Genomic DNA, 60,948 nt, shown 5'->3' on the forward strand with positions numbered 1-60,948 from the left:
GCAAGAGCACGACCGAGACTATGTGTGTTTAAAGAGAGAGAGAGAGAGAGAGAGCAGGGCAGCAGGGCTGAAGTCATCCAGCCAGAGGCCTGAAGGACTGACATCATTAATCACGGCCCACTTGAAGATTATGACTGAAAGTATAGAATCGGTAACCATTATCGTCTCGGATGGCAGTTAAAACCTCTCCTTATTTTTTTCAAAACAATCTAATGGCAAAGAGGTCTATACAAAAAAAGGGGAGGGGGGACGAGGAGAGGGAGACTGGTGTCACTGGGATGGAGTTACAGACTAACGTTTCCTCTGGAGGAAATATCAAGGAGACACAGAGGTGGTCCACTTCATTATGTAGCCTCGACTGCTTTAATAATCATTAGAACAATAATACACTAATAATCCTATAAAACCAACAACAACAATCGGCTACCATTGATTTAAATACTAATAATAATAATACTAATAATAATAATAATGACATATGTGCGGGTTATTATTTATAATTTTATTGTTATTATCTCAATTAGTTTATAACATGTCTATATTATAAGAATTATATTAAAATGAAAAAAAAAACGAATTACAATAATTTCGTTTAGAAATTAAATTAAATACGTTTTTTTTTTATTGCCATTAAAGTACAAAGAAAAACGCTGTCGACCTCTTGAAATCGATTTAAAAAAAATATGAAAGAAACCAAGAACAGGTTTAGTCAATATTTCGACAAATAAGTTCAATATTAGACAAATAGTCCGGCTGACAAGTTGTGTACGTGTAACTTCGGGAGATTATATCACTGTACATGTATTGACCAGAAAGCAGAAAGTAGTCTGAAATTAGTCTTTAAAAAAAGAGAGATTACGACCGTATTTATTTATTTTTTTTATCATCTTTTATTTTCGACTTTAGACTGATATCGTGTCATTTTGTAGACACAATCTTGTGATATCAAAAAGGGCAAAACACGTTTAGATGAAACGTTCAAGATGCGACTGAAAACTGAGGAGCTGAATCTCACGTCGGCTTTACGTTACAAAAAACAGAACTGCATCAACAGGACGTAAACGCACCGCAGTTTGAAGAGAAACGTCTCCACACAACGTCAGCTTGTCTGTTGTCTGTCCGGGGTTTTCTTTAGGGGGGGGGGGGGGGGGGGGGGGGGGCAGGTGTTTTATTCCTAAGAACTACATGTTGTACCTGCCGTCCAACACTTCCCTCTGTGATAACTTTCACGAGTGTGTTTCTATTTTATATCTGAGTGTTTCCTCCAGTACACAGCATGTGAGGGAGGCAGGAATAAAAAATAAAAAAAAAGCTAGCATGGCCCCTGTTAGCAGTTGGAAGCTGCAGTGATGAAAAGCAATAGCTGGTGTCAAGAACTTTTTTAGCACATCACTACAGCTGGTGGGAATAAATAGTAGCCAACTGAAGAGGAGCAGGAGGAGGAGGAGGAGGGGGAGGAGGAGGAGGAGGAGGAGGAGGGGGAGCAAGCTGTGACATAAGGCTATTTGGGTGTGTGACCACAGGGAACCTGGGTTTTCATATCTCCTCAGCACAATAAAAGCCCTGTGCGCCACTCTCACAAGTCCAACTTTGTTTCTCAACAAGGAGCGTAAACTGTTGTCAATATTCAGATAGCCTTCATCTGCCAATAATGACAGGCAGCCGCCTTCCTATCTTATCTGCGGGGCCAGGTAGCGCCGTATACCTGGGGGGAATAACTGCTGCGATAAAGAGCGTCTGGGCCAATAGAAGGGCTCTTGTCTGTCTGTGAGGAGTTAATGGAGAACGCCACTGGAGACAGGAAGTCCTCAGAAAGTGAAAAGCACTTTATTGCGCACCTGAATGGCCCGGCATAGGGTTTCTCTCAAACCCAATGGGAAAACCACATTACAGGTCCTTACACAGGGTCATTACAACAGGGCAGTGGAGTTCAAGTGATCCATTGCATTTGAATGACAACATCACATCGCTCCATTCATTCTTCCCTCTTGTGTGACCTGACGATGATCCCTGTGGGACTGGGATGTTGTCAGTGGAGTGATGTGCTGAAGTTACAGTAGAGTGAGAGCGCTCAAGATTCGGCTCATTCAAGTTTTGCCTCAAAGTGTGCGTAAAAAAAACTCACTCATCCCGAGTCGAGACAGTTGTGGTGGCTGTTGCTTCCTTGCAGCAACAGGTTCATGGACCCATAGCCCATGCTGCACTGCAACATGACATCATCAAGCCTCTAAAAATGAACTGCAGCATCGATCCCTCGCAGGCTGACCTCCCATAAGTCAAATACAGACCATGTGGGACATGTGTTTGGATGGAAGTGTATATTTACCTGTCACCAGGAACTCAAGGACATGGCAGCAGTGAGGTTGTATCCTGCCCCAAGAGTGGAGTGTTTTTGGGGTGAAAATGAGTTGTAAAAGTGATAAACGGCCCACATTTCTCTAGCTGGAGGAGCACTGGAGCTGGCACCGTGCTTTCAGCCAAACAGTTAATTGCTCAGCACAGTGAAGGCCCAACAAAATACTCGTAAAGCATCACAAAAAAAAAGAGTTTAGTCCAGTCAACCTCTTCCTCTCTTCTCCCTCTCTGCTTCTTCCTTTCCTCGACTCCTCGGGCTAAACGGCTGCTTCTCCATCCCTGCCCTTCACAATTTCCCAGCACACAAATATTATGTTGCCAGTGGCAACAATTCAAGAAAATAACCAATCACATCTGCTCTTTCAAATATTTCCAAAATTAAGTCTGTACATAATGGAGGAGTTCTCTCATCTGTGCGTTGGGACTTCAAGCCAGGATTTATTGCGGTGTGATAAATGATCATGAGGCTTGTTTTGACAAATGCAAGGGTACTTGTGAATGAGCGCGGGGTGCGGGGCCAGACTCACTGCTATCAACTGGATTAGTGGCTCTGATTACGCCCCTGGATTCGAGCTTTGCTCTCAGCACCAATCAAAATCTGTGGTCGACGCATCCCATAATAGCTAAGCTCGTCTCCATGGCCACCGCCACCCGTGTACAGTAGCCCCCACCTCCTTCTAAGTGCACTTATTTCATAATAACAAGCTTGCGACAGCTCTCGTCAGGCAATCGTGCTCACAAACAGAGGACAGGGGGAAGAGGGTGAGCCAGGGTTTGTTTTGGCTGAATCAAATTCTGTCTCCAGCCTCTTGCGACTAACCTTTTCCCCCTGACTACCTCCACATTCATATTTTCCTACTACATAGCTCTAATCTTTTAGAATGTCACTGGTCTGCCTCTTCCTCCTCTACCTCTCCTCTACCCTGCTGTTCTTTCTCCCCCCTCCCCCTTCCCGTCGCCATGCTGGCCTGTACCTGTACCTGTGGATGTTACCGGGCCTCCTCTGGACCCTTGCTGGGAACAGGAGATGACACAGTTTCTGGGTCACTTCTGTCACAGTCCAAATGCCACTCAGGGGGCGCTGACCTTTCCGGTGGCCGATGGTAGAGCAGGCAGCCTCCATGCTGGCTGTCACCCCTGTGGTTCTAACCACAAACGCACGCTCCCTTCATTTCACTGACAGACCCCTTTTTCCCCCCTGCAAATCCCCACGCTCCTCTGCCATATTCACCTCCTCCTTTTTTTTTAATCCCTGACAATAAATGTTAAAACAATGGGGACGAATCAAAGCTGACAAGCAAAAATAGCCACTGTAAAATATGGCTGATGTATGACATCTCAGCTAAACTCAGGACCGTCACAGGGTCTCTCAGCGATGGCCACAGACACATGGTGTATCAGGTCTCACTGGAAGGAACTCCAAGTATGCCTCCTGGATTTATCTGAAGGCGTGGGTTACACGGCGAGCGCCACTGTTTTTACAAATGGGAGCTTGGCTCTAAATGGAATACCTCAATTAGCAAGAAGCCCAGTCAACACCTTTCTCTTTAACGCAGTGTGCCATCTAAGATATTTAGGTTTCCACTGCCAAGCTGTTCCTTTTAACATAAAGTGTCTTGGGTTGCTCATTTAGGGCTGTCAAAAAATGGAGTATTTCAATGGCCGGGCCCTGGGTGCATGTGATCCGGTGTCACATCAGTGTCAGGAGTGATTTTTGCAGGGTGTTCAGAGCTCTGGATTTTTTTTGTTTTTTGAAGCTCTCGGCTGTGTCTCCATTTGTCCCGCACCACCAGTGACTCATACATCACTAAACTAAACTAGCCCCCCACATCTACACCCCGCCCCCCCCCCCCCCCCCCCACACACACACCCCTCTGAGTGGATTAATGTGTCATAGTTGTTCAGTTTCCCTCAAACATACCATCTGCCCTCCGTCCTGTCAATCAAACATCCACCGCTTTGCCATTTAAAATCCCCCAAACCATTTTTCTCATGATCCATTGTTGTTTTTAAATTACAGCCTCTGATTAGCAGGCAGAGCTTCCTAAAAATAAAAAAATGAAATCTCCTTGTATCTGCTTCAGCTCAGGGCAGAGAGGCTGCTTTTTCCCCCCAGTGCTGCTATTCAAGCCCTCTAAAAAAATCCTTTTTTTAATTTCAAACTGGCTGCTCTGACTCTTTCCAGGAGAACTTTTATTTATTTCCACCCTGTGATGTCTCGCTGGCTGAGGGAGGCTGAGAGGATCCCTACTAAAAGCACTATGCTGCCTGGGGCAGAAACAGGCCAGAGCTCTCTCCACATAAATAACACAGGAGCGTGGAGGAAGTCCGTTTGGTGGTCTGCTGGAGGGATAGAACCTACCCTTCAGTCTGTCTCTGGTTCTGTCCTTCTCATTCTCGGCGTCTCAGTGGTCTATCTAGCAGCTTGGCTGAAGAGGCATAAAACAGCAGGATCTGGAAGAGATTGGGCCAAGATGTACATCTGAGTGGATAGTGGACTTCCAATAGCCTACGGGCCGAGGCCAGACAGAGCGGATGCTGTGAACTGCATCAAACTAATCTGACACATGGGAGTCACAGATTTAAAAATTGTAACCAATATTACAAAACTGGATAAAATGTGTAACTAAATAGTTTTGCATGTAGTTTCTTGGCAGGAAAAAACATGATTAATAACATGCTTTCAATTTTTTCTCCTTCACACAAAATTGATTATCAGTAATCCTCATATATTACTGCATGTCAATTTTTTCTTTAATGAAAAAATACTGTATGTTGAGTCTTGTATGCTGGTGTTCCTGGCCTCAGGAAACGACCTCTCCAAACTGGTCTTATTTGGAGAGCACTCGAGTGCCCCATTGTTGTGACAAGAACAATGAATCTAAAAAGAGGTGAGAGACAAGGGCAAGGAAAACACAAAATAAAGATGTCTGGCTCTTAAAAATCCTCAGATGGAGTTTTTTTCCCCTCTATATTTGCACTCACATCATGGAAATATTATCAGCTGACGCTGATGTCAGCCCTTGCCTTTGAAGTAGATTTTAAAAAAGCTGTATTTAGTTTGCATTGTGTGCAGAACCTAATTTATAGGAGTTGACCCTGGCTCCTCTTTTGTGCGACAGCCATCTTGGAAAACAATGGCAGGAAGGCTTGAAACTTGAGAGGAACTGAATCCGCTGTTTTCCTTTTTTTCTGTTCTTACTCAACAGAGACTTTTCCCTCCCCGAGTAAAATAGCTCTGTTTTTGTGTCCAACAGGAGCCATAAACTGATGTCTAAGCATTCCACGGCCAGGCAATAGGGCCGAGTTTAACTGGACACATGGGGACAGTTGTTTTGTACCACATGGAGCAGGGGGGGGCCTGACAGAGGAAGCCATGGCCGCCTGGTGACCTCGTGGTGACCCACTGGCCTCCTCATGGAGGGATCAAGGCCTAGATGGGAGCCGGCTGAGGGTTAGAGGTTTAAGGGTAACAAATCAAGCAACACTTTAGTGGTATTTAACCCCCACATTCCATATCTCTCTAACTGTGTGAGCGGTGCATAACTGTGCAGAACAAACATAGAGACGCTTATTTTTGTTCTATATGGGGGAGTTCTCGTCAGTAACAGAGCTGAAGTGGATCAGTTAGGGACTGTAGTGAAGACAAGGAGAACATCATTTCCATCATGTGTCACTAAACATTTCATCTGAGGTCTGCTTTGATTCATCTCTCTGCAAGACAATAGGCGAGCTACGAAGCCTCTGTACTGAAAGATCTGTGATATTAGGAAACAGATTCTCTTCTTTACTCAGTCTCAATATTGCAACAGTTAGGGGGTTCAATACACAAGTAAAATGACCCCCCTCTTATTATAAGATGCATTCTCTGAGGTGGTGGCAGGTTCTTCGCCCTTTCACTTTCTTTCCTCTTATCGTTTTTTGTGCCATAAAGAAGAGGACAGGACAGGGACCCCCTACAGGCAGTGCATATCTGCCTCTAAAAGCATCACTCAACTTTATGTTCACTTCTGGTTCCCCTAGCCGGGGCTGTGTTTCTTCCATTGGTGTGTGCTCATAAAAAGGTACTGGAGGTTGTAAAGATGTGCAACAGACTGCTGGATAGTCACACACCTTTACATGGAAATCAGGTGTTTCTACGTATCCGTAGGCACTCACGTAGCTCAAGTTAAAGAAGTATATAACAAGCATATAAAGTTTATGCTGTTAATATTCACGACAAGAACATCACTTATCAAAATGTATTTATTAATAATAAACACATAAAATCGCACTGTACAATAAAAAAAGTATTTTAAATCATCACTGCGTAAAATGTTGGACAGAAGACTGAATTTTTGCTGTTTTTTTATTTTACAATCCTACAGTGCACTCATGACGTGACATATAGACGTAATTAATTTGCATTTTATTTGCCTGTGGCCTCAGCTCTCTGGCTCAACAAATTCCTTAATGTCTTATGTGGAGAACGCTGTAACTTCTGGCTACTTGGCTTGTTAGTTGATGTTAGCGAATGTTAGCTAACACAGCTCATAGGATACGTATTCAACACAGACGGTAGGCTAATAAATAACCTTGAGAACTATGTTAGAGGTTAACTAGGTAACTAGGTTAGAGGGAGCTGTGTGAAAAACTGTGCCCAAAATGTGAAGATTAACAGTTAATGAATTCATAGTTTCACACAAAAGAAGCAGATACAAAGTGCTGATAATAATTCTGTGATGAAATTCAGTTGCTGTGTGAACCCTTGCTTCAACCCACTGTGGTTAAATAAAAAAAGGACAAAAAAAACCCTCAATAGAGTAAAAAAGGTCGTGGTGAGAGCAGCTTTAATCAGAAATGATCCTGTTTATCCCCTGGAAAGTGACTGAGAGGGCACTGAGTGACGCAGGTGAGAGTCAGGCGTCCACCCAGCCCCCGGACCGCACCTCTCTTATCTGCCTATGGAGCAGAGGAGGAAGGAGTGACAAAGGCCAGGGCTTTTGGGTGTGATAAGGAAGGGCCATATGTCCTGCTTTGGCCCTGGCTCTCACCCTGGCCGTCCGTTGCGAGAGGCCATCCAGGGGCCAGGAGCTGACCACAACCAGGAGAGCCTCCCAAGACGGTGTTTTCACACGCAGGTATGAATCTTACCTCCGTGCTGTCAGATATACAGTATACTGCTGTGTATTTACATGTGGTAGCTTTTGGGACAGTGAAAGAGAGGGAGGGAGAGACAGACAGGGGGTCAGGTGGAGTTCAGGGCAGATTTGTGCCAGAAGTCTCACACTGCAGGAAAGCCAAATTGCTTCCGGATCTCGGTATCCACCCCTGTTCCTACCCTTCCCGCCTCCTCGTCTTCCTCTCCCTTCCTTCCATCTTTAGGTTTTTGTTTTTTTGCTCCACTCCTCATCTCTCCTCACTCTTTGTCTTTATTCTGGCTCTTGTGGCAGTTGGTCCTGCTGGGCGGCATGGCACAGGGTGACAATGTCTGTAGGAAAGCAGTCTTTGAGCAGGATACCTCTGTCTCTCTGGCAGTCCAGTTCTCCTATGAAACCATACCAGTAGATCACAAGGCCTGGTCCAAACCTGCGGTGCAAAACAAAAGAAACAAAGGCAGTCTTTGGTTAGTACATCATTGCTGTCAGTTCTGAAGTAGCTACAAATGAGTTATACCGCTGCTTTTAAATTCATATCTGCAAAATGCTCACGGCTATTGACAAAAAAAGCAGGAATAAGTAAGTGAAGAGATAGAAAGATGGGACACTAGCGAGACTGATCTACGAGAGATAAGGTCGCTTGGGTATTTTCCTTTGATCACCATCCAGGAAACTTGCTGCTGAATCAAACAAAAAAAGCCGCCAAGAAGATTAAGATCGTTCTGTCAGGGTGATACACACTTGATCACATTACAATGGCAGTGAAATAACAATAATCTGTGAAATAACAAAGCTCTACACCAAGGCCTCCGCATCCTGTCGTCGGAAGCCTTTGGCACATAGCAGAGCACACAGAGTTCAACACAAAGTCTGAGACTTAAACACGCTGCATCTGGTGGTTAATGTTAGCCAATCCAACAGTGTCCAGCTGTTTCATTCACATTCACTTTGAAAGCAACTTTGCCTCAGTTGGCGAGCACTACAGTTCCTAAAAGCTATAAATAATGACTTGCCAAGCAACTGAGAGGTTCAGACTATTTAAATATAAGGTGTTTTTTTTTTCTCCTTCTATCTTTTGTTCTCTCCCTCTCATCATTTTGCTGCTATTGTGTCTTATAGACACTGTAACTACTGTACTGTACACCTGAAGGTCTGCTGAAAGGTGCAGAAACAATTAAAATGGAGGAGTTCTTCACTGGGAATGTGCAACGTTATTTCACTACTTCTCCTCACAAAGGCAATAAATCATCTTTCAAGCTATTTATTATGCCCCAAAGAGCCACCGGTGGCCCCTCTCTGCCTCATATAGATCATACCTATTCTTTGAACATTAGCTGCCGTGCATAAAGACATGTCACAGTTGAACTCTGAGCGGAGAGCACCTCAGCCCCCACATGCGAGACCAGATTCAGGGGGCTGACAGTGCTCCGGTCCCAGACACTCTATCCTCAGACAGTTAACAATGTTGTGGGGCCTCTGGAGACCCAGACAGGAAGCTAGCCAAAAAGGGCCACGGAGAGCAACAGAAGTTCAGCTCCAAGGTAAAGTGCATAAAACCTTGAACATGTGATCAATCATTACATATTAAAATACGAACTCCAACACCCTATGGTGTTATTTTAATAATAATTATGGGAATCTTTAGTCTTTTGTATGATTATAATTTATGAGCTTATTATAAATACCTCGATGGTTGACCTTACATCTTCGACAAGGTATTTTAACTGTATAAATTAGAAATGCGAGTGCAAGAATCAGTTGTCGTGACATTGCCAACTATATGTGTGTAGTTTTACTGTGTTGACTTGGCCTTGAGGCAGTGCATGTTCTACATACAGTACTTGCATGGTGACAGACACATGCAACAAAATAATATGTGACTATACATGCACACACCCCTCCCCCTCCAAGAGGCCCTTGCAGCAGTACATGCTTGTGCACCCCATCCCTGCATTCTACATTTTACAGTGTGTGATTTACGGTGCTGTATCTATGAGCAAACAGGCCAAAGCTAACAGCCCTGGAGAAAGCCCACAGATGCACACTGAAAGTTCACCACAATGTTACACACATAGCTCAGCCACTCAGCAAAGCAAAGCTCAAGCCCCCCAAACTCTCATCGTCTCCACGGTCTGCCGCTGCACATGGCCGCCAACTCTTAATATGGAAATGTTATGGAAACAAAACCTAAACATTTACATTAGATGGCTTTTGGGTTACTCTTCTTTTTATTCAGCCGCCGTGCTGTATGTATTTCCTGTGCTCTGGTTGGGGAGGTGAGGCTGAAAAAGGGAGTCCGGTCTGCACGGAGTGGAGAGAGGCAACCTTCTGAAAAGGTTAAAACTGTACATCAACAGATAAGGCAGCGGCGTACGATACATCATGTCCCGGGTCTGTCAGGGGAGGCCGAGCACAAATTGAAACAAGCAAAATTATAAACACAGGGGAGCCATGTCACCAAGGCCTTTCCATACCGTAAAGAAAATAAATTGACTTTGAATCCTACTCAGAATTAATACAAGTCAATACTACTGGGACCTTGAGGTAAAAATCTGAGACTGGGAACACAAACAATAACACTGCGGGGGAAGGGAACGGTCAGGGACTGCTACAGTATGAGATTCTTAAGAAAAAGTTCCAAGCAGCATCCAGACACTGTAAAGAGCAATTATACAGTATGTGAAGCCCTATATTATATTCTACTATACAGGCCCTCTGAAGTTTGTGTGAGGAAGTGAGTGGAAGTTCAGTTTGAATTTGTCGGCAAATTAAGGTTTATTATGTGGGCTGCCTCATCTTAACCTGGCGTGTGCTTATTACACACACCACCTCTCAGAGTCAGAGTCAGCCATCTTCCAATAAACACCTAACTATGTAACGAGTTGGTGAAATTGTTTGTGAAATGTGGGTAATTTCGGCGAGGGGGCCACTTGACGAGCCCGGGCGTGGATTGCGGCTGCCAGCCACGCTTTCGTTAGTGTTAATGAGCGGGTGGTGGTCACATTTAAAGCAGGTGCCAAGCAGCTTACCACGGCAGCTTAACGAGAGCAAAGGCACTCAGGAACAAAAAAAAACCCTTGAACGGAGAAGGAGTATTATTAGTGTCTGCCTGCACACACACACACACACACACACACACACACACACACACACACACACACACACACACACACACACACACACACACACACACACACACACACACACACACAGAGCGAGTCATGCACAGACGCAGAGCCGAGCACTGTATTAAATCTCTGCATCTTAAAAGGCACAACCCATACATACACAGATCACTTGCAAAAATATGAACTGCAAAAGCTAATAAAAATACAATAAAATACTAACTGTAGCCTTCAGAGAATGTGCAAACTTGCTTTCTTGATTTTATTTATGCCCTTCTCATTTTTTGGAGAAGTCTGAGGTTGCTGAAGGTCAGACATCATTTCTACAAAACGCACAGATCAAGGCTAATTTGATCTGCCACATTTGGTGAGAAAAAGCTTTACTGAAACTGGGGGCCGGGCACCTCTGCCAAAACACATTACACGACATGATGAATTATCAATAAAATCAAGATGAATTTACGCTCGACTTTAAAACACCGTCACTTCGTTTTACATACCACACAGACCCATTTTAAACAAACGCCCCGGCGATGATTTAGACAGCGTAAGCCACTACCTGAGGGTGAACTCTATGTCTCTGAGGTCTCCCCACAAAGACCCCTTTGTTTTCAGCATCCATACATCAGGTCACAAGGTAGGCCTGCTAAAGCACTGCCAAACATTAGCTTTAGTCAGTGTTTTCTCTGCAGGTATGAAACCTGCTCAACTTCTTTTAAGACAGAAAGCATTGAGAGTGATTGAGGTGAGAGCTATAGATGAAGAAAAGTCTCTGTGTTGGAGACAGGAAAACTATGTACATAGCAATAGACAGAGATAACGTGTGTGTTTTGGTGACAAATGGCCTGTTCTTTCATGGTCAGTCCATGCTATAGGCAGCTGCCTATAGGAGTTTATTTACAGGGTCAGATAATGGTTATGTGATGGGTTTGTATGTGTGGAGTTTTGGAGGGGGGGGCAGTGACCCAGAGCCTGCATGCCAGGTGATATGACCCTGCAGCTCATCACTGTTCATCCAGCTTGTGTATTTTAAAGGCCTCGCTGTTTGTAACAAGTCAGACAGCCTGATGATGAAGACGCCCTGATAACACAAGCTTCCGTGCACACAAATAGGATATTTAAAGGCTGACTCTGCCCGGAGGGGGCGTCCACCAACAGGGAGGTAAATAATGCCTTGCTACAAACTATACGTCCACCTGTCTATACATAACAGGAGTTGAATGGAAGAGTTAACCTCCCACAGACAGGTTATTAACACGACTAGAGCTAAGAATAGAACGCCTTCTTTTCTCTCTCCACCTCCTGTTTTTGTCTTTGTGGGCAAGGAAAAGTTTGATTCTGCTAATTCTGTAAAACACAAATACAAGTCAGTCACAGCACACAATCGTATGTTAAATGAGTCGCCCAAACTTACACAAGCATCGTAATTAAGGTGAAATAGAGGGCAATAAAAAATAAAACATGTTCCGCCGGGTGTAATTCTCCCAGACATTTTTATGTTTTCTGTCGATGGGGTACGGAAATGGAACGTGACACGGATGTGTTTTGTCTTGTGTCACTGTTGGAGGCAGAGAGAGTGTTTTATGCGCATGTAGTGTAGCGTTAGGATTTAACATAGAGGTGTGGAGGTGTAATGTGCGAGTACGGAGGGTGTGGGAGGTCAGGTCGAGTCAGTGTGTTGTTGTGAGTTGTATGTTGCACTGGGAGCTAATTTACGCTCACTGATGCGAGACGCCAATACCAGAACAGACACTAGAGGATTTCAGTGATTTATCTGGTAACCATAGCAACCTCTGTAAACCTCTGTGGCGGGACGTGCCCTCAGCGCTGTGACCCACCACAAAATGTTAGTCGACACTCAACATCATCTACCTTTAGCTCAGGAGCACTATGATATGACTCACCACCTCTAATATTTGCATGAGGAGGTGGAAGCTGTGCCATAACCATCCAAACAAAATTATTTATTTCTTTTTTAAATAAAAGTCTGTACACCTTTGTATCTATAATGTAACAATATTTGGGAGGTGACACAGATAAGTAATGTGGATTTGATGACGAAACAGGTATTTCATGTTACTTTCACTTAGTCAATAGTCAAATAAATTCAGAAACTTCCTCAAACACTTTCATGTAATGCGGCCTTAAGAAAAAACATTTAGTAATTTAAATTTAACCATGATATATAAACTAAAATCAGTATAGTGCTATACTGTTCTCATGACAGCGGTGTTTAAGATGTGTCAACTTACTGCATTATTAGGACATTTGCTTTAGGAGCACATAGACAAAATACAAAATTTAGTTTACACAACTGTGATGACTTGGAAAATCCACAAAATATATATATAATACTAATTAATCCAAGCTTTGCATATTAGTCATTTGACATTTTTTCTGAATGATAAATAGTACAAATGATTTATTCTTATTATTCTATTAATAACCTTTACCACCCTTAAGCTCCCCCACCATCACCGTACTATGAGACTCTGCAGTCTTTATCTCCCACTGACGAATTATCACTTTCTCTGACCTCAGTCTCCCTCACAACCTGCTATCACTTCAGCCACCTTCTCACATTAACCTAAATCTTATCACCTTACACACACACACACACACACACACACAACCTGACAGACTCTATATCAATCAACTGATTGATAACTTGGCTCGTACATGATGATGTGAATGAGCACACAAGCGAATAAGCATCAGCCTCATTCTTATTTTTATAGCACAATAGCAAGACACAGAAAGCGCCGCCTCACAACGCCCATTTGGTCCTGGTTAGGATCCGTTTGTACAATCTCGTGCTTCCCAAACATCCTCCAGCCAAAGGGAGGAGTCTCAATCAGTGTTTGGAACTCGTTAAGTCCCTTAACTGAGCATGTCCCCTACCACATTAGCAACACATATCTGAGGGACAAGTGTGCGTTGTGTGTGTAATGTGTACTGGTCCCCTCTCAGATCTGTGGCGTCACGGTCCAACGCGCTCTGACACACACTGGTCTGCTTTGGATGCGGAGCGAAACCAAACAAGGTGTGGTCTGGCTTTGGCTTTGTCTGTTTAGTGTTCAGAAGTTGGTCCAAACAGCATCGAGTACACGGCATGCGACGGAACAACCGACCGAAGACAGCTCTATGATGACACCAGAACAATCCGTATTAAAGTTAGGTTGGAGTTATGGAACAATTTATACTTCAGGCAAAAACTTTCTGTGCATCATTACTGTTTTGCAAACAACATCGCTTCGAAATTCAGCCTTTGTAATATGAATGCAATAATGAGAATGCTCCGTCTTTGTGTTATTCTCTGGCTGTGTGAGGGTTAACATTCAGACGGTCAGAGCTCACCTGATCTTTTCTCAGATATCGACTCCCCAGCCTCTGTAATGACCCTCTACATCATGAAAATGGCTTGATCTCTTCAGTTATGACACGCTGAGTGGGTATTCATTAACACTTGATGCTGATATTATTAAATTCTATTATGGCTATGGCTGCAAATGGTGTCTCCTATGCAAGTACTGAAATCATGAGTAGGCAATAATCGTGTCAGTGAGTCTGGATGTGCGTAAATACATTTTAAGTGCACGCACTGCACAGGATTGAGATGACCGTCATTATATCTGATACAGGGAATAAAAATAACAGAGGACAAAATGTCTCTAAGGCTTTTACCGTTTTCAGATGAGGCTTATTAGTGTCCAAAACCAAACACTGGCCACAGTGCTAATTTGGAGATCTGTCCAGAGAGTCCCTCTGGCCTTTGATGAGTCCCCATGTCTGTAAGTTCTGCTTGGAGACAGGAAGCTCCCCGCGGTGGAAGGCGCGCAAGGCTGGGGGCTGGGAAACCGTGCAGACGGAGAGGACCACATCGTCAGGGGGATACATGCTCCTTTAACCTGTTATTGTGAACTCCCAGCAGCCCAAGCCGATAATTGCCACCTGTCTCTGGGGAAACACAGTCAAAGGCAGGCAGAGGGACAGCCATTTTGTGTCTGCCGCTGCTCTTCGCCCCACACAGTCCTGGTCCTAGTCCTGCCCTTAACCCTGGCGGCTAATGTGTTTTCAATTTAGGATGATCCCCCACTACAGGCATGGCCCTAATCAACAACAGTTTGTACTGTAACCCTATCTGCCCCTGCGAGGGCAGCGTCAGCCTGACCGGGCGCCTGCAAACCTGGTGCGTCCAGCGGAGGAACAGTGCTATGTGTGTGTATATATATATGGATGATATCATGTTTATATGTGAGGTCATAGGATGTGTGAGCGATACTTGGCTGTTTGTCCTCCACATCTTGTTATGCTATTGAAACAAACATATAAACATCCACACGCACGCAATACAACTCTCACACAAGCAAGTCGCACATGATGCCGCAAGTTACTTTACAAATAAGCACGTGCATTTAATGATGAATGTATATATAAACAATGAAAGTCGGTGCTCTGTTTTTAAACATACATCATGTAGCAGACAGATGTGTTGTTTAATGTTTAAAAATACGTTTAATTTTAGGTAACAAAGTGACAAATTAAATTTGTATTTTCTTTATGTCACTACTAATCAATCTTTATTTTGCAAAGTAACTTCCAATCCCACGATGAAAAAGCCATACTATACATTGGCTGAATAAGTCTTATATCTTAAAAATTCTGCTGCCACTTCAGGGAGGGCTGAATCAAAAGTTAGGCATGGAAAGGCAGGTGTGAATGTTTGTTGTGTAGGGCCTCCTGGCCTCTGCATCCATGAGTAGAGCCCTGCCCCAAAATTAGAGTGTGGCCTCTAATGTCTCCCTGGGAGAAAAAGAGGCCTGGCTTTCGTCCAAGTCAGCACCTTTGGAAGTGCAGTCGTGTTACCACCACTAAATCAACATGTCAGCGCCCGGCCCAGTGAACTTCTTCACCCAGACTCCACCACTTACAGCTACCCCACACACCTAATGAATTGGCGTGAATGCCCATCTGTCTGCTACAATGAAAAGGAGAAAGGAGATATGAGGAGAAAGAGGAAAAAAAAAGATATGTCTTTTTCAGCTGTTGCATAGAACTTTTACAGTCAGCCTGTTTACCATCACTAGAGACAGAAACGCTGCATTAATCCTGTTACTTGAACTAAATAGCCGAAGCCAGGTTAAGGTATCCTCGCCATCAACCTTGGCCTCTGAGTCCAAAATGGAACTGTCCCAGTTTGGGGGGTGAGTTTGGAGACGGACGCAGGCGAAGGGCCACAGAAAGCCGTGTGCTTACTCGGCAGTCTGTTTACATTCCTGAGGGTAATTTTAGCCCTTGGGGGGGAGCAGAGCAGGGGGGCCGACATGTCGTTGGGGCTTGTCAGTGGTTGACCGGCCAGCCGGCGCAGTGGCGGCACCTGGACATGTGGGTGGTACATAAAAACACACACAGACCTCCAGCAGACAAATCACTGGAACTGTTATTTGTATTTCTGCTAATCAATTATTTATAACGTTTGGTATTAGGAAAGAACCAACTAGCATCTTCTACATAAGATCAATGGCTACTTTGTCTGTGACTGGACAACTAAACAGAAACGCAAGCTAACGAGGAGGCCCAGTGGAAAAACCACAGAAATGAGGGTGCAGTCTTGCTAACAGGCCCACCACAGAGCACCATTAGCTTTGGACAACACAGGATATCCCCAGTGTTTTCACTGATGATCTGGGGTGCAAATCTAATTTCATTGTAGTTTTTAAAAATTTGCTATGCAAACAAAACAATAATCCTGGTTCAAGAATCGCTGAGGGCTTCTGGGCGCGTGTTGGGATTTGTCTTTTTATTACTCCCAGCCCAGAGTGTCCCTTCAAAGGGCAAGAAAGCAAAATGTGCTTGTGTGTCAGTGCACGTGTAAGAGAGAAGGAGAGAGAGATAGAGAGGGAGGGACAGAGAGAGAGTCTGAGCTTATCGAAACTAATTAGGCGAGGGATCAGGATGGAAGTTAAATACTGGGCTACATGTAATGAAAGAAGCAGAGTGGGGGACATCTAGGGGTCAGGCCCACACCAAACAGTGGTCCTCAGGCAATCTGGTATTGATTTTCACTCGTTTGGGGATGAAGGTGGACAGGGGGGAGGGAGCCATGGAGGGAGAGAGAGACAGGGGGAGAGGCAGTAGTGCAGAGTCTAAGGGTCTTGTGAGTTGTCAACTTGACAGTTTAACCCCTTTTGGAGGAGAACAAACAAACAGAGGGATCTCCTGGGCTGACAGCGTTGATCTGTCATAGCGATGACACTGCAAAGCCCCACACAATGCCCACACGGGAGAGGAGAGTGGGGAGGAGAAGGAGGGAGGGTGGGTTGATACAGATATGCAGAGGCACATTCCTTAAGCCCAAGAAGATAGGAGTGTGCTCTGCTTAAGATCTGGGAAGCCTCATCTATGAATATCTGCACCTTTAAAAAATTCAGAGAAGGAAAGAATTCAATAACTAGACTACTTAGACACTGACACTGTTCAATTTTAGAACAAATAGAGACTAAATATGAATACAGTATGTCCATGACATTTCTTATTAATGGTGTTCTGTATCTGTGGTAAATGAAAGAGCACACACAAAAGAAGGTCATCCAAAGTGGGCCAATCCCTTACATTTTGGTCTTTCCCCAGGTCATAAAGTTTGGGTGTCTCTGATAAAGCAGTATGGGTGACCGTCCACAACCACACAGACACACAGATGTCAGCGCTCCTCTCTTGTCACTCAATCTGTGAAGGCCGTCACCCCGAGCACCTTCCCTCTCATGTCCTTAAACACTTGAAGACCCCTTTTCACTTTTCCCCTCAGACTGCCTCATCGCTTTGTCACATTGCCAAAGGGGACTCCATTAGCCTGGCCATGCACAGAGCCCCCAGCTCTCACTTATACTTAACACACACACACGCACACACACATAGAGAGGCTGATACGCCCAGCTAAGGCTGTCCACATCAAATTCGAGTGGCCCCTATTGTCCCTATTACGGCCTGGGAATGCTCCATCATGACGGATGCTACGGGGTCCCTCACTTGTCAGGAGTTGTCAGACAGATAGGGAGTCTGGATACACACAGCTGACAGGTAATCTTAATGTCTTCAATTAGCCCAATTAGGCCTGTCATAAACAATTCGATAAGTGCTCGACCAACACAAACAGATAAACGCACAAGCACACACAGACGCACACACTCACACCGAGGTCTGCAGGGTATTAATGAGAAGGGTAATGGGTATATCAGCGGACGGTTGATTTGTCTTTTGTTTCAAGGAGGGGTACGTCCCCATCCCTTGCTCTCAGCTGTGCACTGCTGGCTGCTACCTGGTCAGTTCAAATTGTACTATCTCCTTTCATTAGCGCATCGCCGGCTGAGAATCTGAAAGGCCGTGACAAAATTCATTTGAGACGAGTGGGAGCAGATTGCCTGAAGCAGGTGCTATAAGGGAGATAAAACAAAAGCAGCACCTTTGAGAATCTCTGTGTGTGTATGTAGGTGTGTGTTTTCCATCTGTGTGTGTTGTGTGAGAGGCTTTTCCCTGGTCTTCACATTCTGTTCTTTTCCTTGCTATGGTAAATGGGTAATGACACAAAAGTGCTTTTGAAAAAAACGGAAAGAAAGAAAGCACAGGGACCAGAGAGGAATTGGCCCAGTGCACACTAGCAGCGTTTACAAAGCTGTGGTGAAAGCTAAATATTGTTTCTAGCGTGACTAAACAGGCCAACACCTTTCTGTGCAGAGGATGTGCGATAGCTAACATTGTTTGATTTGGTTTCTCCTTCATAATATCTTATCGCGGAGCAACGGTGACACCCACTCTACATCCCCTGCTTTTGTCCTCTAACCGTTTCTTTAAATCCATCTATTTGCATTCACTATCAATTTCTTTTTCTCGAGGTATGCAGGACACGTTTCAGGAACCGTGAAGCACAAGCTAATGTTTAAAACAGAGATTCCACAGTTTGCAAACACACGACCTGAGCAAAGTTAGCATCAATATTTGAACAAGAACGTCACATCAACACTGCCTTGATCTTATGTACAGAGGCCCTGAAATGCCCCGTATTAAGCAACAACGCTGACACTTTCAATGCAGCGCTTCTACACTAGTCTCTGGGCATTCAGGGCAAAAAAATGAACAACATAAAATCAACACAGAAGAATTCAGTTAAAACCAAGGCAATATGCCGAATGGTGAAATCCCAAGGCACATTTTCATTCAGTCAAACTGGGACGAGGAGACAAACAAACTGTTATCAGCAAGATCTGTGATGGACATCTAACTCTACTTCTGATCTTTACCTCAAGTGACGGCTGGAATGCCATCTGAGGAGAAAAAAAGGAAAGAAAGAAAGAAAGAGAAAAGCCGTCACCGGGAAGTTGTAATAGGAAATTGCTCTTGGCAACTATTTGTTCAAGCACCAGATTTTTTTCATCTTTATGCCAACCCAGCGAGCCCCCATTGGAAAACAGGGCAGGTCCCCCTAATGAGTAATCTATTTCAAAGCAGTCGTGTCTGGGCATGACAGTTTACTGAGAGGCTTGAAGAACTGGTAATTACCAGTGTTACGGGGCAATTAATGCATATTACACTGCGGCACTCATGGCGGTGACTGTCAGCTCCCCAATAAAAATGAGCACTCTTCAGCTAAAGGGTGACATTAATTGGGCCCTTAATGACTATGCAGAGGAACCAAGCCAAATAGGAACAAAACAGGGGACTCGCTCTGACTCCAGCAGAGGGCTGGAAATTGGACTAAAAATGAGATTAATTGCTGTTTAGAAAAAAAAGAAGGGAAAAAATGTGGCGAGGGGAAGGGGGAGAAACAGGTTGGAATTATAGGGTGCAGAGAGCAAGGGCTGCTCATACAAATGACAATTCAATTAATTATATTATACTGTATTTTCTATACCTTAAGGAGTGCAGACAGGCCTCAGGCCCATTTCGAGGGCTTTGTCTTGATATGTTGCTCATTGTACAAACAGTTACATGTACATGTTTCCCACAGCACCCACACACAGAGTCATGGTGCATATGCTAAATTTAATGAATATATCTAAAATCCTCATTTAAGTGAAAATAAGCTTCCCTACATAACACAAAGAAGGCATATATATATATATATATATATATATATATATATATATATATATATATATATATATATATATATATATATATATATATAAATATATATATATAGCTGTGATGAATGTAAAGGAGATCAGCTAGTTGGGCCTTCCATAATGTGCAATAGAGAAACATCATCTTAAGAAGCAGGTATTGAGAGTTTCTGGGTTACACACTTTCCTATGAAGCCTAAGGCCTTAAGTATGTCTTTCCACTTAAAACAGTCCATAAAAACATTAAGCAAAGCTTAAAAGTAAATCTGCCAAATTGCAGGCCTTCCACCCCCAGAAATGTTTGTTCAGAAGGAGATCAAGGATGTGGTGAAGACATGAAGTAATTCTGATTAATGTTGCTAAAGCTAGGCACGTACTGAACACCACCTGAATATGCAAGCCCCAAATCAGGAAAATATCAGCATGCAAAACATGCCGTCATTTGCATACATTTTTGATTTTGGATTTCCTTGCTATTTAAATATGCAGTTAGAAATAGTCCAGCACTGCCTCTTGCGCTGTCACGCTGCACACTCACACTGTCATTGGTCCTGATAGAACTCTTCCGCTTCAAAGGGAGCTTTGCAATGGAGAGGAGAATGAGCAAATATTTGAATTGCAAAAATACATCATCTTGCGAGGGGAGAAAATTCAAGACAACTTTTTAGAGTTAAAGACACCCCCAACCCCCAGCAAGCTAACCCTCTGCACACAGCATAAAAAAGTCAACATATTCATAGCGGAAGCGCTCTCCTCGCTAATTTACCATATCCAAATTTGTGTAATGGGATATGACACATTTTAGAGGGGATTGAGGAAAATAAAAACTTTAATTTGAGAAGAGAACCATAAAATGTTTAAGCTGCCCCTGTATTTAACTGAAATCCACCACACAAATCCAGGTTCTCAGACAACCTGACATGGGTTTGATTACAGACTGAAGTGTAATTAGCTACTTAAAGTTATCCTCTGGTAGGTTGGAGTGAGCAGTACCACCACCGCAGCTACAGCAGATATTTCAGCATAACTAAAGAGACCTTTAGATTCTACAGGAATACCTCTACCCTCAGGATTCAGCACAGCCAGTTTACAGCCACTTACATGTGATCACTGCAGGAGAATCTCTGACAGCTTCCAACTTGTGCAGAAGTTAGTGAAAAAATAGTGCAATAAATAATCTTCATGACAAATCAATAATATGGCTCACAGCATATTTGAAAGTATGAGCTCCCCAATGTGATGCCAGGATAAACAGAACATTTAAGCCAAAAGTTACAAGTCTAGCCATGAAGGCCATGAACAACATTAAAAGCAATAAATACCCATCTTCAGACATCTGAAAAAATACCCCTGCAAAAGGGGGAAAACTGTGTTTATGATTGTAAATTTATTTACCACAGGCTGAGAACTACCTTGAATTTTAAATCAGGGGAAAAAGTGAGTGTCTCAAACACATACTCAGAAAATGTCTAGGACATGTGGAGAATTACTGTGAGTTGCAAAATAAACTGTGGAAAGACGGGCAATAAGCTACTGGTGGAAAAAAAAAACTCAAGGCTACATTTATTTTTTTAGCATGTCAAAGCTTTGACAAATAGTTTGTGTATTCCGTACAATAATTAGAGAAACAAATGAAGTTTACAGTGTTACCTTATTCTTGAATTATCTAAACATCATTCTTGAATATGAGTAAACCTGTGATCACAGTCTTAAAATGCTTTATTCTTGTAATCTCTTAACATACAGTTAGCATTACCCAGAGCTTCTTAATACGAACCTCCCACTGGTCCAACCCATCTGTGGCCTCTACTCCTTGTGACTCGCCTACGTGTAGACAACTTGGAGACAGGTCTGAGCAGAAATCAAACCTGAATGATGGATAGCTTTACTGCACAATGACCTCTGTCACTGGGCTCTTGCCCTAAATCAATGCTGGCGATAAGGGCTCTGCGCCAGCACTCACCTTGGTATGTTCACCAGCAGACCTTATCTATGGCAGGAGGAAGTGTGAGTAATAACTTAAGACAAGCCACGACAAAACCACTAACTCCACCTTGTCAAACAGAATTTACAATGTATATCACGTATACCCCCCCCCCCCCCCCCCACCGCTGTTGCTGCTGTTAAAACAGTAATTATGAGAATGAAAGACATTTGGGACTTTGTGTTTGGGAGATTAACCTGTTGTAAGATGGTGGGAGAGCTTTGCAATATCTTTGGTCCGAGTGGGGTTCATATAGACTGAGGACAAACATACACTGATTCTTGATACACTGGCATGCCCATACACTTTCATTCACAAAATTATGAATAAGATCCTTAAATTTCACCGTTGTCAGGTCTGTGTGGAGCGGCCGACATTTCAGTGATGCACACAAGGAGAGGTTGGAGGTCAAAGTTGAGGGGAGGGCTGACAGGAAGTAGAAGCAAAGACTTTATGAAGATTACAGCATTGAGAACTCTAAGACCTTTCAGTAGTTTTTCATTTGACTGTGTGTGTGCGTGTGATAAAGTGTGTGTGTGTGTGTGTGTGACATAGAGAGAGACATGGAGAGCAGAGCGAGAGAGCGAGCATGCTTCCAGGCAGTCGCATCAAAATGGAGAGAGAGACCAAACATGACATCAAACGTGGCAATTAGCTGACCCCTTTCTCCCAGAGTCACAGTTTGAAAAGCTCTGCCTTTAAAAACCCTGATTAAAATATGCTTGCTTTCTCATTCAAAATGACGTTTGACAAGGTTAGTAATATTTCAACTAACTGCAAAAACATTCTTGTGGCTGTAATCCTTTTTTTCCATCACTTTTCAGGGGCGCAGGTAACCTCGGAGCGAGTTTCCCATGAACTCGGAGCTACAATTTGAAAACAAAACTGCTGGGAGGGGAAAGAAAAAGAAAGAGTAGTTCAAAGTTTTACTGAACCGTGTTTTGTTTCACCCGGGCAGTTGTAGCTAAAAGTTTTCTGATCATTATTCAGAGAATTTATCCCCTTTCTAATTCAAACCACAACGAATATTTAAAACAGAGCCAGTAGTCTTTTCTCTAACCGCGAGCTCTATCCTTAGCAGGGACTCAGGGGGGCTGAGGACTGTCAGCAGCTCCGGGGATTGAGTTCCTCAAACTGTTAAACCCCCTCATCACCAAATTAGGAGAGGTGTAGTCTGTAGTCCAATGGCCTCTCCAACAGAAAAGTAAAACAAAAAGTAAAGTAAGATGTAATTTAATGGTGCATGACATTATATAAAAGTAATAATATATTTTACAGGGATATACTGCACTCAAAACTTTGTCTTAAAGTTGACATTGAGCCCAAGTTTTTAAAAAAAATTTTTTTTAAAGTGCTTCAAAGAGTCAGAAAACTTAAATAAACAAAATGTAAATGGTGTCTGAGACAGTCTTTGTCAGCGTGCACTCCCGACAAAACAAGCTGAAGATAAGCAATGAATAAGGGGAAGGGATCAGAACTGGTCAGGCCAAAACTCTGTCTAAAGTTAATAGTTTTCACATCCATTCCAGTCGCAGGAGAAGAGAATGTGACGTGTCGGGCCGGACAGTGAGCCAGCCCGGGCTTAGCTGCAGCTGTGCTCAAATTGAAGTGGCACTTTCTATCAGAGGCCTTTTCGCCAGACAGCTCTATCCTGCCCTTTCACTTGTAACCTCCGTGACACACGTTACAAAAAACAAGAGTGGTCATTTAAAACACACAGCCGTCATTGAAGAGACAGATTCCGGGTTTAAACATGGGGGGGAAGATTCATGGTGCGAACGTGCCAGCTGATAGAGATATCACTCAAAATGAGAAATAGATTTCTCCGACATCTCCGTGGCGGCCGTACAAAGGGGGCGGCTCAAAGCCCCAAACTCTGCGCAGAGTTTATATTTCACTTGTTCAGAAATGTATGCCTCTGTTATCTTGCATCAGTCCAAAGGAAAAGGATTGGATATCGCCCGTTTCAACTTCCCGCCTATGATGAAACGTTACATCGACAGCGGACAGAGTTGGAATTTGGATCATATCATTACCCTGTTAACTCCTTAAGCCCTTGTCACAAAGGTTTGGTTTATGGTGCTCATTTAAAATACATAACACACAAAAAAAAACACATTGGCATTATTAACACAAGAGAGTGGAAAGAATACATTAGCAGTCATATTGAGCGCACATTTATTCGGAGAAGTTTTAATAGGGTTCAGTGGCCAAATGCATTTTTTTCCCTAATCATTTACAGACCTGACAGAGTTTGCGGAGACAAATCTGTTGACCTGATAGATCTTGTACATTAACCCCCAGAATTGATGAGCAAAATCAGAAGGTCAGCACTTGGACACAGGCTCCTCATGTGTCTTTGATTACACACTCCCACTAAGGGATAGGCAGGCAGAGATGTTTAAGCTATCAGGCAATCAGACCGCCGCGAGACGTGAAACTCAAACCAGAGACGGGAGAGGGAGAGGGCTGCCTGGGAACAAAGATGGGGGAAGAGGGTCCTGACGAAGCTCTTTAACAAATGCCAGGCCAGTGAGGAAAGACTCAGATGTGCTTGTATCTCTTTCAGTGTTGCTGGCAACAAACGCAATGAAGTGAATTAATACTGAAATATAAAGCAAAGTTCACAAAAACAAATACCTTTTCATCTGCTATTTAAATTCAGTTACTTATGGTACATCAATCAAAGTGACTGCCATGAGGTACAATCAGATATACTGTAGGTCGTACATACTGAAACAAAACAATTCAAACCATATATCGGTGTTATTTTGGGAGATGGATGAGGTCAGTTACTCTACGTAACTAAATGTAGAATGATGGGTCCAAATTCAGAACAGCATCGCTGCTTTTGATGCCATTTATTGTGGAACGGATACAGATGCTGATATGTGTTTTGGTGATGCAGGTTTCTACAAATGTGTTAAAAATGTTTCTGTTATTCTCATAATCATCTCATTTTATTAACTGCATCGTCCAAGAAGAGGAGAACCTTGTCCTCTTGGTTTAGAATATCAAAAGCTTTGTTATAGGTATAAATCACCAAAAGCTTTTTTATCAGGATCTTTCTGCAGTCAATACACACAGAGGTCAAAAACTGGAACGGAAATTCATTCAGGACTTGTTGGGAATTACAAGACTAGAAAAAGATTTAAATGTACCGAAAGGCAAAACAAGAAGGTGAAATGACTGGAAAAGAAAGAAAATAAGCTTGGGTGGTAAAAAAAACAACAACAAAAAAAACAAGGTTATGTGAGGGACAGTGGGCCTATAAAAAGAAACCTACTGTCTAGATTATCTATAAGGAACCACTTATCACAAGCGGCCAGCTCCACACAGTGACTGATGGGCCTCCACAGACCACGACTACCAGCACATTATCTGGTACACACAGAGCTGCTCTTTAAACACAAAGGCAGAAATATGAAGCATTGTTTCCTTCGCTGTCATTTGTTTAAAAATATTATATTTATTCTTAGTCTGAAATAGAAAGAGTGTTTACTGTTTTCATGCACAGAAGTACACAAGACAATGCTGTCCAACACATAAATCAGAGCAAAGATAAATTGGCTAAACTAAACCATTCATTTCATGTAAAAGATTTAAACCCAAGTAGCTCTTAAAAAGGTTCAATTAAATCTTGAAGTATACTATTAAAAATGAGAACAAGTAACCTACACCATACATGGAGTAATGCTACTCACAGTGAGTCAAGTCAACCTACCAAAATAAATGTACTAGAGAAAAACATCAAGGAATTTGTAATCCCCCCAAAAAGCTGTTAAACACTTGCAATGTCATGAAATCGCACGTCCAGAACTAAAATATGCATTCCTCCCTCTATCCATGTGAACCGTGGAAGAACTAAAAGCCCTCTCTCTATACCAAATGCCATTCGTTAAAACAAAATGTCAGAGCCATATTGGTCGATAGAATAACAAAAGGCCAGATTGTTTCTATTCAATTGGGATTTTTTTTTTTTTTACCAGTAAAGAATACGCTATTTTTTTCCTGCACTTTTCTTGCTCGCATTTATTTCCTGTGACAGGCCACAGAACTCATGGTCCAGTGCTCTCCTTAGGCCATGGGAGGACAGTGGAGGAATCATCTGATGACTCCTGGCTTTCCTCATCCTCCCTTACAGAGAGGTTAAGACACAATTAAGTGTGTTAAGATGCTTTTGAAGCAGCTGTGGAGGTGCATGAAATGAAATACTTAAAGGGCCTCGAAAGCATTAAATATTTGTGCTGTAGCTTTATGTCTACTGAGCTTACATGGAGAGAATGTGTTTATAAAAATCCTCTTAAACTACCTTTAGCCTTTATGATAGATTCAGCAAATTATTCAGCAAAATTTAAGAGCACAACCTTTGTGTGATAAGACAAATAGCCTATAATTATCTTCCTAGTTCTCGCTTATCTCTCTGTAACTTTCTACAGATGCGAAGATATCCAGCAGTGTGCTCACATGCCTTCGTGTGATACAAAACAAACACAATGCATTGTGTGCAAATTTGTCTTAACTATCTCAGTGTCAAGAAAATATGACTGCAAATTTTACGTCACATGGGGTGTAATGTGGACCTGAATGTCTTTTGGGGGTCAGGCAGCCATCGACATTCTCCTGTTAGATTGAGTTTTACAAAGAGCCATTCTAATCCTTGCCCACTACTCTGTGCCTTTGACAAATGCTGCTGACTTCTTCCTGGAATGAAACCCAGAAGGTCACTGTAGAAGGAAGAAAAAAAAAGAAGGGGAAAAAGGCAGCGAGGCCGAGAAAATGAGGGGGGAGAAAAAAAATGTGCGTCCCTGTAAGTCTGATGACATACATCGTGAAAGCTGACAAAAAATGTGCGTTAATCTTTTAAAAAGTTCCATAGCAAAACAGGAATTCATGGAGTAGACATGCTTGCACCTCATTTTACTGGAGGCTTTCTTCTCCATCTCAGTGTCACAGGAAAGCAGAAAGACAGGAGGAGGGATATATATCGCTGGGGTGCCGCTTTCTGTCCCGCTCCTCGTTTATACACACAGCGGCCGTGTCAAAGCTGCTCTCACACTCAATGGTAAATGACAAATTTGGATAATGCACACATACAACCCTACAAAAATAAATAGGAGACATGGAGGCTTAACCGGAGCTAAATCCTGAGGCTGCTGGAGACCTGAGAGTGCGGATTACACCCCAGACGCCTTAAACAATGCACCCAAATGTGCATCCTTAAAAGCATGAAATCCTTGAAGCATCAGAGCCGACTTGTCATTTGCCATTAATATTCCAAGTTGCTTGTGCTTTGGGGGCCAACATTGCACTTCTGTGTGCTGATGTGCCCTAAAACAAACACTTGCAAAGCCCTAAAGGAACCACCATTGTGGATAGCTATTTTTCTAGCTGTGGAATATTCTACGAGAGGATGTCATAACAAAGGAAACAATAAAAGAGGCCACGTTCCTGCACTGCATGGGGTATCCATAACTATAAATAGGAGGAAGGCAATGTCAGAGGGGCTCACGCTTTACCAGGAAAACTGATATTTGTGCTTTCAAAAAGCAGAGGAAATTAAGTTCTAACTACAATTTTCTATGCATATTAAGTAAATAAAAACTCCACAACTTTAAAACCCCGTAACCCGGGAAAAGCAACCTCATAAACATCACAATAGAAATGCTTGTATATGAAACTAAATATACATTGGTATTGGTAGGTGCAGTAATGCAGCTATTCACATATTGGATCACTATCTAGTCAATACGATTTATTCTTTAAAGGCCAATTTTTATTTTATTTTGCCCCCTTTGTTTGTTGTGCACATCTCTGACAGGAAGGTGGAGTATAAGTATGGCAGGGCACAGGTCTTGGAGGTGTCACATTGTCACCCCAGAAGTGCCAGTACCTGTCCTCGGGGATGGTCCTGTAATGTCCAGCCTCATTGGATCAGCAGCAGCCACGACCTGTGGGCGCCCTCTCTCAGGTGACATCCCCTATCTGCTCTGGCTCTATGATGGGCCAGCTGCTGCTGAGGCTTATATTACTCGTATGCTACTATTGCATAAAATGGGACCTGGCTATTACCAACACATATATGTACACTCTTTATGCACATGCAAGTATTTCTAAATATCAGCAAACGCCTTTATTCCTATTTAACCAGTCATAGGCGTAAAAGCAAACTGCACATCTAAGGATCTAGGCATAAAGATAAAGGTATTATCAGCTGGAACAGTTGTGTTATTACACTCCACTTATTAAGCATTCCCGTCGTTCCTGCTTTGGAAAGTTCAACAAAAAATGATGGACATGTCCATTAAAAAAGGACAATATGTACAATATCTTGAATCAAAAAATTAATTTCATGTCGCAAGTGGATTGACGGTTCTGAGAATATAACAAAATTACCATGCAATTTCAGCTGTAAAATCTACAGCATACAGTTCCAGATATAATTGGAAAAAGTTCACAAAGACCTCAAGATGTCTAATTGCAGTTGTGTCAACTAATATAAAACATCCCATAAATCAGATTTTTGTCTATTCATTAGCCAATGTGTCAGCGAGCAGATTAGTGATGTTGTAGGAACAGTCTGGTGAGTCTTCAGAATTATGACTTCCTCATTAATTGTAGTTTTGCTTCCATTACATGCACCAAAAAAAATGTTACAACAAAGGACGAGTACTAATCTCATTTGCGCAAAACAGACTTGAATGGAGATCAATATGCACTTTTGGAGCATGAGAATCTTCTGCTGGTAATTACGTGAGGACATAAATTATCCACATTACAACAGGCGACGACATTCAAAATTACTAAAAAACAAAAAGAGCCACATGAAACATAATGCATGTGCGTGCATTTCAAGTCCCAACAAATTTCCAAGTGGTCAAGCCAGATGATGTATAATGGCAAAACCAAAAGTCTTAACCCTCATTTCATATCAGGGAGAAATGAGGCATACTGTCCCATTATATTGCTATAAATCATTTTTTGTGGACGGCTGACAGCTTTTTATCAGATCTAACCTTTTCAAGCCTCCATTAAGAGAGCTAACATTTTCAACTCTGACACATTTGCAGTTTACGAATCTCACAGCTGATTTACTTTGGGAGGGGGCACGCTGGCGTCCATGCTCATTTCCACACAGGCTGTCCATTGTGTTGGACTGGGTGGAATGGGGGAGGGAAAATAGGAAACAGCGAAGAGAAGAACGGTCTCTGAATCTATTTATTTAACTCTACATTACCCTTTTAATCTGCTACACTACAGTGCAAAGTAGTTTTGCTGCTGAAAAGCTATTTTGTGGTAAACAGTATATTCTGATGTACACTATTGATTCTTTCATGGTACACACAACTGCTGCATGGAGGACAATTAAGGGCCTCAAAGATCCCAAATAATCTTACAAATGAATGAGTGGACTCTCAGAGAGGAGATGTGGTGAGATACGGAAAAAGCAAAGACTAGGCAAATAAAAATACAAACAACAAGCATTATATCAATTTAAGAGGAGCCCTTGTAGCCATTTGTGTCAGATGTTTGCTTTGTGACTGTGCTTTGATGAGAAAGGATGTAGTCTTAATGTTTTGACTGATTTTTGTTTAGTATTTTTTGTACAAGCTGTGATACACACTCTCCTGACAATGAGGACCACTCATTGATCTATAGATCCTTCTATTTATCCATCCATCAAGTATCAAAACTTCTCTGGCGTCTATTGTCCTCCATTTCAGATACACTGCCTTTACAAAAGACTGACAACAATATATTAAGTTACTAAACCTCACAGACACCACTACAGTAGCATGGTCAAAATATTGGATGGATGGATGGATTAAATATTTGATGAGATAAACTAATCAGACAAGTACGAGGGCAGAACTTTAGTGGCTGCTCTGAGAGTTAGGGAAGGAACTTTGCCAACCATAATTGATTTAAGTACACCGTAATCAAGGAAGGGCAGTTAAGGTGGCACCACACAAGGGTCCATATTTCATTACATGCTGTGTTTAACCTTACCCACTTCTCCTAAAACACACAAGAGGCTCATTATGTGTTTAATATTCACCAGCAGGTGAATAATTTTTATGCAACTCTGATAGTTGGGCGAGATGGATAACTCAATTATCTGAGCATCCGTCAGAGCAGAGGGCTCGCCGGCTCTGGAACGCCACCAGCTAAGATTGATGGCTGGGAGACACCAATAGCTGCTGCTTCGCCATCTCATCCAGGCACTGGGCCTGAACACGCCGTTTGATTCTGCAGAAGACCGTTTTTCTCTCCATTTTTTTCTCCCTTTTATCTTTTTTCTTGGGAGCATTGTAGGTGAAGCGTCATTACCCCTCACTCCACTGAAGAGGGGTTCATTATGGGGTTAGTGTGTTGGCAAGACTATTGTTTGGATGATAAATGCAGTTGGTGAGGGCTTTAGAGGGAAAATTAGTTATGTTTTTTCTTTCTGTCTAGAAAAACATGTCCCCATAGCTCACTCTGCAATGCTTGAGGGCAAACCAAGAACAATTAACACAAGCAATGGGTGAAGCAGCTCAGTTAAAGCAAAGAGGGAATTCATGAAAAATAAGCAAATCACTGGAAATGTCAATCAGGGGCAATGAAGTAATTACAAACACTGCTGTGCGATTCCAAGGGCAGTCAAAAACGAAAACCGAAAGGTTTAGTGTCAAGCACTGAAATCTGAGTTGGAATGAGGGAATGGACAAACACCCTAAACATCAGCCCTTCAGGGCTCGTCTCATAAACTGAATCCAACTAATTAGAAGTGAAAGGAGGATGATGTCACCCCATCCCTCTCTTGTCCCCTGTTTCTCTATTGGTTTATGTTTTCGTGACTACAAAGCGCTGACCCTGAATTCACTGCCTTCACTTTAGAAACACACACAAAACACGCACATGTGCGCACACACTTGTACCTCAGATAATGCATAAGGTTTAACAATAAGAGAAAGATGAGGCACATTTTCAAATGTCAGCAGTAAATGTCAATTAAAAATTACAACGGTGCTGGAAAAGGTAGGGTCTGAAGGGACTGACAGTTTTTCTTTTTTGACACAACAATGTTTATCTGACTGGGCTGCTGGCTGACATGATGGGATCTACTTTGTCAGTTCCTTAATATACTCGGACAAGGCTGCCCACAGTGAATATCAATGAAAGACACCCGTGGGCAAATATGTAAGGCTCAGACTAACCCTAACCGTCCAATCAGCCTGTTAGTATTCTGATATTTTGACCTACTGTAAACTAATACCACCAGTACCAAAGAGGAAGACCAAAGACAGATTAATGCCACTTCAATGCAAACGAAGAAAGAACATTGACTTAGGCAGTGAAATATTTATGGAGACATCTGATCTCCATGTCACGCTGCCCGTGGTGCTAATCAAATGAGCTCTTTTCACATTATTTTAAGTTTGACTGAGACAGCAATCATTTAAGTACTTTCTCATCGAACATAGTCTAGGAATGTTCTGGAGCTTAAGCAAAGCCTTTTTATAGTCACCAACTTTCTTAGCGACATTAAATGAGGCCTAACAAAGATGGTAACCATCAAAGATTGGCCCTTTTTAAATTCACACCTCAGTGACTTTTAGTTCCTGACGTCTACAACAGTAAAAGAAAATGACAGAGCTTTTTCTTCTGGAAGCAGGCCATTTCCAAATAAAACTATGAGAAAATAAAACACACCACTGATTATGACCTTGACCTCATCTCCCGCATTTTAACTGCTCAATGATATTGGATGAGTCATCTTCCCTGAAAATCAAATGATTGTTCTGCTGGCAGCTTCTGAGGGAAATCAGTAGGTCAGTCATCTATTTTTAAAAAAACACATGTAAAAAAAAAAAACTGTCTAAGAGGTTATTGCTTGAAATACAGATTCATTTTGCATTATTTGTAGGATATATGGAAGCCTCCCCAGATATTATGAAGAGTATGAAGGGGTTATGAATTAAAAAAAACATGTATTACCAACTTAGTTTGTATATTGTATGCTAGAATAGCTATTTTGAATGTATATCGGTTATCTTTATCAGGAAAACCATAATATAAATAAGTATTTTGTAATCTCTGATAGACAGACAATAGAAGGATTTTTTTAGGTTGGGGAACAACGCATACGAAAACATACATGAAAATACATTCATCATAAACAGCTTCTCATTATGTGCTGTAGTCTCCTGATCTGGTGCTGCGCATGCACCAAGGAAACAAAAACAAAGAGAGAAAGAGAGAGTCCGGCTGTGCCTGGGGTCTGGAACCTCCTGGCGTTCCAGCACCATGTCACAACATGTCAGCTGGCCGTCACGGCTGAGGGGGGCCGGGGCCATAGCAAGGCGAATGGAGGCAGTGTGGGCGACTTTTCAACTTGGTGACTGGAACCTTGTGCCAAGGGAGGCTGTGATGTGAAGACCATGTGTGAGCGACCCCTACTCCTCTCTGTGTGTGCCTCAACACAAAAGTTGTTCTACCTGATCACTTGAAATGAAGCCAATATAACACTGAGTACTGTGCTGAATGATTTGGGTAATGGCTGGGGACACTTTGCATGACAGGTGCTCATAGTAAATTTTACTGGCAATGAATAGGGAAAGACTGACATATGCAATTTATTCAATGGCTGGGACAATTCAGGACATTTTCAGCCTTTAAAATAAGAACTAGCACATGAATGACTAAATAAAAAGGGGAATAACCTTATAACCCCGCTTGTAAGGAGTGTGTTTTCACAGTGTGATGAGAAAAAATAAATAAAGTTGGTGTTCTCTGTGGGTAGACTGCATAAATACAATGCGTACACATACACACACCTCTGTCCCCCAAGGTCAGACCACGAGGGCCCGTTCCTGTCCAAAAGGTTCTCATGACAACAGATGCAACGGATTAATCATCCATTTCCCAGCTTCCCTTCCTTCCAAAACAATATGTGTACTCTGGAAAACAATCAAGCTCTCAGGCAGACCTCTTCAGGCTGTAAAAGGCTCCAATGACAGGAGTGGATGTGGAAGTAGTGTGATGTACAGATGTACCATATGGAAGTGTGGGGTTAGTGTGGCCAGGGAGGAAGTGGTTAGCGTTGGTAGACAGAGATATGGTGTGTCTTGATAATACTGATAAAGCTGATTGTGGTTAGTGGTCAAAAAGGAGTTATAAACAATACGCAAACAGGGAAAACAGGAGTTGCAACATTCTATGGTTAGTTAGAAAAAGAGGTTAGAATACAAAGAGACAGATTCACCTGTTCCAGTAGCTCCAGAACTGCTCGTTGAGATAGGTGCGATGACTGTGGTCGTCTCCGAATGAGGCTTTGCTCTCAATCCAGTGTACAATGTGTCCCTCCACGGCTTTTTCAGAAACAGAAACACACAACACTCATGAAACCAGTGATGAGAAAGCCACACAAGCAAGATCCAGAAGGGACAAGTGACATTTTGTTTGTTTGTTCTTTTCATTCATGTCATTCACAAAAATCAAAAAAAGATCTGGCATTAACATGACAGTGTTTTGACAACTGCATAATCCTCTTTGAAACAAGGTAGCTATGGTTAACAGATAAAATATTGACATTTGTAATGGAAATACTAACCAATGGGAACCTCCAGGATGATATCAGGTGTTTTGTCGTAGCCCATAGCTCTCAGTTGGTTTTCATCTACAGGAGATTAAGTGCAGAATTTTAACATTTGACTCTTACTTTGCAATAAGTTTTACTCTTCACTGAACAAGTTCTGCTACATCAATCACAGACACGTAACCTAACGGCCTTCGCCAAGGTGCTGGTAACAAAAGCCCTTAGTGTTAGCAAAGCAGAAGAAATAACAGTAGAGGACAGCAAGCACAGTAAAACCATTAACTACATCTGCCACGTATTCGCTGTCGTTGCACAAAAACCCGTAAAGCCCAGTTAGAGCTGCTCTGCAGTTTGCCGTTTGGCAGAGCATTATAAAATATACAGCAAGGGGACAAGGTTGGCATTATAGACTCTGTAAGCCTGACCCCTGCCTGCACGGGCCGCAGTCATTGTCCTTGACTTCTGGTGCGCTTCGGCCATTATCCCTACAACACCTGATTTCTCCATTAAATCTCAGGCTGACCAGGTCATTCAGTTCCAAGGGCCTGCCTCTTTGTCTCCAGCCAAGCTCAACTAATGGGGCATGGAAGGGAATTGAGGAGAGATGGAGGGTGGCGGTGTCGATGGTGGTGAGGAGGTAGTATCAGCCAAGGGGGGAGAAAGAGAGCTGAGTGAGGTCAGTGAGGCTGCCAGAGGCCTGTGGTACAGAGGGGCATCCTGGGTGTGGTAATGTGGGTGTGGATGTGTATGTGGTATGATGGGAGCCTCTATTCATACCTACTGGGCTTTTGACATTGTCATGTGGCTCTGATCGCCTTTTTACATCACCTTTGATTAAAATTAATGGGCCATCCCTGCTGTTGGGTAGCTTATTTCCAATCCATTTATCAGATGGGGTGAGGCTGCCTCAGTGGCTCTCGTGCCGCCCGAACTCTGACAGTTTTAGAACAGTCCTCTGTACAGCTCTGAGGAAAGGTCAGCACTCCAGGTCCAAACAAATGATATGGTCTTAATGGCAGAGGGAATGACTTTTATCCTTCATCACTCATCTGACCTAGGGGATGGTGATGGGATGGGGGTGACGGTAGGAAGGGAGGGTTAAAAATCCTGTTTCACAATTTCACACCTGGACACTCTACCTTGATTCAATGTTGCTGGAACAAGACAATGGTGTTAGGAAAGAAGAACATATTAAGATAACAATCTATTATTACAAAAATACAATTTGTCAAAACAACTACAACCAGGATGAGTTTCTTTTTTCTAAACATCAAATCCCCAAACATATCAATTGGAGAAAAATGGCAGTCTTTGCAGTCAAAGATCCCCTTAAAAAGGTACCAACATAATATTAATGTTCATGTAAATAGAAACTGACCTTTTTCATTCAATTAAAAAAGAAATGAAAATTGAACAGCAACCTGAAAGGACCAAACATTAGAATGTATGAAACATACCATACATTTGAAGCATTTATTCTTTAAATATTCATTATATGCTGATGCATAAACATCCAAGGATATTTGATAACAGCTCCTTGTTGTTAGCAAATCAATATGAGATAACATCCACTGCATCAGTCACGTCCAGGTCTTCCTTTACTAAGTTTACAAAAGGGCTACACTGCCATGACCAGATTGACTTTAGAAATGTGATGAGAAGGTCAAGAGATGGCTTACCTAAAAAGGAAAGGTTCCTCTCCTTCAGTTTGTCACAGAGCAGCACCTCATGCTCTTGGCCAATAGCGCTGAGAATAGAGAGTCAAGGATTCCAACAAATAGCAACAGCAGTATTTTATATTTATACTGAAACACAAACAGTGGTGCGGTCTCAGCAGGAGCAATAACATGAAATTTAATAAAAAGTTCAAAAATAATGGGAATGAGAATACAAAAAAAGTTGCTCATAAAAATTCTGGAGCAAAACAAAAGGCATTTTACCTGTAAAATTGGTTACTACGGAAACCACATAATACACTGTAGTTTGCTGTGGTAACAACAGAAGTGCACAGCCGTGAGGTGATGTAAGCTCAACCGTGCATGTGTATGTTTGGCATCAAAGTTAAAGCTCAGAATCTGCTTTTCTCCACGATTGGCTTACTATGCAAAGTGAAAGCCACTTGTCTTTTTCGACGCTGTGTAGTGAGAGCACAATCTTTTCTAAAGAGTTTTCAGGTCAACCTTAATCTGCTTTCACAACAAATCTCCAAAGTGCATTACCGAAACGAGGAAGATGAAACAAATGCCAATTTGGCAAAATGCATAGAGCGCCTGGACTAGCTACTAGCACTAATTCCTCTAAAATCTTTGAAGAAAAATGCTTTTAGAATAAATGCCATTTTACATCAGGATGCAAGCTGCTTGATGCCACAGAAAGGCATCCTGCATTTAAAGAGGCCGGATATCATATATAGGCAAAACTTGCTTCTTCCAATAGAGAGAGAAAGGTTCTTATGGCATGCTGCCCTCAACAAACACTAATCACTCGAAATGGATTCTAATTAATACATACATATCGTGATTGCCACAAATGCATTAAGAGCTATTCCTCTCATGTGAGGATGGAGCTCTTTCACAAAGCACATAGTAGTGGGGCGGTTATCATGAACCCTCTCCGGCGTTGTAACTGACTCTTAAGTTGACACTGACGAGAGGACTGCCAAAGAAAGGTAAAAAGGAGGAGTGTAGAAGGGGGGCAGGATGGGACAGGGTTGACTGGCTATGAACAGAGCAACCCAGCCCCGCCACACACACGAAAGCTTGGACGGACACAATAACATACAGACGTACACATGTACACTCATTCAAATGAGTCTCCTCCCCCAGGAAATAGTTGGTCTGCTACCCAGCTGCTTGCCCCTAAATAGCCTGGACTACAATTCCGCCCCTGTAGTCAAGGCCAAGCCCCTGCTAGACAAGGAGGGGGGCAAAGAAAAGGAAGGAAAACACTGAGCACAACTGAATTGCGAATAAATAAAATACAACTAATATGCAGTTGAAATTAATAGTTGGACTGATGTGCTCAGAACTCTCCATGGTGCTGAACGGCATAAGAATGATCAGAACAATTAAAAAGGATTTTAAAATTCTGCATGTAAGAATAATCATTTCTGTAATTAACATAAAATAACAAATCATCTGGGTTAAATAAAATACCAAACAAAAGAAGACATTAACTACCACGAGGCTTATGAATGATCGCTCATGATTTTTTTCTTGTATCATAGAACATTAGGTCTGATCCACTGTGTGCACATGGAGATGCATTTAGATCAGCCTCTCCTCTCCTCCACCCTCTTCCCTCCATCGCCTTCCAGCCCCGGTATCGGTGATAGTGGGATGGCAGGCAGGATGAAACACTTCCTCTGTGAAGCACAACTTTTATGTCAGGTGAAGCCAGACACATCTCATCCCCTTCAATAGCTCCTCGTCAATTTCAGGCTTAAAATTTTATGGGATAGGATACTGTTTGATGCAGTCTACCAGCGGTCCATAACAGCAGTCATTTATTGTGCACTGAAAAGAGGGGGAAGAAATATTATGGCGCGCGCAAAAAGGGTGGGTGGGTGAAAAGGAGGTGAGGGAAGGAAGCCCATACAGTGCCGAGAAAGGAGAAAACACAGGAGATGCTGGCAGATTGGCAGGCATGACCGCCGGCTCTCACGTGACCTCATCAGCAAACATGAGCGACTGATGCCGTCTGTCAGCCAGGTGCTACAATAACACTTAAAAACTCACTGTACATAAGCAGTGGGTTTGTTACAAGGAAAAGGTTAGGGCAACAAATGTTACGAAATTATATAAAATTTAATTAGAGTAATTAATAAAAAAAATCCCTCCATGACATCAAACAATTTAAAATAATTTCCTATAATATTTCAGTTTAAATTAAAAAGTTGAAACACTTACTTGGTAGATGTTATTGGCCAAAATCTGGTCTGGAATTAACGTCGGCTCCTTAAGCATGCTGTTGAGGACCGTTTTAGAGGCTGAGAACAAGAGAGAAAGGCAAGCGAGGGAGTGAAACAAATACAAAAGTCACATAAATATTAATATCAAAATTACATCAAACGTTACATTGCCTATAAATGTGAAATAATACTCTAATTGCTGCATTGAATTGAGAGCAAACTGTGAAAACATACTGAAAAAAGACAGGCTTGACATACTGTAATTCACCATGCCACTGTTAGTGCAGTATTTCCACACTAGTCCATTAGATGGCTGCTTGGTGTCTATACAGATTTTCTATAGATAAATGTTTCAGTCCAGAGCACAGGAGCCCCATGTAGTTTATCTATGTTATGAACGCTGACTATTCTGCATCTCTCATCCCCATTCTTGCTCTACTAACATTATAAATCAGAGAGGAAAGCCTGCTGGATTGATTCGCTGGTACTGCAACAGCAAAAAAAATCCTTAAATCATTTCTTAAAAAGATTTGGATTAAATGGATTGTATCATTGTGTGACGAAATGGTTGAGGCACGCCATTTTAGTGATACATGGTCCTGACAGACTTGCAGCATTACAGACAATACAAGGAATGTTTCTATTCACATTTCAGGCATGGATGGTGCCTGTAGCAACACTGCACACTTTTCTAGACAAGCTTGGGAATCTCTGTGCACACAAACAAGACTGCTTATTTGAAGATTTATAAAAAAAAAAAAAGGATCAAGTGAAAAAGACTTGGGTGTACATTTACAAACACTGACTGGACCATTAAGCGTCTGTTAAATGTATTTCATTAATAGAAACATTTAAAAGCCCCATCTCTTCTGTCCTGGCTTCTCCTTTGCATTTCTTTCATAGGCATTACTCCTTGAGAAAACTATCACAGAGAGGACAAACAGTGCTGTGATCCCTCATCTACCTTACGATGAAATAAAGAGGGAGGAGGGTGGAGAAGAACAAAGCCCATTCAGCGCTCCCTCCTTCCTTTCTGTTTCTTCTTCTTTGCCTCCATCTTTCTCTGCCACCTCTTTCTCTCTTTTTTTTTGCTACCTCGTCTCTGTTTCAGTCTCTCCCAGCCACGGTACTCCCCTAGCCCACCCCATAACCTCACACTCCCTCTTTAGAGCTGCAAGGCACAGGGCTGTGCTTTATTTCTTTGCTCATTTTTCTCAGAGATTGGTACCTTCACACGCAGATCCATACCATGCTCCTGTGCAGAGCGGGCGGCGGTGAAGAAAGAGGGTTATATTTTCCCCTTGAGTTAGGACACCTCATGACAAATGATAATGGATAATCAATAAAGCGGGAAATATGAGGCAGCAAACTTTATGAAGCCAGGAGACATATTACTCCCCAACAACACTGGTTTCCCTTAACAAAGTCACTACTCGACTGTGCCTAATAATCTGAAGGAAAATCAAAGGACCCGCAACCACATCAGCAATATTGGCAACTTATTCCACTTTAATGGCATTTTGATTGATTTTTCCCTCTTCCTAATGGTCGTTTTATAGATTTGACGCTGCTTCTGCAAAACAGTAGTGTGTAATAAACCTCCCCGAAGGCAAACGGTAGCCATTAAAGCTCTTGTCTTACTAGCGCTCATAATTGGAGGTTGACCACCACCACATTTTGGTCTCTCACATAACACACACAAACACACACTTCCAGGACTAGGCTTCTCTCTCCTTGTCTCTCCAGTCCTTTGATATTTTTGGTAGATGGCCATAATAAGTGATAGGATCCCTTTCTCCTGCTCTTTTTGAGTGATGGGGTTAAAAATAGCCATAAAGGGGTGACCTTGGCGCTGACATTGTGGAATTTCAGCCAAGCATTGACCTGATGAAAATGGAAGGCCAGGCCGCTAATAAATCAGGATGCTTTTAAAATGAGTTTACCCTAATGCTCATTCATCACAGGCTGTAATGCCATTTGCAGGCGGAGGATTCGCTGCTGTGCACAAACACAGCAGTAAATAACAACAGGGCCCTTGCATCCCTCGCATCGTTGCAGCCTCCAACATCAGCATACATTTATTAAATACGCCCCCGCCTTGCCCGGCAGCACTCCTCTATGACACCCTGAGCGCCTCTCTGCCACACACACGCGCCATGCTCTTTAAATACACACACACTCACGGCACACACATAAAACACGTGCAGGAAAATAAAAAGCATAATCTGAAGAACACCAGACACAGAGAACAAAGCCCTGCAGCACGACTTTGCACCTTGTAAACATTCACCAAATTTACTGTAATTGTCCCATGTTGGTATAAATTCTGACTAAGGCACCATATCACACCGTCAACATCTGAACAGAAAGAACAGAGAAGAAGAGAATAATAGATGTGAAACGCTACGCCTCCATTGGGATTTGCTAAAGAAAACAACCAGTGTAAACAAATCACAGGCCTGTTTTCATATGCAACTCCAAAACAAGATAAACTACATAAGGCAAGGTAACAGCGCCATAACCTTGGCTTGATTTCTCATTGCTTGCTTGTGTCATTTGTGACGACTCTTCCCTTCTCCACCAGGGTGAAAAAGTCATTATCGCAAACAAAAAAATGTTGAGAAAGATAGCAACATTTGTTGAGGGAGGACCGTAATAAACAATAACGGATGACGATTGTTATTGCCCCTGACACTGATGAGCTCCTCTGCAAGTTTGTTTATTAATTAAAAAACCCACATTTTTTCCACGGATGGGGGGGGTGCTTACCCATTTCCTCTATAAGCCCCCCCCCTACACACACACACACTCCCCATGCACAAGCCATTGAGCTGTGGAGGGGCACTCGTTCATCAAACTTCATGGAGCAAGGGAGAGACAGGTCCTGATAATGTGCGCCGCTAAAGCTGATTTTCCATGATGAATCTCGGAGCATATAAATTGGCTAATATCTGAAAACATTTACAGATACTAGAGGAATTGACTACTTGTGGGACATGATGGATGAGGCTCTGCGACGCTGGCCGACAGCTCTGCAAATCTCTGCGGCTGCCTAAAGCCCTCATTTGATTTTCCAATTTACTCCTTTTAAATTTATCCTCTGTATTGAAAAAAAACAGAAGATGGGAAAGAGAGAGACACACACAGAGAGAGAGAGAGAGAGAGAGGGAGATGAGAGGAAGAGAAAAAAATGTGTTTTTTTTACGCTGTCTGTGGTGGTGTGTAGGTGCTAGTTGATGATATGAGGTGGTATCTCCTGTGCAGGAGGAGCCTAGTCCCTGAAGAGGTTACTGGGGCAGAACTGATCTGCTTCCACCTGATTCTCCCTGATAGCGGTGAGATGAGACTCTACATTTCTGTGTGTGTGTGTGTGTGTGTGTGTGTGTGTGGCAGTAGTAATAGTAGATCTGGGAAGGCTCTGCTATGGAGAGAGGCTTCCTAGGTCAGACCATTAGACTGTGGCAAAGGCTGACTGGAGCTTCTCTGCTGAAAAGGAGTAATTAGTATACTTGTCAAGTGAAGTGCCACGCTGCTGCTTACCTCCCTTGCACCCACCCCTTGCACGCACGCGCACACACACACACACACACACACACACACACACACACACACACACACACACACACACACACACACACACACACACACACACACACACACACACACACACACACACACACACACACACACACACACACACACACACACACAGAGAAACACTCATCCTGCCTTTCCCTCCTTACTCCCTCCCGTCTTGCTAATGAAGTGCCCTTGCTCTCATTATTTGAAAAAAAGGCTGCATACACACACCAGCTCCACCACAGTGGAGAGGTGAGAGAGAGAAGAGAGGAGCACTTGAAGACAAGAGAGGAGGAACCATAACAATCATAGTGGAAGTTGAGATTTTACTGGATAGAACATAATACAATATTCAGTTATCAACACGTCTGATCTGCAAAACACTGGAGCTATTATGAATTCTGTCAAGGAACCAAAGGATCATAGTAGACGCTAACATTCTCACAGTGTTAACATCAAACGCAGGACATTTATAACCTCGCGTACAAGGCTTCTGTAAAGGAATGTGACAATAAATCTTAAAGGCGGTCGAATCACATAGTTACAAAACATGGAGCAGCAATCTAATCTGGAGCTGGGCCTTGGGAAAATGGAAAAGGTCAAATAGCTAGCAAAATTGCCTCCTCAAAAAAGTATGTCTAAATCTAGAGGCACATCAACTCCTGTCAAAGGAGGAATAGAGAGAAAGATGAGGAGATAGCAGGACGGGCAAAAGAAGGACCAGGAGCTCCCCCAATGTGCCTGATAGTGACTTCTGAGAGGTATATCTACCGACATAGAGTAGAAACGACAATACAGCTGTTTACAATGTAATTATATCATTTACAGAACTTAAAGGTGGCCAGAGACACGTAGTGTGTGCACATGATGTAGGTTTACTCCAGTTTATGATATCCGTCCAAACATTTTAAACTATTTTAGAACATCATTTTTGTGGCAGTACAGTTAGTACATCAATTATGTCATTATTTCGATTACAGACTTCATTGCATTTCAGTGGTATAAGTTCTGTTTTAATAATAATAATAATATTAAGAAATTTGTTTTGATAATCAGTAAAATCAAGAAACATTCCCTTGTTTCAACCTTTTAAATGTGAAGGCATTTAATACTTTATTTTCATTTCGTATCATTTCAGATCGAATCACTTAATTTTTTTGACCATCAGAATGTTTTTTAAGTCAGTTTGGTTCAATACAATTTAACTTTATTGTCATTATATATACTTTTGTATAATGAAATGTGGTCCTGTCAATCCAATATATAAACTTAACAAAAAAAGAAGACAGTGGTATTAAAAAAATATATACAATTTAATTTAAATTTACAAATTATAAGCAATTTTAAGACATGAAAGTAATACATTTGATGACATTAGACAGACAGACAGACAGACAGACATAGTTGTGTTTCTGTTTTATCGTTATAAAATTCTATATTTTCATACAGTGCCTTACTTGTTCCTTAATTGTCACATTCATGTCCCCTATTTCGGACATCTGTGGGACATTAGTCCACAAACAACAACCCTGAAAGGAAATCTGGCATATACACTGAAGATGTCTCAACTGGTTCAGAATGCTACATTTTTCCTAAAACTCTCATCAAGTGCAGCTTTTAGTGACCTTAACGTAGTGCATAGAAACAGTGTAAAAGTGCACATGCGACCCTTCCTCCCCTTCTGCTGTTTTCATGAGACAAGGAGCATTATGGATGTTGATATCATATTCAATACGTGATAAAACTGCTTTGAATGTATTGATTTATTTACAAGCGCTACCAGATAGTCTTTCATTCTGCTTGACTGATGCTCTCTCCAATAATTTTGCTGCAAGGAGAGGGGGGAGGCAGCTTGTTGGTGGTGTCGTCATGTTGAGGTGTGGTGGTGGTGGTGTGTGTAGCTAGGGGGAAGGGGGTGGGGGGGCTTGGGGGAGGGAGGGGAAGGGGGGCAACAACAAGCGAGCAAAACAAAACAAGGAATGGACAGAAAACAATTTAAAACTCTGTATTGATCCTGCACTAGTGATTGTACATATATTCCACAGTCCCAAAGGCCCCATTCCTGTGTCTCTTAAATGCAAAGGGAAAGAGAAGGGGAATAAAAAAACGATGGTGCTAGGCAAAGGCAAGCCACTCACCCAGTTGGGGGTAATGTCCCTTATATAGAAGTCTATTGATCTTTGCAGCGCGCCTGCCCGCCCTCCCTCTGGAGTCTGACAAAAACACACAAATACACACACATGCACACCAGAGCGCAGTCTGGTGCTGGAGGGGGGCATGACGGATATGCCTGACAATAGCACTGGACCAACCTGTTAGCTAATTGCCAGCAAAGACAATTATCCTTGCATTGTTTCATAATGGCAGCACATTACTGGAGTCTAATATACACACAGGGAGATTAGAGGATTTGAGCGTGCAGCCCGTGCGGGAAGCAATTCATTTGCAAAGGCCAGGCAGGTCATGAGGACATTGCAGAGGAGCTCTGTCAAAACAGAAGTCACCCTCAAAACAACTGACTTTACAGCTGGCAACAGTGGAGAGGTACAGTATAATGGCATCATCATTTGAAAATGTGTCATACTCATATAGCAGGTAACAGTCAAACTATTTTACCAGATAAAATAGTAGATATTAATCTGATCTAAATCATAGTGTTTTGTCACAGCACGTAGGCTTAGTTAGGCTGATTTGGATCTATGATTATCCTGTAATCAAGTCATTTAGCTTCTGTGAAATCACTTCCTACAAGGAGAACCACGACGATGACATTACTCGCTAGCCTGCAAACACTGAGACACGGCACAGTTACAACACTGTTTTGAAATTAAACAACGATCACCCAGAAGTTTAATCTGTTACGAATCTATTCTGAGCAATAATAAAGCATGTTTTCACTGTATGGAGATGGAGAGATGCAGTGTGCTATTATGTGAGACGGAGTGCTTCTACTGGATGAATGCCCTGTTCTACAAGCTGCTCAGACTAGTATTTTGACAGGCAGTGGATAACGGTAGGTCCAAAGCAATCACATCTTTGACTTTGACAAATGGCTGTGCTGTGGCGAAGTTGAAAATAACACACATCCACTTTAATCTCTTTCTTGATTAAACTGGAAGCACGTCTTTTTGTCATGCGATTCACTCTCAAAGCACTGACTACTGCACAGACACGCGCACAATCCTCAGGATAGGCCTATTGAAATGATATGGAATCGTGTGCATGTGATATTTGGGAGTTCACGAGTGACAAAAAAGAAAGAAAGAAAGAGAAAGGGGTTTTGTATGCATTGAACAAATGTCACATGTAAAAAGGTGCAACTGCAAATTATGGCAGTTTTTGTGCCAAAAAATATTACGAAAGATGACGTAAGAAAGTTCGAGAGAGGAAGAAAAAAAAAAGAGACTAACCAGAATGTGCATGGTCAATTATTCACACAATTTCTGGACAATCTCTTTGACACATTCAGCATATTTGCATCTGGAATTTTTGTTCACCCGCAGCGTGTCCATCAGCGTTACCTAGGAATGGTTTGCTTTTTCTGCCACACTTTTCCTCAACTCAGTTTCCTCAGAGGACCCCAGTAGGGACGGAGAAAGAGAAGGGAAGAAGAGAAGGTAGGGGGTAGATGGATGCATTGGGGGATGAAGGAGGGTGGGGAAAAGAAATCAGGGGTGTTATAAATAACACTGATGAGGTGAGCTAGCATTGATCCACACTGCAGTTGAGAGGTGGGTGGTCCTCCCAGTGCTTAATTGCCAGTCATGTGCCCTGGGATGCAGCTACTACTAAATGTGGTCTGTGTCTCATTAGGCTTGGACAGGCTGAAAATACAGCAGCTAGAACTGGAATTGGGACTCAAACAGAAAGGGATTCAAAAGACAAAGTGCTACAATTAAGACTGATGGGGGGAATGATAGAATGGACAGAGTGGGAAATGGAAAAGTGTTACTCACGCATTCCACCCTCCAGGCCCTGAAGGAACCTGTCCAGGATGATACGAGCCATCAGTGCAGGAGACAGATCCACCTTTACATAGATTGAACAACAACAACAAAAAAGAGAATTTGCCTTAATAAAAATCCAGCTATGGCATCAGTGGGGATTTAATGCTACTTCAGAACATAGGTATAGTGAAACTGTTATTATTCTTTTTACAAAATTTCAGACTAAATCCCACATATCCAGTTAGAAGTGCGAACATATTTCAAAAAGCCTAAGAATTATAGCACTGAAATTACACGGCCAGTCTACCTTTGGCTGATGTCACATAGATAATGATTGTAATGGCTCTAAATGATATTATTGTGTTTCCAAAACTTGACCTAACTTTCGACAATCCCTGTGCAAATTGGTCTTTGAAAGCCTTGCTTTGCAATAACCTTTCCCACAGGAACAAGAGATCGCCTATTACGTAGCCAAGCTACCCAGCTGAATTACCTTCACCCGCCTCTGTCAAACAGACAACTGTAGTCTCTTATCTTGTATGAAAAAGCGGCACACACTATGCCCAGGCTAGAGACAATGGAGAGCTTTAATCATAGGATGATCACCACAGCAAAACTGCAGGAACCAACGGGACGCACCGGAGGGACTGTGGGAATGCACTCCTTAATAGGAAGGATAGAACCTATGGCTGCAGCACTCTTTGAACTCAAAGACACCTTGAGAGGAGTGCAATGTTTTTGGTTTGAGTGCAGGGAGAAGCTATGACAGGTAAGGGAGCACTAATGATACTGAAGGTGTCTATCGGACCACATTCTTATTAGCACAATATCCTTTCCACACATTATAAATAATATTACCATGAAGTTAGAGTGGTATGCAATGAAAAAACAAGAGCTATTACCAAGGCCAGCAGAATATGACAATTATTCAGTTCAATTAACCGGCATCATCCATAAAAGGTCCAAATGTTTAGGGGCATGTATAATCTTCAAAGGAAAACTAGGCGTATTACAGGAGCGAATCTCTTTTCAAAAGTTTTGTATTTGACCTCTGTTTAAACAATATATATGGTGCAAATAAGAAGACACATTAAGTCATTTACTACTAAATTTCATATCCTCTTCAGGATGGAGGGAATTCAAATATTGCTTGAAGACTGCCGTTCCTAGCCGGCTCGTTATGAAACACAACGTTCTTGCAGCCAAAGATCATTTTTTCTCTTGTTAGCATAATTGGGGACCAAACGTGAATTTGCCCTCAGCCTATAGTGAGAATGGTGCGTTTCATCTTTTCTCTGATGCTTCCTGGTAACGCTGGGAGCAGAGAGGCTCGTCTTTTTACCCGCAGTAGTATTTGTTAACATCTCCATAATATTGCACAAAGAAGGCAGCTTGTAAAAAAGGCCAAACATGTCTATAATAATTAAGAGCTGAGCACAGAGTTTATATCTTCATTAGGACCTCTGATAGCGTTGCAGACTTTGCATCTGTAGCTTGCAGTTTCAGTAGCTCTATTTCCTCTCCCTAACCCTTCTCATTTTCTCTCCCTATCTTCTCTCCTCTCAATCCTTTCCTCTTTGTGCTTATTGGCCTGCTCTCCGTTCACACCTTTGGATAACGAGAGAGCATCAGATTCCTGGTAACCTGCATCAGGGCTGACACATGAAAAATGGCAACATTACCAACGCTGGCCCAGCCTGAATAAGGACCACCTGATTAGTTCAGGTACTTGCGTCTCCCTAATTTTCATATTAATCATGAGTCCATCTCCATTCTCAAGTCAGACCGCAGCACTTCATGAGTTTAACATGTGACTAAGATTCACAGAACCTTGAATTCCTGCAGAAAACAATTATTGTTCAGTAAAACTCATGTTTTATTAGCCCCCAAAGCTAATAGGAGTCGCATACTAAACAGCATAACTGCACCTGTTCTAAACTCTGTATGTTTAAGTAACCTTTACATAAAGCTCCATATAAAGCATGCAAAAAACAGCAAATGTCGAGTTTAGAACCCTCATTCACAAAAGACTTCTGGGGGCAAAAAAAGAAATCCATGAATAGTTTTCATCATTGTTAATCATTTCCCTCTGTTGGAGATATATTGTCTCATAAAGGGATGAAACTACATCAATTAGCGGTCTGGGAGACCATGAGTGCTTGGTTTAAATGTTAAGTAGCATATTAAAATGACAGTTAAATGGTTCATAGACAGTTATCTCGGAGCTGAATTTAATCCTTTGGAGAAAAAAAATCATGTGTCAATTAAATGGAGAATGAATAATGGCAGTTAGCTTTGAGGTGCCACTGATGCATGTGAACTACTCTGATTTTAGATTAAGAAACCCTCAAATCGCGTTGCCTGGTGTAAGCACCAATAAAAATTTAAATGTGGATTTAAATATTTTAAAAGGTTATGCAGCCTAATCGAACAATCAAAATAAGAGGAAACTGGAAGAATAAGAATGCAGTCAAATGACAAAAAAATGTATATATAAGTGAAAAAAAAATCAGTATCTAGCTTCACAAAACATGCAGACATGCAGTATAAAATAGCATAATAATCTAGCATATTACATCAATTCTATAATAATTCAGCCACATTAGCTGCCTTTGCTGTATTTTGTTCACTGAGAAGAAACTGTTGGTTGATTCTTTGGTACTAACTTAATGGAAATGATAATTTACTGACTAAATGCAAAATGTAAGAAACACTAGTGGCCACTGAGTAGATTAATTTTCATTAATGTGAAATGCTGAAAACTTGGTCATGTGAATAATTTAAGTGCTTAAAGCATGAGGCTATTCTATAAACAGACACACAAACATCCACCACCTTTTATTTGAGTTTTATAGCACTGAATAAGTTGATTTAAGTTCACATGCATGTATAATCATATGTATGAATACCATTTGCTACTACATCAACCAGAGTTCAAATCCTACACTGACCTCCTAAAGTAAACAAGTGAAGACGTGATGAGGAGAAGAATTAACCAATGACCCTGCCCTCACCTGTCCGCAGTTTGCGGCAACTCTGCCTGAAGTGCAATTTGGAAAATTACATAATAAAACACAAAAAGTATTTTCACATCTGCTTAATGGAGGTGAGAGCTAATTGCATTAAATAATTGATAATGGAGCAGGCCATTTTACCAATTTTGATAATGACTAACAGACTAGGGAGAAAATCAAAAACTGCAGCCAACTTCTACCTATTCATTTATATAAAGAAGTAAACGTCAGTTGAGGAGATGTTTTTCAAACATAAGAAAGAGCGAGAGAGAGAGGGAGAGAAAAAAAACTAAAAGGTTATGCCATTACCTCAATGGCCAACTGCAGCAGGACGGGAGCAGTGGGATGTGCCTTGGCTTCACTCAGATACCTTCATTATAACAAAGAACAACAACAGCAGTGAAAAAAACATGGCCCACAAAGGCAGACAGAAGGGTAGAGGGGACTAGACCAGGCTAGCCAAGACATGCTAATGTCCCTGATGACTTTGCCCTAGGTGGCATATGGCAGGCTCAGTGCGGTTAAAACAGCACTGCTTGAAGGGCTTCAAATTTCCTTGAAGCTAGACAAGCATATGATAGTTAGTTAACCCCTACCGCCCAAAAAGCCTTTTTTCCCTCGCCAGCTAAAACTGCAGCTCCCCCCAGATCTTACCCAGATCATCTCTGAGGTTTGTTGTTGTAAGTGGATTAGAAGTGTATTATCCAGCCTTGTTTTCCCCAGAACAATGGCCTAATAAGCTAGATAAAGGATAATTGCAATATGCAAAGAGGCTTTCCCCCTACAGCCTGTTTTTATTTTTTATTTTTTTCATCCTTATTCATTGAATTACAGATAATCATCCCATCATAAGCCTGTGTAAGGCAAATGTCCAATGACTGGTTATTTATTTATTTTTCTGCTTTCAATTTGACATGGAGAACAGAGCTTTAGCTTAGCAGGTGCAAGTGGAGGTCTGGAATGAATCCTGAGGGTGGTGATTTGTTTGGAGGAGATTATATCTGTCATGGTGGCCCACCTACTCTCTGACTGAGGAAGGGACTTTGGCAAGTCCCTTCCTCAGTCAGAGAACGGGAAAGACAAAGAGAGCATACAAGAGTGGGAGACAGATTTTTTTTTTTTTTTTTAAAAAGAAGAAAAAACTGTGATAGAGATGAGAGGATAAACAGAGAATGTGCAGAGACAGAGAGAGCAATAAAGTAATACAACACAAAGTAATACAGCACCTTTGGTAGTGGCTTTCAATAACATCTGGTGCATGGTGTCTTGAGATTGTTCTTTTGGTTCGTTTCTGTCACAAAGATAACACAGATGTAATAATAATAATAATAATAACGACAATAACAGCAACAATAATAATAATTATTATTATAATAATAATAATAATAATAATAATAATAATAAAAAGGTAGTTTTCATACAATACACTTTGTTGGGAAGCAAAAGCTTTACATTTTTTCTAGTCCACCTGAATAAAATGCAGACTTGTTCAGACTTGGCTGCTCTTTCATGCTTCATTGTATTTCAACAAGCGCAAGACATCTTGGGTCACAGTAATTTCATTTCAATAAGTTTGCTGGGGGTCAAAGTATGCCAAGGCAACCTTGTTCAGCGCCCCCACCCCCCTCACTCAAACCTTGTATTCATTTCCCCTTTTTCGATCAAACAATGACCCTATTCCACATTCCACACCCTGACATTTCCATGCAATTCAATTGCCATCTTTGCCGAGAAGGAGGACAGGGGATAAAAGAGGAAGAGCATTGGTTAAAAAACAACTTATTTAAAAACTACTACACACCAAAAAAAATGTAATTCCACAGAGACAGGCAGTGTGACTGACACCTGTCAGGGGGATGATAAATGACTCCATTTTCTGCCTGTGCTGCCTTCTGCCACTGGCGGCAGCGGCCATTTATCATCATCCGCTGTCAGCCGTGGAAAGCAGCAGTGACAGTGCGAGTCAGCAAACATTTAGCACACGCAGCCGCACTACACGGGGAAATTATTATTGTCAGAATAATAATGGTTTAGCATAATTTATTACAGGTCCACCAAATAAGCAGGGGCTAGATGTTATTAGACAGATGGATGGGAAGGCTTGGCAGACATCCACTGAGGCTCAGGCAGGCAAGGGCCTTCAACGTGAACGTGAGGGGGAGGAGGGGGTGGAGGTGAAATAAACGGGGGTATATGGTGAGGGGGGGGGGGGGGGGCATCCTCCAAACCAATCAGAGAGCTGGCAGTTCAATTACAAAGAAATAAAGGGACATTCATCATTCAATTAGGCACCTGTCAGGGCTCACAAAGGAAGAAAACTTCTAACCTGGTACTCCAGGGAGAAGATGCTCAGAAGAGTGGACTGCGAGTGACTGGAACAAATAAAAGAAGGACAAAGTTAATTACCAGAGTGCATTGCACAGAGACAAAGGGAGAAGGGGAGCTTCAAAGCTGGGGCCAGCTGCCCTGTAATCTAAAAGAACATGAAAACAAGTGTGGCAAAGTTGTTCCAGATGAACACCTCTGACAAAGGATTCCTGCCACGATGGCGTGGGGGTGGGAGAAAGGGGGAGGTTGTGTGTGGTATGAGAGATGAGAAAAATATAGCCCGCTTTTTTTTTTCTTTCACTCATTCACACATACCATCTTCTTCGTCCCCTTCGTAATTTTAGTGCGGTTTCTGCTGTTGTAAAACTACATAAAAAGACACTCACTCATAAACTAAACATGAGAGAGAAATTAATGACATTCATGCAAATAATTGATAGGATTCAAGTCCAATCGCTGAGAGAAGCTCAGCATTCACTGGAGCACATTACACTGCTTGGTTTGGTAGATGTCTCTGCAAAGGTGTTGACCACTATGAGTGTGTGTATTTGTTTGTGCGAGTGGTGTAGAAATACACGGATAGAAGTTTTCCTGCTTCACTGTCAGTGCTGGCATATAGGCCGTTCTGGAGCCCTCCCACTGCAACTGATGGGCTTTGAAAATGGAAACTTTCACTGCAGGAAGCAGGGACTCCCAGGAGTCGGTCAATTCCATGGGTTGCCATAAGTTACATTCATCTCCAGCTCCAGTCAATGTCAAACACCTGGCAGAGAGGCAAACCTGGAAAACAGGCAGCTACAACAGGGACTTGCAGCCCCCTTCGATACCCCTCCCCAACCCCCACAGCATCCTTTCAGTTGAAGATATTTAAAGCGGTGACAGATATTATTCTAATTGGATGATACATACCTCCACCCTGCATATCAACAAAAAAATGCAGTAGAAGCATGCACACACAGACATACACATACAAACTGCTCTGTGATGGTCTCCAGTGGTTTTGTGTCTCCATACACTGCTCTCAGTACGCTTGATTGTTAAATGTAATGGACTTTTCATTACAAGTCACCTGAGAGTGGTATGCAAATACTGACGAGAAGCCAAAGCTTCCAATCTGCTTTGAAATATTGAGTCCACATAGGCCTTCCACATCAATCATTATAAACCATGAAATAACCATGTGACATGTAAACAAAGCCAAAGGAATCTCAAACATTGATTTCTGTCTGGAGTCTCAGTCTGTGACCAAATCTTAATAAAAGCATTTCAACCACTGGAATAGTTTTGCAGTATATAATGACTTACGCCACCAAAGACGTCATCTTGGGTTCTCCAGATGCCAGTTTCAAACAGTTTTACTGCTCTGGCTGGAGAACAGCTAATTCTCAGCTATTCAAACTCTCTGGGGCTCGACTCATCACGCAGAAGAGTTTCGTCAACCACAAAGTTACAGTTAAAAAAGTGAAGGAACAAATGTTTGGAATAAAAGGAGAAAAAACTCTCAGAAAAAACACTGCCACCTCAGCATTAATTTACAATGATGCTTGGGGACGAATGGGCCACTGCAATTAAGTGGGCCATTAAATGGTCAACTGTCAACATGTGGACACTTAAGGGAGTAAAAAAAATTCTTCCACACTTCAACCTTGCACCTGAGCATTTCAACAACATTACAGCCTTATTGTTGGCGTGGGACCATCACGATCCCCCTGTTGGAACAGACATCTGTTAGGTTTTAAATGGATTACTCTCTATAATGAGCATGATTACTGCCTAATTGCTAAATCTATACCCTGTTAACTTTAAAGGGACATAAACTGCACTAAATATCTGGGAAAACATATCTGTTTCAAAAACACTAAGAACTTTGGGGACTTTTGTTTTTCTTTCTTTTTTTCAGTTTTGACATCAGAACAGAACAAAAGCATCACAAACGCTGAAAATAACTGAAGTAACGAAAACAAGAACAAGATCCAAACCAAGAGCTGTCTGCATTTTATAGTCTGTCAGGTTTTACACTGCACTTATATTGTATAATACTTTCCATTTAACAGTCATTTACAGTAAGTTATTGGGAGGTTCACATTAATGTATATCCAACCTGTGCTCCCCTGGGCACAGTATGCTAACTTCATGCTAAAATATGGAGCCAAGTGCCGTCTTACAATGGGGATCTAATCTGCCTGCTGCACAGTAGCGTTACATTTTCACTGTAATACATCCACCTCCTTGCCTCATAATACAAGTATGTGAGACATTATGCCCTATCTCTGTGGTTATACAAAACTATAAAACACTGATACAGAAAACTATTCCAAATCAGATTCATTTCTGTCTTTTTTCAGCTTTAAACAAGGCTAATGTGCAGCATTTTATTCCAATTTGTGCACATGATGAGGACAGCAGAAGGATTAGTTTCTGTATATTTTAAACATTTAAACATTTGCATTAACATTTAAAATAATTGTTAGATATGACAGATTTCTTCTCAGAGTTAATCCTAAAACAACCCCCTGGCTATGACAGAGGCTGGGAGAACTTGAACTCTGACTGTATCTGGAAAAAGTGTAGTTTTTCAACGCATCTGTAAGACGTCCATGTAAACTATTGAGTTCATTAATCTCTGTCCTACTTACTTAGCCTACTTGATTGCATTTTATGAACTACAGAGGGGTTTGCCAGTTTGGTGTCAAACCAGTGTTACACAAACAATGAACATTTTTGAAAATCCATTTCAAAAAGAGTCTGTGATGCTGCGCCGCATCCTTACATTGACCTTTATGTGAGAAGAAAAAAATAAAAATCCCTCCCTCTTGGATATAATTTAGAACATGGGGAAACAGAAGGTTGGGAGACAGAAGAGTGGTTAGGGAATCATTCACTCTCAACCTAATTACCCTTCCTTACAACATAAGACAGAGCATTAATATGCACTGGCACCCAAAATAGTAAAGCAGCAGATTAAATTAAAAACAATTAGGGACTTTCACTTTGTCATGGAGCTGGTATGCCTGTCTGGTCAGTGCTTTAGGCTCTATTAAGTTAGGCCTTCCACTGGTTATGAATCTGACAAATTTGTGTTTGAGTGTTGAATTGCCTTATCTCCTCGTGCATTCAGAGTGTATCAGTGTCTTAAGCATACAGGGGAAAAACAGCAGTGAAAAGCCTAGAAATTCCCATCAACCTAATTAACAGGAGATGGGGAAATTTCAAGCTATCAATTATATTCAGAATCTTCCTATTTACAAATAATTAATTATAAACAATAGCTGTAATTTAGGTAATGAAAGCCACCTGGCTAATGGCATTGGTATCATATGCTGCGACAGTAGTTAGCATTTGGTGGATCTGCATGCAGAGAGTGTTGCATGGTGCGACTCTTCAGGGCATGGAACTGGCTAATTGAGGCATAGCACATATTTTTACTAAAGGCGATGAAGCTATTTTGAAAAGGGAATGACATGGATGAAATGATTCACTCTTACAAAAATGCACTGAAATATTGCTTAGTTTTAATACCTTTCTCTAACGTTATCCATACCTCTATTACTATAATTATTAGCTAATGCTTTCCTAGCCTAGAAAGGATTTATATCTCATCCAAGCATTACATTACATGACAATAATATATTAAGCAGTTACTTTCATATAGATCAATATTTTATAAAGTGAAAAACAGCTGAATCTGGATATGCAAATGTTGCTAATTACACATGCTGATAGGCAAAATGCTAACATCTGTTTCCCAGCTCAGCCTACCGTCATCAACGGCAAAACAAATGTGTACCGAAAAAAAATATTTACGCGTTAATGTATAAATGTGATATATTTTGACAAGAGATAGAAACAAACACAAATCTCAGTGTGTCACGCAGCTTCAAACAAATACTTGCACAATGAGCACACGTGTTTACAGTTCAAATTAGTTTTACTTTTTCCCTGCAAAACAACTGTAAAACCTTCTTCCTATTACAATTAATGCAACAACAGCTGGGTATGATATTTAATATAATTGCAGAAATGTATTATTTTCATCTTCATTGTTATTTTCTTTTCTTTACTTTTTATTAGTTAGCATGTAAAGTATGACAAGTCAACAGTTTCACAATAACCCTAACCACACAACTGAAAAAAAGATTTAGCCTGACTGAGAGTACATTCCACTACATTTACTGATAGTGACCCCCCCACCGTCTCTCTGCGGAAGGCCATACAAACCTACAAGCCTGCGGGGGACTGTGGACAGAAATGGCTTTAGCAGAAGCACAACAGGGCATCTCACTGCCTACAATTGTCCTAATAGACGAAAAATATGACCCCTACAAAGCGCCCTTCACTTTATTACAATCTTTAAAATTTCTGTCTGCTGAGGTGCACCGAGATGTCAGAACTGTTATATAATGGTGGCAAAAAGAGCGGGAACAACCCCGCAATCACCACCCTAATTGTGATTCCTCCTGAAGGCTAGGGATCTTCATGACTCTGTCTGTGACAAAACATGTTCTAACTATTATGGTGCGTTGCCATTGTTATAGTGTAATTATTGTCACTGCTGCTTCTGCAAACTCTTGTGGAAATTGAAATTGAGGTCCATGTTATCTGTCAAGTGGCGAAAGTCCACTGGTCTGGCAAAGAAACACATTACGCTGACCAATTGCCTACTCCCCCAAGCGTGGCTGGAGAACTTGTACCATTCTGGGCAATTTGTTTCATTCTTCTTTTGCAATTGATCCCAGTATGCAAAGAGATCCTGGGGCAAGAGACTCTACCATAGCTGCCCAGCTGAACTGTGGTACTCTATGCTGTAGGCTTCCCTCTGTGTGTGTATGGCATTGGGGGTTGAGGGACGACACTGATGCTACCGCCAAGTTCAGCGCACAATATGTTGGTCTTACTCATATTCCTGTGCCAATAATTTGCCTCTACTAATAACATCTTATTCTGTCTAGTCTTCTAGTTTTCATCCTTCAAGATAGTGCCCCTTGTAATCGCAATAACTTACTTAATCAACAGGCTGCTTACCTCAGTGTTTTTAGCCCAATGAGCCGAAAAGGCTTTATAATCTATAGAGTGTGCTTGGACAACATCCCTAAGATATGAAGAGGAAGTAGTCATTCCTGTGCTTCCTAATCAGGTAATTGATTGCATCTATTATTCATGAACTCCTTAGCCTGACATGAAGTTGTAAACTCAGCACAGCTTCTCTTCTTTCTACATCTCTCTTCTCTGCTTACACTTCATTCATCCCTTCACCCTTCCAACGCTCATCTAACCACATAAAGCTGTGGAATAAGTTTGCCAGCCTCCCAGCCTTCAAGGGTTGTACCCCTAAGCCCCAACTGCCAGTTTCTGTTTTGTTCAATATAGGCAGCCAGAAGTGTGAGGCCGTGCACTGGAGGCCGTCGGGGCTGCCCCCACAGGCTCTGCACTAGATCAGTCTCTGGGTAATGTCATTGCCACTTCCAGGCTACAAAACAGCTGTAGAATTCTACCTTCACAAGAGCTACAACAGAGCAACTCAGTTGATTCCACAGAGACAATAGTGGAAATCACAGTTAAATCTAGAAACACTCCAACTGGGACATTTAGCACCAGCACTGTTTATAAAATTTTATACATTTAAAACTTCAGCAGTATGAGTATTTAGTATGTCTTTAGGTTGTCCTCACCTTATAAAATGGCATGTTTACCTTAAAAAACCTTGATCCAGACAATCCTTAGTAAAGGTTTTTGAACAGAAAATAAAAATGTGAATTTTCAAGTTACTAAGTGGGCCAATACAGTATAACAATAAAGTCCTAAAAAGGTTAACATTTTTGGAAGGGAACAAAAAATAACTGTAAATAACTGTAAAAGGATTGCCAAGACGTTGCCCTACACTGTAAAATATAGGCTGACATAAAGGAATAATAAAAAATATTTTCAAAAACACAGATTTTGCAGTGAAGTTGAGCTATCAAGTTAAGCTAAAATGTATAAAAAGCTTGCCAGTTTAATGCATCGTGCCTGTTACCAAGTCCTTAGGTTTAACCAGCATGTAAAAAAAGAGATAAACACTACAGCCACAATAAATAATCAATGAGCAAGTCCCTAAGCTTCGTCCTGAGCCTAGATATTACCATCAAAAACAAAGTGTCTGTAGCCAAGAAATCACCATATCAATGGCACATGCCACAACAACCCCGTCCCGCGCCTTCCTTCCAAAGATCATGCTAGATAAACCCCAAATAACAGAGAAATTAACAAATGCTTGACATTTGCTCAACATCCATTATTCTGACACTTCTTCAGAATTTCAAAAGGCTGAACGCATGCTTAATCAACATTCATATTCCCAGAGCGAGCCCCAGCACCATATTGCAGCCCGCCTCAGTGCTGATGAAAACGGCACATTAGGGCCCGATTCGAAAAACGTTCAGGGACTCCTCACCGGGGAGCTGTGTGTGTGTGTGTGTGTGTGTGTGTGTGTGTGTGAGTAAAAGAGAGAGAGGGGCAGTGGCTGTGTTTAGAGGGGAGGGATGCTTCACACTTTACTTTTTAAGCATTTTAAAACAGAGGCATCTGCCCCTTTCTGCACACGCTCCTACTTTCATGACTGTGAAAGCCATATGAGGAGTGAGCTGAATGGCATTTTAAAGAGGGGGGTAATCATTACATCCAAATTCATTCATAATATAGCACAGAAGGACACAGAGGACTCTCACATTCCCTCCCTCTTTTTCTTGCCCTTCTTACACAGACTCTCTCTGGGGACAAAGGGTGGAAGGACTGGGGTCCCCTTTAGACCCAAGGGAAGCCAGGCAAGGCCTCAGAGAGCAGCCCATCATTTCCAATTCTAATACGTGGCAAGAGAAGGACGTGATGGGACTGATGTCACATTTCCCCCGCACCGGCCTGCGATGAGCCCTCCCACCCCCCCTTGCTGCCTAGCCACGGCCCAGATACTAGGCAGGACACCACGGCTGGCTAAGAGGAGGGCAAGGAAGAGAGGGCAAGAATGGGGGTTGATATTTGCATGTCCCTCCATTGTGAGTGGGGGTAAAAAGTGACAGCACCGTGTCCAATTCTTTTCCCCCCAGAGCAGCTCGGGCCCGGCAAGAGAGGGCAGGCTGACAGATGACTCCCAACATCTGTGTTATGCAGCCGTTACAGATGAGGGACTCCACATCACAATCTCTCTCTTTCTGTCTGTCTATGGGACACTCCCTCTCTCCTCCCACTACCCATACTCACAGTACAACAGAAAGACTGACAGACCTTCCGTGGAAATTACCTTGAAATGGCCTATAACAATCATTTTGTTCAAAGTTTAAATTTTCCTCCCTTTAACTCCTCAATCAAAAGCAATGATTACGAAATGGTTTTGAACTCAATGCAGCATTCAGAGATTTGAGGATAATGGCTATTCCTTTTGACCTACATCACTGAAACTTTAAATTCCCCCAAAAATAGATAAAATCATTACCAGGATATAAATAAGATTTTTTTCTGATATGAATACATATATAAATATGACAAATTGCATTTATAAATAAAATTTAAATTCAACACAATGATGTAATGCATAAATATGTTCCACTGTTATGCATTACAGACAAGTCTTGCTCAGAAACATTAATTTGGTGGGCAAAACTTCGTAAAATGATAACGCAATACCATTATATCATCACAATATGATTTCACTTAAGATCAATAACAGATAATACCAAATTATAATCCACCACTAATTGCAACTAATTACTGTCAGCATGCGTTTCCTGGCTTTTGATTGGACAGATGTTAGTATTAAAAAGCACAAAAATATAAGAAACAGTATTTTATATACAATACAATTATCACTTAAACAAATAATAGGAGTTTCCTCTGAAACAAAAATATGGCACATGCTCCTGAAAAAACTACCACAGCCTCCGCCATGACACTGGTAGACAAAACATGAATCTACAGTTCACTCAACATTGCTTGCATCATTTGGAAATCACTCAGTGTGATGTGAAATGATCTTTTCTATCTCTCTGACTATTATAACCCAACCATCTTTTCAATCTTTTGCCCACCCCCTCAGTGCAGACTTGTCCGCAACAAACCCCTAACCTCCTCCAACCCCCCTCTCCCCTGCCAGCCCCAGCCTGGCCAATATTTACGCAGTGGCAGGGCTCCCACACAGTCCGAGGGGACAGGAGGGGTGTGGGGCGGGGGTGGCTGACTGCCGTGCCTGAGCGCATGCTAAGAGATGATGGATGGCCTAGTCGATATGTTATGTCTTAAGAGCCTGATTTCCTGCCAGTCCAATCACTAACCCTCCAGAGCCCAGCTCAGCTGATTGGACAACCAGAATAATTTCGCAGGCTGTGAAAACACTGCTGCCGTGCCTGTCTGTCAGGCCCAGTGACGAGACTCAGGGATTTTAAAGAGCAAGGGCCTCCCCAAGATTGGTTATGGTAAACGAAATAATAACAATAACCAGCAAGACTAAACAAAAGAGCCAGCACCTCTGGGAGAGAGAGATCGTGCAGAATTATTGGAATGAAAACGGTCCAATGTTTTCCTTTAATTATTACACCCACCAGAACCACTTTTTGAAATACTGGCATTTGGACTGTTTGTTGAAGACAGTTTGGATTAGGAAACCAAAAGGAGAAAGGGAACTCAAAATAAACATGAGAAGGACCTCCTAGTGTTGGTGCCTAAACATACAGGATATTGGATGAACTTTATACGCATGGCATATTTTGTAAAATGCTGACAGTGAGAACAAAGGCAAGCTCAAGCTCCGGTGTGTCCCCTTTGGGGACCTGATACCTTCTTCTAGATTGGTGATTAGGGCTCAATGGAAGTAGGAAGCTCCAAATACATACGACTTTGTAAGTGACCTCGACGGGATCAGCCATGGTGTCCTGGTGGCCTTGGGGGATTACACATGTTACGTTCAATAAAGTGAGGGCCCTCAGTGTCAAGGAGAAAGGCAAACACAACCATTAACCTCTCTCTTCGATTTCTGGATGTGCAAGCGCTGCATGGCAAAACACAGGCTAATGCTGTGGTGGAGGCCTCTACAGAAACCTGTGTGGAATTAATTAGTGTCCATATTAAGTGGATTAAATGGGGTTATAAATATCTAATAATATGAGATAAAAAAAAGAGACATTGATAAATGATGCTGCTATGAGGAGTTGATAGACAGCTGATAAAGTCATCTCTGAATTTACCTGAACTTGCTCTCATGTGTATAAGTTACTTGTGTTATCTAAACACATTTTGTTTTGTGCATTTCTCACATTAATCGTTGATTCACAATGTAAAAAGTATAGTAAAAGATGCTTATGCAGTGCAGTTTTGTGTTTTCACCCTCTGTCATACATAAACATACACACCTACAGTAGTCATACACAACATATTTGCACATGTAAGGAAGCTCACAGAATAAATAAAGTCCAGTGTGTAAATTAACCACTTACTTTGGAAATCTTTCCTTCAGCATCTTCATACATTGGCGGGTGGGTCTTAGTTGTTCAGTCCATCTCACTATCTCTTTATATTCAGCTCGGGATAGTCTCATCTTCCTTTGATTAGCTGCTGTATCTATCTGTACAAACAGAGAATGAGAGTTTAATTAGCGGATGCTCCTGTAGCGATCTGATCTGACAGCTGTCAAAAACAGCTGTAACGTTACCTGGACTGCTAACCAAACTTAGCTTTGTGTTGCGGCTAACGCGACACACATATCACAAAATAAAACGTTTTGTCTCGTCCTCGAAGGATTACTGAGTGACTACTTTATGCAACACATTTTCAAATATCACTCTAGAACAATAAATAACATATGAAAGGGTTGTTTACCATTGATTCCTGCTGCCAGTGAACAGTTCCTGATAGCGGCTTCCCGCTAGGAAGTTGAAGAGGTGACTTTTGTCTGAGCAGCGCGTTGATTGGCCGATTCATCCACGGAGCTGAGTATACCAGCAGGTGATTGGTTACTTGGCAGCACGAAGGCGGTGTCCAGCCAAGACATGCTGCTCACTCACTGCGTCTCCGAAGCATTGCTGGATTATCGTCAAACCCGAGAACAGAAAAAGGCAGGTACTTGAAATGAATAGGCATATGCTCTCCTGCAACGCTCGCTGACTACTCTGAAGTCCGAGAGAACAAAGAAAAAAATGAAAAGGATTAAACTGTACCGACGGGGAGAGTTGTATTTTAGAGAGGGAGAGAGAGTGACAGAAATAGAGGCACAGAGGAGGGGAGAGAGGGGAGCGCCTATCTGAATGTATAGCCTATGTAAAGTGCAGTATAAATACAGCTACAAACTACAATTTTTATTAGTATTAGTTATGTGCTTGCATGTATTTTTGCACTTACTGATGACAAAAGACACAACACAGGCTGCCCACAGCCTGCTTTGAGACGTGATGCCTCCCCAACAGACATTCTCTCAAGCTTTGATCATGGTCACATTTTTGGCACTGCAGTTAAGAAAAAAAATTAAAATAAACTACATATTTAATAATTAACTAGCAAAGCCTTATGTTCCACTGGCTTTCATGGAACTTAACACAACTTCAGTGGCGTAGGCTCTTTTTAATTCTGCCTCTTTCTTAAACTTTGAATTAACTTGAAATTGAAACAATTGGAAATGTTAACAGAAAGGCCCAGTTTTCATCATTATTTTATATTATATTTGTAGTTTACCAAATTCCACAGCAGTGACACATCATTAATGACTCACCTGTGCAGTGGTTGAAACAGGGGCGTAGACAGGAATTCTGTCCCCCTGAGAGAATATTGGTCGGGGCTTTTCTTAATTATTTTCTACAACCTGCAGGAATTTTTGTGGGCCATCCCCAGCGGTGGGCCCCCAGAGTCATCAACAC

General features: G+C 41.9%; 1 protein-coding gene across 1 annotated transcript; it reads right to left on the reverse strand.

The window, feature by feature from the left end:
* Positions 1-6,631: 6,631 nt before the first annotated feature.
* On the reverse strand, positions 6,632-60,019 carry cdin1 (CDAN1 interacting nuclease 1). The gene is made up of 12 exons (XM_070920612.1): positions 59,918-60,019; positions 59,536-59,663; positions 50,076-50,121; positions 48,976-49,040; positions 48,059-48,119; positions 44,745-44,817; positions 37,208-37,287; positions 36,765-36,814; positions 34,979-35,046; positions 33,315-33,380; positions 32,967-33,072; positions 6,632-7,923 (listed from the first exon to the last, which is right to left on the reverse strand). The coding sequence occupies exons 1-12, from the start codon at positions 60,017-60,019 to the stop codon at positions 7,767-7,769; spliced, it is 1,002 nt and encodes a 333-aa protein (XP_070776713.1). The 3' UTR covers positions 6,632-7,766.
* Positions 60,020-60,948: the final 929 nt, after the last annotated feature.

The sequence above is a fragment of the Enoplosus armatus genome, chromosome 15 (genome assembly GCF_043641665.1).
Source record: "Enoplosus armatus isolate fEnoArm2 chromosome 15, fEnoArm2.hap1, whole genome shotgun sequence".
NCBI classification, from domain to species: domain Eukaryota; kingdom Metazoa; phylum Chordata; class Actinopteri; order Centrarchiformes; family Enoplosidae; genus Enoplosus; species Enoplosus armatus.

Coding starts and splice junctions, on each gene's coding strand:
- cdin1 (XM_070920612.1), bottom strand. CDS start 60,019: ATGAATCGGCCAATCAACGCGCTGCTCAGACAAAAGTCACCTCTTCAA. Junction 49,041..50,075: donor TCTTCTCCCTGGAGTACCAG/GTTAGAAGTTTT, acceptor TCTTTGTGACAG/AAACGAACCAAAAGAACAAT. Junction 7,924..32,966: donor TTCTGGAGCTACTGGAACAG/GTGAATCTGTCT, acceptor TTTGCACCGCAG/GTTTGGACCAGGCCTTGTGA.